Raw genomic sequence first — 64888 nt, 5'->3', positions numbered from 1 at the left:
GGGGGTGGGGGGGCAGATGCAGTTAGGGGCCCAAGGCTTTTCTGTGAATCTTGCAGGGTTTTGAACGTTTATGCCAAGGGATGCGCTGGAGAGGAAGAACAGGGCAGTCCCCTGTGGGTGGGGGCTTGGTGGGCAAGTTGTCACCCTTGGTCCTGGAGAGCAGGCTGCGTAACCAGGCCCCCCCAGCTTCCCTGGGGGGAAAACAGAAGCTCTGCTCTTTCGGTAAATGGAACTGGCTTTCAAATGCAGTTGATGAGCTCCAAGGCAAGAAGTAGGCTTACCTGCCAGTTATTCTGCTAAGGGAAGAATCATTTAATGGAATTATCCCTTCCTTCTCTTCTTTTATCCGTTGGGTGCCTACTCATCTGAGGCACTTTGTTGGATCAGTGAGATAAGCAGCATGTCCCAAGGTGGCAGTCCTTGTCCTGGTCTGTTCCCATGTAGTAAGGGACCCAGCCTGAAGGTTCGAACCCACTGTAGCTGTTCCATGAGCGTCCTTGTCTTCTAACAGCATCTTCTAGCATGATGGGGTGCTGTTTTTAATTCTGTGTGAACAAACTGCACACTTCTACTTACTGCAAGCCTGCTGGTGCCTGCCCATCCTGATGACTCCTGACCCCTACTTGCCACCAGGGAGCAGGAGGGGCCGTTGATAGTCAAGAGCCCGGGCTCTGGAGCTGGGCTGCTTGGGCTCAAATCTCATTACTTAACTTCTCGTGCCTTAGTTTCTTTATCTGTGAATTGGGGGTGATAAAATAGTCATCTACCCTTATGAGGTTATGTGGGGGGGGGGGGGCAGTAAACCAGTCAATAAATAGCTCCTGGCTCTTTCAGTGGCCTTGTCCTCCAGGCTCACATCAACAGGCCCGGACTGAGTAAGAGCATCTCCTTGGCACGGTGCCTAGCCAGCTCCAAAGCTCTTTGTCCTTTGCTTCTCACAGCCTGACTCCACCGTTCGAGGCTCTGAAGGGCTAGCCAGTCCTCCTGCGTTTATGCAGGCAGAGCCGCCCTGGGGGGAAGCCTGTCCTCCCTCCTGCTCCAGAGCCTTTGTCCCATTTGACTGTTGGCTTGACTGTGCTGGAAGCATGTGTTAGATTCGAAGATGCTGCCCCAGGGAATCCTCAGGTTGGCTAAACTGAGGGGCTGTGTGCACTTGAACTTCAGATAAGCAGGAACTCTGAGCTGGGGTAGTCAGGGTTCACCTCTTGGCCCAGGTGGGCCTGGAATGGACCTGGGACAATTTTTAACTCTAATAGAAAACATGTAGTAGCAAATTTACCATCTTAACCATTTTTAAGTGCACAGTTTGAAGATAGTAAACATTGATAACGCACTGCCATTACCACTGTCCATCTCTAGAACTTTTCCATCCTGGAAAACTGAAACTGTGTCCCCTTCGAACAATAACCCCTTTTCTCCCTGCTCCCAGCCCCTAGTGCCCACCATTCTGTGTTCTGCCTCTGAATGTGACTGCTCTGGGGACCTCATACAGGCTCATTTCACTTAGCACGATGTCCTCGAGGTTCGTCCGTGTTGTAGTGCATGTCAGGATTTCCTTCCTTTGGAAGGCTGAGTACTGTTCTGCTGTGTGCGTTTTTTTGCCTATTCATCCGTCAGCAGACACTTGGGTTGCTTCCACGTGACTGTGGTGAGAAAGGCCACTATGAGCTTGGGTGTGCAAATATCTCTTCCAGGCCCTGTTTTCCGTTCCTTTTGTAGATACCCAGAAGTGGGCTTGCTGAATCATCTCCTACATATTTTTTTTTCAAAGATTTTATTTATTTATTTGAGAGAGAGACTGAGTGAGAGAGAGAGAGAGAGAGAACGCACATAAGCCAGGGAAGAGGCGAGGGAGGGAGAAGCAGACTCTCCGCCGAGCAGGGAGCCCGAGGTGGGACTCGATCCCAAGACCCTGGGATCATGACCTGAGCTGAAGGCAGACACTTAACCAACTGAGCCACCCAGGCGCCCCATCTCCTACATATTTTTGAAAGAGCATGTGGGGGCACAGGGAAGGCTCTCAGACATAAACACATCCAATATTAACTTCATCCCAGTCAAGGAAGAATTCCATCAAAATGCAGTTTGTTTTAAGCACGGATGTGACGGAAGCCCAGGCGGGTAACCCATCCTTGAGCGCTTCAGACGCCGCCGTCCGCGGGTGGTGAGCTCCCCGTGGGTGCGGATTGGGGAGGTCACAGAGGGAGGCCGGAGAGCAGCCTGGTGGAGGGCGTGGGCTGAGAAGAGCTGGGCTGGAAGGACAGGCCCTGCAGTGGCACCAATGGTAGGAGCATCAGCCTGTCCTGGCTGGGAGCTCGGGGCAGGAGGTTGAGTCTTCCTGGGCTTTGTCAGACGCCATTTCAGCCACACCTTCCTTGCCCGGGACGCGCCAGTGTCACCGCTGGGGCTTGCTGGGCGCACATCCGGAGGTGGCCCCCGCAGGCAGGAAACAAAATGGCACCCTCAACATAGTAGCTCAAGGCGAGTTTGGTAAAGAGGCCCTTGCCAAAGGTGGCCATGGTAGGGGATCCCCCGTACCTGCGGCTGGTACCTCTCAGCGCTCCCGGACGTGGATTAGCCAGGGCAGGGAAGCATTCACGACCGCCCGGAAATGGCTGTGGAGAGGCCTCCAGAGAAGTGTGACCGTGGCTTGAGGTTTTGATGGCTGCAGGCCAACAGATCCTGCCCCAAAGTCTCCTGGGCTCCCAGCTGTCTGAACCCTGTGGGCAGTGGGGGGGATCAAAGAGCCCCCAGGGGGTGGGGGAGCCGCAGGGAGCAGGCTGGAGAAGAGGAGAGGGACCCGGACCGGCAGACAGAAGCCTTGCCAGCGACAGCAGAGGGGAAAAGGAGGCCCCGCTTTTCATGCCAAGTTAGTCAAACGAATGTTCCAGCTTGGCTGGTGCCCACGCCAACCCACCTCTGCCGCCGCAGACCCCGGGGGGCCAGTGCCCTGAGCGGCTACTCCTGCTTGTGGAGGGGGCACTTGGACTCCGAGCCTCCAGCGAGTCCCAGGGTGTGCGGCCGGGGAGGCGGGGAGGGCCGACTGCCTTGGCAGAAAACCCTGAGCCTCAGCATGTCCTTTTGAACATAATAACTGCATCTTATCTGCATTCTTTATCCCTTCAAAAATGTTTATTTTTAGTTTGGCTTTTTTGCTTATTCTACACAATTCCAACAGCCCGTGGTGGTGCTGTGGTCCCTGGAGACAGGATGGGCCCTCCTGCTCCCCAGCCTCCCTCACCCATCCCTCCCCGGGGGACCCTGTAGGCTGTGTACTGTGGACCCTGTCGTATGGTCTGTGGACTGTGGCCGGGAACACGCTCTGCAGCCTCTGCCGGCCGGGCTCCGAGCTGGGACTCGTCCAGTGTGGGGTGGGTGCCTGGTGAGCAGAGGAAGGGGCTTGTCCCTGGGAGGGCCTTGACTGCTGCAGGGAGCCTCAGCCAGCCCAGGGCAGAGGGTCAGCCTAGCCCAGCCTCAGAGGGGAGAGGAGATTTTTTATTTTTACACTGAAAAAATTCTTTTCATTATTGACTCTTCAAGTCTTTGTTATAGGTATTTATATGTGTGTGTGTGTGTGTATTTAAAGGTTTGTTTATTTTAGGGAGGGGTGGGGGAGGGGCAGAGGGAGAGAGAATCTCAAGCAGACTCCACACTGAGCACAGAGCCGGACACGGGGCTCGATCCCACGACCCCGAGATCATGACCTGAGCCAAAATCGAGTTAGCCCCTTAACCGACTGCACCCCCCGGCGCTCTTACGGATGTTTATATTTTTATTGTATATATCCTTTCTTTCCCTGCTTCCATGGGTCCTACAGTTGGTCCCACATCCCTGGTCTAGTGGCTGTGGCTTCACTGAATACAGGTGCCACGGCTTACTGGCCACACCGCTTTCCAGCGCTTTCCTTGGCCTAATATACACTTGGCACATCGCCGTCCTGCTGTCAGAAGCTGTTGAGACGGGACGGAAGCAGCCAGGAGGGGGCTGATGCCCCTGCGGAAGCCTCTCCTGGCTTGGCTGGCGCAGGACGATGGCACAGGGTCCCAGGAGGACTGCGGGGTGTGGGGGGGTGTGCAGGGCCGCCTACTGCCCTCGGCGCGCTGGGCCGCCTTCCAGCCCGCCCTGGAAGCCAGGTGGTTCCTCAGGCACCGCCGAGCCCTCCCCATGGCAGCTCTGGTTTCAGGGAAAGTTTGTTGACTATCTTAAAATATTTTATAAACATTTTGGGTTGGCAAAAAGCTGGGCTGTGTTTTGCCAAACACATTTTGCCCTCGACTTTTAAACTGACGTGTATTTTAAGGAAACCTAATCTGCATCATCTTCCAGTGTTTACTTACTTCACACAAACGTCGTTTTCTTAGAGGCCTGGTACATGCTATCCGAGAAGACCGAAAAACATGTCTTCTTTTCTTTTGTTTTTTTAAATTCTCTTTCTTAGAACCCACAGAGTTGGGTTCTTCCAAGAGTAACTGAGCTAAAACCCCAGGGCCAAAAAGTGCACATCAGCTTGAAACTGCCTGGAAGATTCTAAATCCCTGTCTGGGGGCGCCTGGGTGGCTCAGTCGATTAAGTGTCTGCCTTCAGCTCAGGTCATGATCCTGGGGTCCTGGGGTCAAGTCCCACGTCAGGCTCCCTGCTCAGCGGGGAGCCTGCTTCTCCCTTGCCCTCTACTCACTCTGCTTGTGCTCTCTCTCTGTCAAATAAATAAATAAAGTCTTAAAAAAAAAAAAATCCATGTCTGTCTGATACCAGGCACCTAGACGGAATTTTAAAATTCAGTTGTGATCTTTAATGTAATTAATATATCCCACACGTCTGTGAAATGGATCTTAGGTGTAACATGCCTTTGATTCAATTGATTTTCTGGTTCCTGGATTCTCTTCAAATATACTCAGCTTCAGTTTGCTATCAAGAGTTGGTAATGGCGGAGGGGGAGGAGTTGTTATTGGGACGCCTGGGTGGCTTAGTTGGTTAAGCGTCTGCCTTCGGCTCAGGTCATGGTCCTGGGGTCCTGGGATCGAGCCCTGCGTCGGGCTCCCTGCTCGGCGGGGAGTCTGCTTCTCCCTCTCCCTCTGCCGCTCCCCCTGCTTGTGCTCTGTCAAATGAATAAATAAAATCTTAAAAAAAAAAAAAAAGTTGTCTTCCATCGGCCGCCAGCATGATGTGCGGGGTGCCCACCGCCTCGCAGCCCGCCACGGCCGAGACCCAGGCCATCGCTGACCAGGTGAAGCCCCAGCTGGAAGAACAGGAGAATAAGAACTATGCTACATTTAAGGCTGTGGAGTTCAGGAGCCAGGTGGTCGCAGGGATGAACTACTTCATCAAGGTTCAAGTTGACGATGATGAGTTTGTGCACCTTCGAGTATTTCGAAGTCTCCCGCATCAAAACAAGCCCGTGGCCTTGTCCAGCTATCAGACCAACAAAGCCAGGCATGACGAGTTGGCGTATTTCTAGTTCCCACTCTGAATAGGGCTCGTCCATGTGGTTCTGTCCTCTGTGAATGTGTCTGGGATCAAAAGTAAATGTCGTTTCTACACGGGGCCACTTGGGGAGGGGATGTCACCACCTCTTTTGCGACTGTTCCTGACTTTCAGCAGGAGAGACAAAGTCAACACATTCACTGATCTTAATTACTTTCAAAGAGGGCTTATATTCTCTTTAAATCCATATTTTTAAATGTTTACAAACAAAAAAAGAGTTATCTGTGGTGGAAACATTTTAATACATATATGAGTCTCTAGAGGTATAGAAATAGAGGCTTAGGTAGTCTTTGCATATACGGGACTATGACCCATACATTCTGATTTTAGATTCTAAGTAGATTTAGATTTTATCACGTGAGACTTTAAAGGATTTTGTTGTTGTTTTTTAAGTAAACTCTATAACCAACATCGGGCTCCAACTCATGACCCCCAGACCGAGAGTCACACGCTCCCCTGACCGAGCCAGCCAGGTGCCCTGAGGCGGAGCCATCTTTACCCGAAGGACAGGCCCTACTCTGACCGGGGGAGCTGAGTGCTGCCGGGGCCACTTTGTAAGCCAGGCCGATAGTCACAACACTGACCATCGCCCCGATAAGATGGACGATCAGGGGCCCTTGGCCGAGCCCCCAGGCTCCGTGTGGCCCTCGGTCTGTCCTAGACCTCCACCCTCACTATGTGTGTGCCTTATCCACCATTTCTGCCAAACACCTAAATTCTGCTTTGGCATGTGCCATTTTCTCTCCCAGAACGCTCTGCTCCCCTCCCCTCCCCACGCAGGCCCCATGTGGACCCTTCATGCCCTGCATCACAGGGGCTTCTGCTCGCTCCACTGACCACCGACATGCTCTGTCCAGCACCAGTCATTCATGTCGGCTGACGCTCTCCTTCTGGGCTTGTGCTCTCTCTGAAGGCAGGGGAAGTGTCTTAGTTTCCTGTGGCCGCTGTGACCAGTGATCCCACTGGGTGCCTTAAAACACAGGTATCTTCTGGCGCAGTTCGGGAGGCCAGAAACCCAAAGCCAGCATCAGTGGGCCCAGATCAAGGTGTTGGCAGGGCTGTTCTCGTTCTGCAACCTGCGGGGGAGAACCGCTTGCCTCCTCGGGTCCTGGCAGCCGCTGGTGCTCCTAGGCTTGTGGGGCCGTCCCCTGTCTTCGGGGCCCCTTCAGGTCACTCCGCTGTCTCCACAGCATCCTCTCCCCGTGTCCTCACATCCCTCTCTGCCCCTTCTAACAGAGACACTTGTGGCATTCCTGGCCATAATCCAGGACACTCCCCACCTCAAAATCCCTACTTACATCTAAAGGTGTATCTTTTTTTCCAAGTAAGGTAACATTTCTAGTTTCTAAGAACTAGGACCTGATACCTCTCCCCAAACAGCCACCATCCAGCATTCACTCAGTCTGCGCACCTGCCCCACGAGATGGGGACTGTGCCTCTCCCCACGGCAGATGAGGAGATGGAGGTGTGCAGAGGTGAGTCGGTAGCAACACCAGGAGCTAGGCCAGGTGTTCTGGCCCCAAAGGCCAAGGCCCTGGGCTTCTGTACTTCCTGCCTCTGTGGCAGTGGGTTTGTTCAATGACTAAGTGAAGACAAGCAACTGAAGAGTTTGAAGAAGACTGACAGTAGCCCAGTAGCCGATGAAGGAGGGGGAGGGAAGAAGAGGAGGGAGGAGGAAGAGAGAGTGGAAAAAGAGGGAACAAAAGGATCTGGGGGCAGGCAGAGTACCCCCTGAATTTCTCCTGGCACCCCATAGCTCCTGAGACTCCCAGACTGAAATCGTCCCTCCGAAGGGCTGGTGATCCTGGACTCATCCCAAACACTCCCCACCCTGCTTTCTTCCCGGAAGGAAGACGAGAGCTGCCATGGCCCCCGTGAGCTCACGTCACCCCCCTCGTCTGCAGGGCACGAGAGCTATGTGACCTTCTGCCAGCTGGAGGACGAAGCTGCCTTCACATGCAGCGCTGACCACACCATCAGGAAGTGGGACGTGCGCACTGGACAGTGTCTGCAGGTCTTCCGAGGACACACGTCCATCGTGAACAGGTCGGTGTGGCCAGGGCCCCAGGGGACAGAGGTGTAGGTTGTGCAGCCCCTGCCCCTGGAGGAACTTAGCTTCTCTGGGGAAGCCCACCTGCAGATGCATGTGTTTCAGGCACGACAAGGGCTGACTGCCCGGGGTTGCATTTGGGGGTTCGGGAGGCAAAGGTTGGGGAACGGAGGCACCACCAACACATTGATTGTGCCCGGACCCCGGCAGCGCACTGCCCACTGCTAGGCACCGGGAAAGGCAATGGAGGCCTCAGCTCCTACTGATGGCAACAAATTCCAGAGAAGGTGGTCTAATTGGTACCTGATGGCCCAGGGGGGATTGTTCTGAAGACGAGTCCAGAGTATTTGTAAACCTCACCTTTCCATGTTGTTCTTGAAATAACCCACCCCCACCTTCTCAAGGGGGTTTGAATTTTTCCTTTCCTTATTGAATTTGGGTCTGAGCTGAGCCATGAAAATTCCTTTGCTGATCAGATCAATTTGACATATTTATGTAACTTGTGGTGGCCGACTTAAACTCCTGAGGGAGTGTCCAGTATGACCAGGAGTCTGGGCACCTGCCCGCGGGCCCTCAAGGCCTCACTGATGGGGGGTGGGGGGCGAGGGGGGGCCTGGGGGCTGAGCTAAGTCCCTCAGGAAAAGGGCTCAGTGCAGGCAGGCATTTGGAGGGTCAGGGGCTGGGCTGGGCTGGGCAGCTGGAGGAGAGCTGTTCTCAGCCACAGGGATGCTGCCAGCCTGAGCTTGGTGCAGACCTGGCTTGGGGTGGGAAACAACTTGCCCAGCGGTTTAGTGCTTGCTGGGGTGGCGGGGAATGGGGGGCCCTGACCCACCACTGACTGGACTACCCGCTGCCTGCAGTCAGAACCGTGCACCCACAGGGCAGGAGCCAGGTACCGTCCCTCAGCAGACAGACGGCTCAGGATGGTTGCGAGTGGAGAAGGTCCCCTTCCCGCCCCTGAGCTATTCTGAATCCTGCCCCCGCCGCTAGAGCTGACGGGGCCGCCACCCGCCACCAGGGCCCAGCAGCTGCGGTGTGGAGGAGGGCACACCTCCTGCTCGTGGCTTCCCCACACCCTTCCTTGAGGAGGAAGTTTGTGAGTGAGCAGAGGTGTGGGTGTGCGGGAGTCTCGCGTTGTGAGGCCGGGGCGGGTGGGAGAGGCCACATCTCAGGACCGGCTTGCGCTCAGCTTGTAACCGGAAACTATCAGCTGCTCCCCAAGAGCAAACCTGGATAATCGAGGCTAGAAATTATGCTGTGCCGGGCTCAGACTCTCCTGAGCACACACACACACCATACACACACATCCACACACGCCACGTTTGAGGGGTCGAGGTCCCAAACGGGTCGTTCTGGGCAGAGACTAAGGGTGACTTAGCAACTGGGTTGCATTACTAAGTAACATGCTCACAGATATGCCATATCCTTGAGCATTTCCATTCCCGAGGATGTGGAATTCACTTCTTCCCGTGTTTTCAGAGCCCGGCCGGGTGTGTGAGTTTTGGGGGGCACCGAGCATGCCTTCTCATGCCAGGCCAGACCGGGCAGGCCTCCGGCCCCCAGACCATCCCCCGCGGTGCCACGTGCTGTCACGTGGTCACTTTCCCTTGCACATTCGCGTGTCCTGAAGACCGTACGGACGGGGTGTTAGGGAAGAAGTGAGTCCGAAGCAGTGCGCACATCAGCGCAGTCGGCCTCCCCAGTTGCCTGTGGGAAGTGAGCACCGCGCAGAGGTGAGCGGCGTGGACGGCGAGCAGGCGGGAGGGCTGTTCTCAGGGCCCATCTCTCCCCGCACCTGGGCCAGGCTCGCGGGCGGACGGAGCAGCCCTCGCCTCTGACCCCAAGACGCAAGGTCGCCACTGCTCCGTCCCCACACTTGTGACACACGCCGGTCCAGCTGCCCCTCCCGCCCCCCTTTGTGGCCTCCTCTTGGTGAGTGGGGGGGCTCAGGGCTTCCTAACAAGGGTGTGTGAACAGAGCCTTTGACGTCATGCAAAGCTCTATACTGAAGACCAACGTGTATTGTCTGGGGAGAAGTTCTTAGCATTCATCAAAATGAGACTGAGGATCGTGAATATTTGCTGCTCTGGAGGCCTCTCCTCCCCCTATGGGTGTGAACGGAGCTCCGCCCACACGAAGCTCCCCGGGCTCACTCAACACAGAGGGCCCTGTGAAGGCCTGCTAGGCACCCCTGCCTGCTCTGACCCCTGCCCCACCCCTGCGTGCTCTGACCCCCGCCCCTACCTCTGTGTGCTCTGACCCCTGCCTCTTACCCCTGTGTGCTCTGAGCCCTGCCCCACCCCTGTGTGCTCTGAGCCCTGCCCCACCCCTGCGTGCTCTGACCCCTCCTCTATCCCTGCCTGGTCTGACCCCTGCCCCAAACCCCTGCATGGCCTGACCCCTGCCCCTACCCCTGTGTGTTCTGACCCCTGACCCTTACCCCTGTGTGCTCTGACCCCTGCCCCTACCTCTGCGTGCTCTGACCCCTGCCCCACCCCCACGTGCTCTGACCCCTGCCTCTTACCCCTGCCTGCTCTGACCCCTGCCCCACCCCTGCGTGCTCTGACCCCTGCCCCACCCCCGTGTGCTCTGACCCCTGCCTCTTACCCCTGCATGCTCTGACCCCTGCCCCTTACCCCTGCGTGCTCTGACCCCCGCCCTCTCCCTCTTCCCACCAGGATCCTGGTCGCCAACAACCAGCTCTTCAGCAGCTCCTACGACCGCACAGCTCGAGCCTGGAGTGTGGACGAGGGGCAGGTGTCCCAGGAGTTCCGGGGCCACCGCAACTGCGTGCTGACCCTAGCCTATTCTGCGCCCTGGGACCTGCCTGGGGCTCCGTGCGCCGAGGAGGTTGGGGGGCTCCTGGTGACGGGCAGCACGGATGGCACGGCCAAGGTGTGGCAGGTGGCCAGCGGCTGTTGCCACCAGACGCTGCGGGGCCACACGGGGGCCGTGCTCTGCCTTGTGCTGGACACGCCCAGTCACACCGCCTTCACCGGCAGCACCGACACCACCATCCGTGCCTGGGACATCCTGAGCGGGGAGCAGCTGCGGGTGTTCAGGGAGCACCAGGGCTCTGTCATCTGTCTGGAGGTGAGATCTGCCGGGGAGGCCCCCGGGTCGTCCTCTGAGCCCTACCCCGCGTGCTAGTTAGCTTGCCCGGGTAGCAGACGACCGCAGATGGGCGGCTTGCACGACAGAGACGGATGGTGTCACCGCTCTGGAGGCTGCAAGTCTGAGATCCAGGTGTTGGCCTGTAGCTGGCTGTATTCTCACGTGGTCGTCCCTCTGTCTCCAGACGTCCCCTTCCTATAAGGACACCAGTCCTACTGGATTAGGTTCCACCCGAATGACCTCATTTTAACTTACCTACCTCCTTAAAGACCCTGTCTCCAAATACACTCACATTCACAGATACGAGGGTTAAGGCTGTTGTCAACATAGGAATTTTGGTTTCTTTACATGTTAAGGGAGGATTATGTCTACCCAGAAACCCTGGTCCATAATTCCTAAATCCAAACGTTCCACAACATGAAGGTGTGTGTGTGTGTGTGTGTGTGTTTTTAAGGCTTGGCACCAAAACTTACTTAGCAGCAAAGCCTGGCCTACACAGATAGGCTAGCTGGAGTTCACTTTACCCCTTTTCCTGGGACTATGAATTCCTTTGCTGTAGAAACATGAGCATGTTGCTAAAATCCAAAAACTTCTGAACTACATCTGGCCCCAAGATTTTGGACCAGGGATTCTAACGTGAAAGCGCCCGCCCTTGGTGGTCGTGAGGATCTCATAAACTAGTGGTGGACGTGGCCCAGACGTGACCCACATACAGGTGTCTGGTAGGTTGTGCTGTTGTTGTTGGGCATCAAACAGATATGCTGCCCATGCTTATCTTTTCTCATTTTACACATGAGAAGACAGAGGCTCAGAGAGGGTAAGCAAATTGTCCAAGGCCTCACAGCTGGTAAGGGGCAGAGACAGACTGGAACCCAGGACTGAACATGTAACCAGCAGCTTTTTTTTTTTTTTTTTTTAAGATTTTAATCATTTATTTGAGAGAGAGAGAGTGAGAGAGAGCACAGGAGCAGGGTGAGGGGCAGAGGGAGAAGCAGACTCCCCGCTGAGCAGGGAGCCTGACGTGGGGCTCGATCCCGGGACCCCAGGATCATGACCTAAGCTGAAGGCAGACACTTAACCGACTGAGCCACCCAGGCGCCCCTAGCCAGCAGCTTATAAAGGCATGACAGGGTCTGTACCTTGCCGGGGTGGGGGAGTCTTACCCCGGAGGCGGCGTGTCCGGAGCCCAGCTGTGCTCTGCAGCCTGGCCCAGCGGCTTCATTCCCCTGCCCAAGTGCATCTGCTGCCGTGAGCTGAGCAGGGAGAGGCCCGCACCCCGGGGGCCCCCACAGCAGAGGCCTCGTCCTCCCATCTGCTTGGATGGATCGCAGGGAGATGGCCCCAAGCCCTGTCCCCTCAGAGCTGTCTTGGCTGAGGGAAGTCTTGCAGGCCCTGTCCTTCGTGACATGCCCCTGTCAGGGTCTGTCTGCTTCCCCATGTGCCTCGGGCCTCCCCGAGCTGCCCGGCTGCTCCCCAGGGATGTCCTCGTAGGAAAGCAGCCAAAGTGAACAGTGAGGTCTCAGGCAGCCAAGGACAACACGCTTGGAGCATTTCCTGGGCCTCTGGACTCGTGACTTGTACTTTGAAATCGTGCCGCTGGGTCACTTTTAAACAGTGCGACAGGCCCCACGTTGTTGGGACACGCTGCGTGGGGAACAGGAGGTGTCATCCCTTTGCGCCATGGAAGCTCAGCGCCTTCCTTGCATGGGCTGAGCGGCGCAGAGGTGCCCCGTGTCCCATGGGGGCCTCCAGCCCGCAGGCTACTCACTCCAGCCCCCTTAATTTCAGGTCTGTGAGGCTCAGTGGGCAGTTTGGGAAGTGTGGTCCCTGGAGGCCTGGGGCTGCCTCTGGAGCGACGGCTGATGGGTCAGGACACATGGGGGCATGGGGCGGACACTGGGGCAGGAGGTCGTACGTGCTCCCCGAGACCCCACCGCCTCTGCCGTGGTGAATGGCCCAAAGCCAAGTTTGACCTGTGCTGTGGCTGGGGCAGAAATATAATCTGGACGAGTCAGAGTCCTGTCCTCTGGGATTTAAACTGGGAAATTATAGGGGGATCCTGGGTCAGCCGCGGGAACTGGAGTGGTAAGGGGCCCAGAGTGTGGCTGTCGTTGGGCAGGTGTGTGCTGGAGCTAGGAGGGCATGGGCCATGGCAAGGATGCCGGGGGCCTGTCCTCGCGCCAGGCCTGCTGTCCGCTGCCCCAGCAGAAGGGCCTCCTCTTTCCTAAGGCTCCAGGGGTCCCTGGGCCCCGGCTCTGGCACGAATGTCTCTCGCCAGGGCTCACAGCCACCCTCCTCACCTGATTTCTGGTTCTCCTCTGCCTCCCTGCTAACCAGAGCTGCTGGGTGGCGGCTCTCTTGGCTGCATGGGGATTTTGTCTAGAGGAACCTGCAGAAATATTTTATTCGTCTTCGCACTTTCCCTGGGCCAGGACACTGGCTGTCTTGGCAAGGGGTGCTCCTGCGAGGGGCCTCCCCCAGCCATGCCTTCTCTCCCAGGCCCTTGCTTTCCTCCTGCGACACCGAGCAGGGGTGTGAATGCCACTCTGGTCAGCTGGGGCAGGCGGGAAGTCGGGGAGCCTGTCTCCAGGGCTCCTCCCTCCCCACCCGGGCAGCCCCGGGAGCCCTTTCCTCAGCCGGGACAATCGAGGGAACGGCTGGGGCGGCCGGCCGTAGCTACAGGTGGATTCACCGGAACCTTTCAGGCACCGACTGTTCAGCAGGAACCGCCGACAAGAGACGCCTGACAACAGTAACAACACGCGTGAACATTCCGTGCGCCTTACTCCTAGTGCTGAGCGCTGCGCGGGCCTGCGCCCCCCACGGGAGCCTGGCGGCACGCCGACTTCCAATGCAGGGGAGCAGTCAGTGACGGGGCCGAGGGCAAAGCGACAAGATTCTTGGGTGCTGGAGCCGGCAGCTGGGTGGGTCCTCACAGGCAGGGTCTTTCCCGCTCGTCCACGTTCCCAGTGAGACCTGCAGGGGCCCCTCCCCCGTCACACAGAGCGGTCTGGAGGGGGCTCCGAGTCCCCTGCCACGGCCAGCAGCACCAGAGTCCAGCGCCCCCCCCCCCCCCCCGCAGCTCGTGAACCGGCACGTGTACTCGGGCAGCGCGGACAGGACGGTCAAGTGCTGGCTGGCCGACACCGGGGAGCGTGTGCGCACGTTTGCGGCCCACCGACACAGCGTGAGCGCCCTCAAGTACCACGCAGGCACCTGTAAGTGACCCCTGTCCCCGGCTGGCCCCACGCTGCCCCCACGCTGCCCCCACCAGCCCGCACCTGCCTGGGCTCGTCCCTCCTCGCCCCCAAATCCTCCTGCCCTCGGGGCCTCTGCGCCCTACTTCTTACTGGACCGTTCCCTCCTGAGCCTCAGTGGCCATTCGGGGTGGTCAGCAGCCGAGCCTCCTCCATGCACGTGTGCCTCCAAGGTTATTTTTTTTCCAGCTTTTTTTTTTTTAAGATTTTACTTATTTTTATTTATTTGACACAGAGAGAGAGAGTGAGAGAGAGAGCGCAAGCAGGGGGCAGGGCAGAGGCAGAGGGAGAAGCAGGCTCCGGGCTGAGCAGGTATCCCAATGTGGGACCCGATCCCAGGACCCCGAGATCATGACCTGAGCAGAATTCGGGCAGACGCTTCACCGACTGAGCCACCCAGGCGCCCTTCCAGGGTTATTTACAAAGAAGGTCCAAACAAGGGTGTGGGGCTTCCTCCCCAGCTTCACCCCACAAAAACATGCAGCAGCCTGAATGGCCAGGACGCCCAGGGTTAAGAGCATCGTCTCACGGACACATTCGAATTCTTGAAATGAGACCTTGACAGCACTCACTCCTGCCAGACTGGAGGGCCACATGGGTTTGACTTCACCTGGCATTAGGTTTGACAACAGATAAGAGAAAGCCCAGATAACAGTGCTTTAAATGAAATAGTGGTTTGTTTTTCTCAGGTAGAATTTCTGAGGCTGGCAGGCTAGGCAGGAATGGATGGTTCCACAAAGTTATCAGGCACCCAGTTTCCTTTGATCACTTTGCTTTCATCACCCTTAGCACATGTCTTCTATCTTTTAGGGGCCCTCATAGTTTAATATAGCTGCTGGAGCTCCAGCCACCGTGTCGTATTGTAGGCAGACAGGACAAAGAGGGAAGGGCAAAAGGATGTGTCTCTTAGCTGAGTGGGTGCCTTTAAAGATCTTTCTTGGAAGCCTTACCCAGAGACTTTGCATGCATCTCTTTGACCGCTGCCTACAAGAGGGACTGAATAATAAAATCTCTTATCTGGGGATATTGCTGCCAGGGTTAATCAGGTTATTTTGGATAGAAAGAAGGGCAGAATGGCTTATTGGGTAGGCAACAAGCTGTCCCACAGGTCTCAAACTGACACACCTGGGGTTTGCTGGCTCTGTCCTGCAGGCTTGGCTCATGTTCACACCCCAGACTCACCCAGAAGACAGACACTGTTCCAGGAAGCACCCCCCAAAACACACACACCTTACCACACCTACACGGGAGTGGGGCTCCCAGGTTCCTGAACATCTCTTTCCCAAAACAATCCCCAGCATTATGTTTTGCCACCAGCCTCCCTCATCCCCGCTCTGTTTTCTCTCTCTGTCTCTCTCTGTCTCTCACTCTCTCTCTCTCTCTCAGGGAGCAGATGGGTGGGGGGGAGTCACAGCAGAAAATTCAAGTTGACTTCACAGCACAGATGTTAGATGAAGACAGAAGGTGGATCTATGAAAATAGAGCCCAAGATACCCTTGGGCTTTAGGTGTCTGACACGGGAAAATTATTTTTTCCTTCTTCCTGGGTCCAAGCCTGTGAGTGTGATGATGGCTCTGCTCCCAAGTCGGGACCTCTAATTTAAAAAGATTAAAGCCGCCCAGAGCGCCTCCCCTTGGCAGCAGCTGGGATGGACCCCATCTGCTGCCCACTATTAAGGAAATTGGTCCGTGGTCTTTGCCAATGGGCTGCAGGTTGATCAGACTTAATTCCTGGCCCTCTTCCTATCCACGGGATGCCCAGCAGCCACACTGGGTTGGGGCAGGCGAAGCAGTAAGTGGGATAAGGAAGAGATCCCTGAGGCTGGGGATCCCCCAGGGCTTGCTCAGGCTGCTGGGCGGGTGCGGCAGATGCTGTGCGTACCACCCCTGGGGCACTGCTTTCTGCTGCACCTCAGGTCCTCTGCCCTCCACTCTCTTCCTGTGAGGAGCAGGTGGGAGGAGGGCTGGGAGCTGACACCCACAAGAGGGGCCCTCAACCAGTGACTTGCCCCCCACCTCCCAGGGGCACAGCTCTGAGACGGGGTCTGCACCTTCTCCCAGGGTCCCCCTGCAGTCACCTGCTCACCCATCCTGTTTCTCCCCCCATTTCGTGGAATGCCCTGCCAAATGAAATGTTTGCACTCACATCCTAGCGTCAGGGTCAGCTTCTGGGAGAACCGAGGCGAGGACAATACGTAAACAACAGAGTTCTTCTGGTCCCTGTTCTCCGCGCGGTCGCCGTTCTCGGCGCGGTCCCTGTTCTCCGCGCCGTCCCTGTTCTTGGTGCGGTCCCTGTTCTCGGCGCTGTCGCCGCTCTCCACGCGGTCCCTGTTCTCGGCGCGGTCCCTGAGTGGCAGCAGCGGCATCTAGAACTGGTTAGACATGTGGGCTCTCAGACCCCACCCCAGACCTCCTGAGACAGAAACTCAGGTGGGCTCAGCAATCTGCCTTAACCACCTCCAGGTGATTCGGGGGCTCACTGGAGTCTGAGAACTCTTGAACTAAGTTCTAATGTAGGAAAAGGCGCAAGGAAGGCCGAATCCCGGGGCTTCCCCAGAAGAGGTTGGGCAGGGGTGCTCTAGCGAACGCCAGAGGGTCTAGGCTCTGTTCGGAGCCAAGTTCGTTACTGAGGAGGGGAAGGATGGCATTACAGTAGGCAGCTCGGATGACGGGAGGTGGATGACCTCCCCCCCAACCCCAGGCAGGGGCTTTAGAGCGGGGAAGCCAGGCCTCACCAAAGGCTTTCACCAAACGGTCTGAGAGAGGGGACCTGGGCCGAGGTGGTACTCAGGAGGGACAGAAGGCCCGGAGAGGGCCGCTCAGGCAGGCCCTGCAGCCCAGGGCAGGTTCAGCAGCCGCAGTCCTGCAGAGCTGGCTGCAGGGAGGGGGGCAGGCCCCTGAGTTCCCAGGCACGTAGCACGAGAAAGAAGGTGCCGCCCCCTTCCTTGCAAGGAGCTCCTGCTAGTTCCCATTTGAACCTGAAGACCTCCCGGTGAGGCGGGCCACTTCCGGGCCTGCCCCGCCGCGCCCCCGCCCCGGCCCCGCGGCGTCCGGGAGGAGGCGGCGGCTCTCGGGCGGGAGGCCCAGCGGCGCCCTGTGTCCACAGTGTTCACGGGCAGCGGGGACGCCCGCGCGCGCGCCTTCGACGCCCGCTCCGGAGCGCTGCAGAGGGTGTTCCGCGGTCACGCCTTCGTCATCAACTGCATCCAGGTAGGCGTTCCCCGCCCGGCCCCTGGGCTCTGCGTCGGCGGGGAGGGCCAGGCCGCGCCCCACCCCGGCACCCCGAGGCCGGGCTCCCCCGGCGGCGAGGCCGCCGACAGTTGCGGGCACCGCGGAGGGGAGGGCGGCCCGGGCGCCCCCGCAGCGCCGCCCCACGCGCCGCCCCGCGCCCGCAGGTGCACGAACAGGTGCTCTACACCGCCTCGCATGACGGCGCGCTGCGCCTCTGGGACGTGCGCGGCCTCGCGTGCGCCCCGCCGCCGCGCCCCGCCGCCCCCGCGCGCAGCCGCTCCCGCCTCTTCAGCAACAAGGTGGGCTGCGCCGCCGCGCCCCTGCAGCCCGCCTGAGCGCCCCGAGACCGCGGGCCGACCACCCCCGCCCTGGGCGGGGCTCCGTGGACTTCTGAAGCCCCCTCCCGTCCCGTGGACGGCGACCGCGCTCGCCCTCGGGGACCACGTCTCTGGCCCCACCCCCTCCAGACCCAGCACCCCGCCCCCCGCCCCGCCGCAGAGCTGCCCTGCACTCAGGTCTGCACCTGACTCAGCGGGACCCTCCCGACCCAGGGTCTGCCGCCACACAGCCCCCAGAGCCTGAGGTCCCCAGAAGCCAAGCCCGTCCTGAAGGGAAATGGGATTTCTTCAAAAAGCCGCCCAGCCGCAGTTGTCATTGGTTTGGCAAACTGTCTTGAGGACACTAGTGAAGAACCGAAATGCACGTCCTTCCAAGTGCTCTGGAATATGGCTTTTGTTCTGCAAACTCTCGGCTTCCTGTCGGGGGGGGGGGGTTCCCGGAACCGGGGGCCTCACACACCCGGCCTGGGCCTGCCCCTCCTCGAGGGGCTGCGGCCCGATGACCCCTGCAGTGTCACTCGTGTGGGGAGTGGCCACGGGAGAGGCCAGGGAGCAAGGAGCCGGCCCTTCGGCCCGTCTGGGTGACGACGGGGATCCGTCACCCCTGCTCTGGAGCTCGCAAGTCCGCATGAATCGAGGGGGGCCCTTGCCTCCGGCCTGGGTCTGCGGTAGAAAGGCCGGGGCAGTAGCCGCCTGGCCGCGTGCGCCGGAGCCGGCCCGACGCTGCGCGCGGTGAAGGCGTGGGCATCACTCCCGAGAGCAGCTGGAGTCCTCGCCCCGAGGGGCTTCACGGGGCAACGCGGCCCGGGCTCCGGAGAGGCCCCGACGGGAGCCGCCCCCAGCGGCCCTCTCATCCCCCGAAGGGGGCGCTCTGCCTGGTGCGGGAGAGGCAGCTTGGCAGTGCCTGCGGCTGAGAGCTCAGCATCTCGCCCGGGACGGGAGCCTCTGGTGCAGAGGAGCGGGCACCGCCCTGCCTTCACGCAAGAGCCGTTTCCTCAGCAGGATGCGCGGCAGGACCCGTGTTCCCCGGGGTGGCCAGGTCCAGGCCTGACGGCGGGTCCCCCCCGCCCCCCCCCGCCCATGAATACATACAGGATTGGCACCGGGGGCAGTAGGAAGGGACGCGTACCTTTGTGACTGTGCTCTAGGCCACACCCCCCAGCCCTGGGAACCCGGGGCCTCCCCAGGAAAGCAGGCTGGCTGGCGAGAAGCCCGCGCGGCCGCATCCTTGGCCTCGAGCGGTACCGGTGCTCCCGCCTCCGGGAGCCGTGCCTGGGGCGCGGGCTGCCTGGGGGGCCCGCAGCAGCGGCTGCAGCGGCTTGCCCACCGGCGGGGCTCCCGGGAGGGCCGGCAGACGGCCCACCTGGAGTACCCGCGCCAGGATTTCCACTGCGCCGACGGAGAGGCGGCTTGAGTAACCAGACGCGCACCGACGCTCACAGCCGCTGCTGCGCTCCTGCTCCCACGTCACCTCAGAGGTCCCATCTTATCCACGCGCTAGGATGCACCCGGGGAAAGAGCCCCGGGTGCGGATCATAGCACGCGAGCTGCTGGAGATTGGTTCTCCGGCCTGCCTCTCCTGGAGAGAGTAGGAAACGGAAACCTGTTTGTCGTTTGGTTTTTGTATTCATACAGCAGAATAAATTTGGGTGATTTTTATTTCTACAACACACAAGACTTTGTTAGATGTTGAGGGTGTTAAGACCAGATGACCAGGTATTCTTTGCCCTTGATAAATACGGCTGGATGGGGGTGGGGGGAAGGACAGTACTTATGGACACATGGGCAGGAAACGGGCGGGGAAGTGTCACCAAAGCCAAGGGCAGACGGAATTTCACAAGAAAACGATCAGCATCAGATGTGAAGAGTGCAGACATCCGCATCCCACTCCTGCTCGGAGTCCTCTAAGGGCCTGGGCATTCAGCCACTCCAATCTAGACCCCCTGCCTTTCAGGGAGCTCTGTAGTTGGACTCCGCAGTCCTTTCCACCTCATCCTCTGCCCCGCCCCACCCTCTGGTGGGCCTAGAACGGCCGTGACCTCATGAATATGGCACACTTGGCCTGTTCTACACCGACTATTACCTGCTCATTGGTCCCAGGTCTGGAATGTTCTTTCTTTTCAAACTCTCGGAGAGTCTGACAGGGAGCTGAGATGCCTCCAAGGCCCACCTCCTCTGTGACTCTTCTGGCCTCAGCCCACTCCTGTCTACTTGGGGACATTTTCATCACAAATGCCCTTTGCTGCTTCTCTTGCCCTCCAGAGCTGGGAGTGGCACTTGGCCACTGCCTGTCTAGTTTCACAAACCAGCTGGAGGCAAAGCCGGGACCAGAGCCTGTCTCCGGACTTGGGATGGGCAGCCCTCCTTATGTGAGAACGGGCTGAAGTGATGTCAGAGCCCCGCTAGCGTGCTTCTGCTTTCCAGCTTTCCAGTGACCCCAGGGGTCACTAAGAATGCATCTGGGAAGCTAGAAGCCACGCCTGGCCCAAGACCAGGACAGTAACTAGTTAGCCAGAAGCTGCAACTCAGGCCCGAAATCCGAGGATGACATGGTCCCGGCGAGGCTGGAAGACCCCCCGCATCACCTGGGCCGTCAGCCACTTCACCACCACCAGCGCACCCCCCTTCCCCTCCCACGCAGGCTCCTTCCCCGCCATCAGCTCCAGCTCTGCTTTCTACATTTCATCTTCTTATAACAGACATTGATGTGGCTTTCGATTTCTTCACAGAACGCCATGCAAGCACACGTCTTGAATCCAAACGAAGCTCTAGACACCCAGGCATTTTCAATACTTAGAACGGTTTAGGAGTTTGAGCAACTTATTGCAAAGTTAAGCTGACAATTTTTGAATATATTTTCCGCCTTTTATTTCCATTTGTATCATCCATTTTAAAAATGACAGAAAAGATTCCCACCCATTCAAACCGGACTGCCGTTCGAGCTTTACGAAAATGATTAGTGAAGAAGTCAAAGCATTTCAGCCCCTTGACGGCAGCAGTGTGACCATCTGCCCTCCGTGGCAGGAGCTTCCAGCGACTTCTGGAAGGGCAGGAAGAGGGCCAGGAACACACACTCGATTCAGCACCCTGCTGCTGCCAGCCGCGTCCTGGGGCTGGACCCGGCTTTCCCTGAACACACATCTCCAGAGGACGTACCGCACACGGAGTGTGCTTATTTGGGCCATGAAGAGGCTAACTACACACCTTTAGAAATAGTCCTCTGGGACACAGGTATGCCAAAACCCCCCACAAATCTGGAGAAAATAGATCTTACTCTCTGATAGATACCTCAGCGAGCAGTGAGTTTAATATGACAGCACAGCGTCTGAAAATGCTAATTAAAAATTAATTGCTTTGGCTAGACTTTCCCATTTAATAAAAGACTTTTTGTAAAGAATTTTGAACAGCTATAAATTCTCAACTTCAACCTTGAATTTCAAATACACGTTTTACTGAACTAAGAGTACAGAACACTGACTTCCAGGGGCCACAGTTCGGTGCAGCTACTGTAGCTGAGGCCTCATCTTTAGTCCCCCAAAGCGCCAGGAATGGCTGCAGATTTAAAGGACATTTTAGAGATGGGCCAGCGAGGCCAAAGCAGGAAGGCAGAGCTGCATCACGGGAGGAAGAGCTTGGCAGTGAGCTCAGAAGGGCAGGAGAGCTAGGCAAAATGAAGAGATGGATCTGGATGCTTCCCCTCCCCATCAGCTCTTCCTGGAGACCTTCCCCAGGGGCCACCCTATTCTCCAGAAGTAACTGCCCTTCCCATTTCCGGATGAAAAGAAACCAAGCGGGGAAGACCTGTTAGGGCTGCAGCATGTGAAGGCCGCCGGGAAGAACAGGACCAGGCCAGAGGCAGCTCCTTCCCCGAGGTCAGCATTGGGGACTGGCACCCCGCCCCTCCCCCAGCCTCCTCTTACCCTCACAGGAGCCCACCCCTCCTACACCCAAGGAGGAAGCACTCTTGCAGCAAAATCAGATAAAAAGAAGGAAAAAAAGACCTGCATTCGACTTTTCATAATCATAGAATTTATAAGCAGAAACTCAGTACTTATTTCTGCTCATTATTCAGTTTTTCTTTGTTGCTGACTTTATGTTTTCTACATAGGATAAGTACTCTGCAATAATAATTTCTTCATCTTCCAGAGTGGAGTCAAGATAATCTTCTTCGTGTTCTGGAATATCTTCCAATATTTCATTGACGGCTTCTGTCTCCGTATCTTCATCTGTTGAGGCACTAGAGGTACCTGCAATGGAGTAGCGTGGTCACAGCTGAGCAAGGGGAGAAGGGCAGGAGGAGGAGAAAACGCCACAGAAGGATGGAGCTGCCCCACGTCCATGTCCCCAGGGCCCTCCCTGGCCGCGCCGCGCAGACCAGCGCCCGCACCCGGGAGGGCAGGCCCTTCTCCCCGCGGCCGCTCCGGCTAGCAGGCCGCTCTCAGTTCGGATTTCAGAGAGCCCAGACCTACCTGCGGAATCAGAAGGGGATGTGGATGGCGTTGAGGAAGCGTCTTCCGCCGCGAGCTGCAGGTCAGGAGGAAGACTCCCCCCGTTGTGGGCCAGGGTCTGAGCGGCCAGCTGCACATTTCCCCTGAACACTCTCAGGGCAGCGCTGGCTGCCACCGCATCGAAGCCCATGTACACCAGCTAGGGGAGAACACGGGGCGGGGTGGGGGTGGAGAGTGGGGGCCGACCCACGTGCAGCACTCCGGCCCACCCCCTGGCCAGCGAGCCATCGAGGCCCACGTGCGCCAGCTCGGGGAGAACACGGGGCGGGGGCGGGGGGGGGCCGGCCCACAGCACTCCGGCCCACCCCCGGCCAGCGAGGACAGCCCTACAGGCAATACATGTCTAACCGCTGGCGTGGACAGCACGGGCCTCCTGTCACACTGCTCCTGAGCGCACAGCGTGTGCCCGGCGCCGCCTGGAAGGATCGAGGAAGACCGAGCCCAACATGCCCGGGCCCGGGCCTCTCAGAAAGGCAACGGGCTTGTGGGCCGACACGACGTGCTCCTCCTGGAGACTAGGGCCTTTAGCAAGGCAGTCACAACAGGCTCGGTGCGCTGATGGGGGAGGGAGACGTGGACAGAGGCGCCACGGCTGGTGGGTAAAGTACCGTGGCATGAGAGAGGAGAAAAGCCCACAGAGAGAACGTGCAGTTGCTCTATTTCCTACTCTCGAAGGAAAGACCTCCTGCTCGCCTTCCACCAATCGCAGCCGCGGGCTTGGCTGGCCGCCTACGGTGGGCCAGGGTCAGCCTGCAGCCCTGTCCTGCCGCCAGCCTTGTCACCCAGGCCCCCCCCCCCCCCACAAGCTGTACAGGGGGAGGGGCGCAAACACATCCTCACTTACCTGGTCAATGTTTTCCTGGGAAGGACCTTCTTGATGGTTGTTGGTTTCAGGATCCGAATCATTTAACCACCACATCTGAGGATTACTAAGAAGAATCTAAAAACACACAGGAATTTACTCCTCACACCTGCTCACCTACTCGGTGCTCGGCGGACAGAGACACAGGACACACCAGCAGACAGGGTAGGGTGCTGGGGGGCACCAGGCAAAGGGTGTGAAGGAAGCAGAGAAAAGGGGCCCGAGCCCAGGGGCGGGGTGGGGATGCTGGTGTCAAAGAAGGCTTCCCGCAAAGGGAACATCGGAGTTGAGGTCTGAAGGAGGAGCAAGAGGAGCCGGACAAAAGATCCCTTCTGAGGAAGCAGGAAGGGACAAGAGTGAGCGAGAGTGAGCGGGTGGAAAGAAACCAAGAAAACAGCCCTTGTGTCAGAGCTCAGCCTCCAGGGCGACAGGTCCTGCAGGGCAATAAACAAAAGCTTCTTGGGCCCTGCAGGGCTGACCCATGTCATTTCTCTTTGGGAGTGTCATGAGCTAGATTGAAAATGTCAAGGAAAGCAGAGCTTTTTGGACCCTTGATTTCGTATCACAGGATACCCTCTCTTAGCCTCACAAACCCTCGGGGAAATGTCCCTTTACCTACTTCTAGACTGGTGGCATGGGTCACGGTGCGACTCGTGCAGTCAAACCTATGGTGGGGCCTCATCAGTCGCCCAACGCGGGCAGAACCTCCTGCCTTTATATTGTTCCAACACAGGAGGCCAAACTAGGTACTCAAATCCATTTATAAATTATATGTTTATATATGTGTGTGTGTCTATATGTGTAAACATATAAACATAAACATTTACTTGTGGAAACTTCTGAGAAATGGACAGGAGGTCTTGAGAATAAAAGGCAAACGCAGGGCAGGCTCCAGTATGAACTCCTCGGCAGGGCAAACAAGGGGACCCCTGCCCACCCAGCCCCTGGCCCCAGCAAGCACAGCCCCGGCAGCTCCCCAGGGCACACGCTCCCTTGCGCCTCCAGCCCCACGCTGCCCTGTGGCTGCTCGGAGAGGCACCCCGCTTGCCTGCCTCCACAACTCAGCTGCCCCCTGCCCCCCACGTGCCGTGCTCCCACGCGGCGGCCTTTCCTCCACTCTGTTCTGTCTCCCCAGTACTCTGTGGGCTCTCTGTACTGACAGAGAGGCAACATGTACTGACTGAATCAATAAATAAAACGATACTCAAACAAAACATTTTAATTAAAAGAAAACTATACTAAAACTTTCATCACTATTCTCTTCCTCCACATCACTGCTAAACTCTTGGTGTTGCAAACGGAAACCTTACAGTTCTGCCCCGTGGGCTCTGCCATTCTGGCTCCATCACTGGGTTCGAGAACGAGAGACTGACCCTTAGACCTAAACCGGGACTGAGGAGAAAGGCCCTGGCAGTGGGGCTCCACGCACCACGAAAGGACACTGGAGAGGAGTGTAAGTGAAGGAGGGGCCCCTTGGCCCACAAACAGGGGTGCTCAGGGCAGGCCAGGGGCGGGGGGCGCTACCTTCAGGGCTTCATCCAGGTTCCCACTGGCCTGATGCAGGGCCTGCTTGGCCGCGTGAGCAGAGTAGCCCATTCCTTTCAAAGAGTTGATGTTCTCCAGCCGGCGTCTTTTCTTCTCTTTTTCCTCTTTCCTTATTTGGGCCAATTCCTTTAGGAAAAAAACAGTCACAGAGCTGGGGATTGAGATTCTGTAAGAAGCCTGCTCAATCTCTGGTCTGTAGGATTCTTGGGGTTACCAGGCAAAGTGAAAAACAAAAGAAGGGGGATGAACCTCTCTCTGGCCAATCAACAGTATGAGGGCTGCAAGGGTAGGGGGCCCGGCGCTGCTCCTAGGGCAGGCCAGGGGGAGCTGGAGACCCCTTAGAGGTCCACGGCGGGAGGAGCGCGCCTCTTGGTGACCACCACCCAGCACCAGAACAGGCTACTCAGAACCAGGAGCTCATTGCTGCCAGGCCAGAGAAGTGGACAGACCCTCTTCCAGGGAGGGGGTAGAGGAGCTTCCTGCATGGCTGGGAGGCCTTCTTGGCCCCTGGTTAATTCCTGGGGATCTTGTTAAAATGTGGAGTCTGGATGGGTGATGGGGGGCAGTGTCCTGGGTGATACCAAAGCTGCAGATCTACCCACCCCACTCCAGGTGCCTCCTAGGCCCTATGAGACTGTTTAAAACCTCCAGAATGCTCAATGTCAGGAGACAAAGGTCATCTAATCCCACAGTTCTTGACCCTGAGTCTCAGAAGTGCCTTCTGTTGCTGCAAGAGCCTGAGAAGGGCTACAGAGGGTTCTAGCCTCTTCTCTCCCATCCCAACCCCAATCAGGAGAGTTAAGAATTTGTTTTAAAAACAAATGTCATTCAAAAAAACGGATTTTGGGGGTGCCTGGGTGGTTCAGTCAGTTAAGTGTCCAACTCTTGATTTCAGGGTCCCAACGCCCTGGCCCCCAACGTCCCCACACTGCCCTTGTCCTGCCCACTACACAACCACATAGGCCAGCGAAGCGATTCCGTACCACTCGCATTTCGACTTGGATTTGCACCTACCCGCCGCATACACTGCTTCTGATTTCAGCTCTTCCATTTATAGTCCGAAAGAAACGTGCGGAACATTCACACACACAGAACGGTGCTGCTGGCCAGCAGACACCGGGCTCAGGTTTCATCCCACCCGGATCTGACACAAAGTCGGAGCCTCTAAGTACTGTTCCTCTAAGTATGGATGTCTAGGCCGCCCTCCTTTTAATCATGTAGAGACACGGGAGGAAAGTACTTTTTCTGATGTTTCCCTCTACACTAGAAACTGGACAAATAAAGCCGACGGGGCGGAGGATGGGGTAGCGCACTGCGCCATGCAGTGGAGGCGGCAGGGGAGACTTCCATGACTGGAGTTTACGGCTAGAAAGGGCTTGCGAGAAAATCGGTACCGACTTCTCGGAGAACACAGCGGCTCCACTTCTCAGTACCTCATCATTAACTCTCTCTCGACCTCAGCTCTTGTACTGTAAACGTAGCAACGTTAGATACGGTAACAGGCCCTCCAACTCCAAAATCTATAGTTTTTTTTAATCTACTTATTTGTAATTGTTTCAAATGACTGCAGTTTTGTACCTCTGCTTTCATAATGTTAATTGTTCCTGTGACTTGACTCATGTTTCTAGCTGAGAATGCCGTCCCAAACTGTCACAATGGCTCCATGGGAAAACAAAGCCCCCTTTAAAATGGTTTCCAGAAATCTACCACGGTGGAGAGAGAGAGACATGAACAGACAGGCTACTTGGATAATGTACTTATGAGCTATGGCCACCAGGGCAGGAAAGAAAATGAAGGAAACTGCACTGCCTGAAAATTAATGCAATTAAAAAGACAAATTTCTCCTGTTTCTTTCCAATCTGAAGTATAAGGAGCTCCTTGTGATTATAACTACCACAGAACACTATTTTTCTCTTCTTTCATACCCAAGAGCTATAGCATTTTGGAAACAGGCTTACTATTGCCTCAAGTTTCACATCTACGCAAAGGCCGAGACCCAGTGTCGCCGAGAGCATGTTAAGGTACCTCTCTGCGGTTGGTAATGTGGGCCGCCGCGTGGTCCACGTTCCCGTCACATGCCCTCAGGCCAAGCCGGGCCTCCTGGGCAGTAAACCCCAACTGCAACAGATTGTGAACTTTTGATGGATCAATATATAGCTCTTTAAAGAGTTGAAGTGCCTACAGACAAGAAAAAAAATACAAGAATCATGTAACTTTAACATTAAAGCTTAACACAAAGCTAAAACCCGAAAAAAATAAGCTTTGTACCCAATGTGAATTACGGTGTGTCAGATTTTTAGAGAAAAACTCTGAACTCTGCTTATTATCAGCTAGCTCAAAAAGAATACAGACACCACTCTGCCCACGTGATGTATCATAACGTAACAGAAGGAAACAGGCTGAGTATTATGGGAGGGGCTGGTATCCACTACCTGTTCCGTTTTTGTAATCAAATCCCCTGAATTTGAGCTGTGCACATGGCATTCCTCACCATCTCCTGCAACTGGGTGTAGCGAGGTGGTTAAGTGTAGGCCAGTGGCCTGTAGCAGGAGTGATAGCCCCAACTTCTGGTCCTTCCAGAGGCGGCCTGGGACTCTCTCTTGCCCCCTCTGCTGGCTGGAAGAGGACTGGCTGCCACACACAGGTAGGCGAGCAGCTCACCTCTACGCTGCTAGATGAGACATGGAAACTGGCAGCCAAGTCAAGTCCCTGTCTTTTTGAGGTTTCCTCATTACAGCACCTCACCTGCACCCTAACAAATACAAGTATGGTTCTGGCGTGTGTGAGGCAGAGGGCCCGGGGGACAGATGCATGTTCCTCACTAGTCACAAACTACTGACTTGATGAAACACTGAATGTTTGGGCATGAAAAAAATGGCTACAACTTTGGAGTGTTCATTTTCTTACCTTGTTGAGATAGTCACGAGCCTCTTCGCCATTTCCACTGTGATAATTTCGGATACCTTGAAGCAAGTAAAGTCTTAAAAACAATACCTTCTCTTTCCCACAGTTCCCCTAAAATTATTGGTGGGGGGAAAAAGGATAAAACTGTCTTATTTCTAATTACAGATCTGTAACATTCACACTTATAATCCCCTTCATCTCTACAGGGGCATCCCTACAATGTTTAGATCTTCCCTTACTGCTGAGGGCAAAAGTAGAGATCCTAGAGGACAAGAACACCCCCTGTCCCACAAGGAAGAAATGGTGCCAGAACACCTGTGTCCAGGCACCCAGGACAGTGGTCCTTCTGGTCAGAAAGGAAGTATACAAAAACCCAAACCAGGGATGTTTTATGCTGCCCTGAAATTTCCAAGCAGAATTCTGATGACACAGCTCTTGAGCTGTGACTCACTCGTGTAACTGTTACCATTCAAAAGGCCTATTTTTTCTGCATTTAAATCTTCCATAAGACCAGCTCTCTTGGTCGGGATGATCATCGACGGGGTTCTAGGCCTGGAAAACTGTGCTCCTCCAGCTAAGCACTGCACAGACCAAAGTTAACAGCCCAACTTGTAACACATTTCACAATCCCCTTCGAGGAGAGCTTAGAAAGAGCACCGTGCACACTTCTATCAAATCACCTTTTGGCAGCAGTCTAAATTTTTTAACAGGAATGAACTCAAGTGGTAGAAATGGGCTCAATAATACATAAAACAAATTACAGTAACATACTTTTATGTGGACCAGTCTCTGATGGTTTTCTCCGTAACAATTCTTAAAGCATTTCTGAGCCAAGTTTAATTTTTTTTCTGCATCGTCGAGGCACTCCAGTTGCTCCAAGCGGAAGTAGCACCACACAATATCCAGCTGGAGCACTGCGTAGTTATCTACCGTGTCCAGCAGCTCCCTGCAGCACGCACTGCGGAGCCAGGGGAAACGACACCACAGAAAAGGAGCATTAAAAACCTTTCTGTGGATTACCGGAAGTCCTTCCCAGGTTCTGCTGTATTCCCAAAGACTGACTAGTCCACAGCACAGACCCCAATGTTTACGAAGGGAGCTCTATTTATAATCAGAATCCTCCCAATGGGAAAAAAGCAGTTAGGGCTCAGGAATAAGTTTAATACCACCCCCCCGGGGGGGGCATAAACACACCCTTGCTACACTGGGAAGGAGGTTCAGCAGGAAGTGGAAATTGGCATCACTGTGTCAGAAAACATGAGGTCAGCAAACATGAGGAGACCACGGCTTAAACCAAAGGTTTCCAGCCCTGACTGCCAATCAGAATCACCTTGAAGTGAGGAATTTTTTTTCTTTTTGGGTCACACTGGTGCTGAGACCCCATCTACACCAAAATATAACAGAAACCTCTGGAGATAGGGCTTGGATATTGTATTTTGAAAATCTCCCTGGGTGATTCTAAAGTACAGCCAAAGTTGAGAACCAATGCTTTAAAGACCACCCCCCCCCTTCACTACTTACTGCGAATGCCTCAACTGATGAAAACAAGGCATTCATGTCCAATCACAGTCAAGCTGGGAGGAAAAACAATCCAGAAAATGCCAGGTCTAAATGCTTAGCTGAGCTGGGGACCCAGGCGCAGGCTAAATGCTACTCTGTAGCTATCCCCAGCTCCAAAGAAGGGGGAAGACAAGACAATGGAATGTTGGCAAAGATGGACATCAAGCTTATTTATTCTGCTTTTAAAATGTGATTTTTAGAAATTCATAATGCAAACCTAGACCTCAAGTCAGAACTTTGTCAACAAAAAAGGAAAACATTCGGAACAAATTTGAAAGGTCTTGCCTGTTTGTTTTCCTGGGTATTCTATTAAAGATAAGACCACTCTTGTATAAAACTGCAAAACCTACATGCCCTCAAGCTTCCCACCTTGCCTATCAAAATCCGCTTGGAAGAAACAAAGAAAAACCAAAGGACTGTGCTGGTGTCATTTACACTGTGAAGCAGGAGTCTCCTGAGTGGGACGGTCTACTGGGATGCGGGAGAAATACACCAGAGCAGGCTTTTCAGTCACTTGCTGTATCTTTCTCTCACTGTTTCTACCCCTGGTGAAGGTTGTGTAAGGTGCCCACTACATTTCATACACATGCACACACACAGGTCCGTGCCTGGGCGGGGGGCAGTGTCTCTGAACTGCCTGCTCAGCCTGAGAACTTGCCTTTGAGGAGGAGGAAAAACTCTGTGGACTGTGGTCTGATCTTACATTCTAGACTCCTGTTTCTGTGACAGATGATCCTGCCGTCGCTGAGAAAGCAGGGGACATTCTGTCAGTTTTCGATGCCCTATCTGTGCACGTGGGCTCATTTGTGTTTAATATGCATGAAGAGCAAGGACAGAAACTGCCTCATTTCAGGTAAAAACAGAATCATGTGTGCAAGTTCAGTCCAGAAGGGACTACTGTGCAGCATAAAAGCAAGCACAGGTCTCAGACTAGCGAAGGACATGTCATTCTTTTAGTTTCAAAAACACTTTCTATTCAGGTAGAGGCCTATAAAAGGGATCACAAAATCAACATTTATAGTTAATAATTTTGAAACTATTAGGCCTGTATTTGAACCTGATCGTGTCACTCAGAAAAAAACAAAATGTTAATGCCTTGTATAAAATTGTATCTTAGAGCATATTTTTATTAATACTGCCTTGGCTTATGGTTTTAGTAGTTCTCACACTCAAGGGTCAGTAAGTTTTCTTGTTAAAAACATTAATTAAAATAAAAATAATAAAATAAATGAGCAACATTTATTTAAATTAAGCCTACTGAGCCTAGCTTTAGAAAAATTAAATCCCACTTGGGCTGAAGTCAGTTAATTAACAGAAATGTATTCTATTTGCCTTACGAGTTTTAAATTTTTACGTAAAATAAAGATACCAATTTCAAGAAAGGCAAGCTAAGCTTACGTATCTCCACTTTCTTTCTCAGGGAAGGTTGACTAAGAAGTCACTTTCAATCACTGGCTTGAAGGAATTGGATTACAGTGTGCCTCAGTGTGGCGTTTTTCCTATTTCTTGTACTTGGGACTCATTATGGTTCTTTCTCATCTGGGGGTTTACAATTTTCATCAAACTGGGAAAAATTTTGGCTATTATTCCTTAAGATTTTTGTGGGGGGGCCCAGCTGCCTCCTTCTTCAGGGACTACAATTATCCACATATCAGGTCATCTGAAACTGCTTTACAATCTCTGGATGTTGTGTCCATTTTTTTTATTTTTGTCTTTTCAGTTTCCTGTTGGACCATTTCTATTGCCCCATCTTCGGACATACCCACCTTTTCTTCTGTGGTGTCCAATCTGCACTGAATCCCACCCAGTGCCCTTCGCCTCAGACACTGTGTTACTCATCTCTGCAATTCCAGTAGGGCTCTTTGGTGGACGTTCCGTGTCTACTTAACATGCTCCATCCTTCCTCTACCTTCCAGAACGTACAGAATTCGGTTATAGTAACTGTTTCAATGTCCTAGCGATGAATTCTATCTTCCGTGTCGCTCCTGGGTCTGTTTGCATTGACTAGATTTTTCTCTTTATTATGGGTTGAATTTCTTGCTTCTTTGCATGACTGTTAATATTTAGTTGGTGACTGGATATTTCTGTATTGTGATATTACTGAGCTTTGTCTGGGATGCAGTTAAGTAACTTAAAAACAGGGTGATCCTTTTAAGGCTTGCTTTTAAGCTTTGTCAGGTTGGACCACAGCAGCCTTTAGAGATAATCTTGCCCTCCTGCTGAGGTAACACCCTTCTGAATTCTCTCTGTGATGCCCAGTGATCAAAAAGTTTGCTGTGGCTGGTGGGAGCACAAATTATTCTTGGCCTTCTGAATTCTGAAGATTGTTCTCTGCTCCTCTCCGGTGGGGTTCTCCCCTGCCTGGGGTGGTTTCCTCACAGGCATGTGTGGATCGTTACTCAACAGAATACTCCAAGGAGATCTTCTGAAGCTCTCGGACCTCCTCCCTCAGGCTGCTCTCCCCTCTTGCACTTTGGCCCGCCTGGATTCCTAGCTCCATTTCTCCAACTCCAGGGAGACCAGGAGGCCCCCGCTGGCTTTCTCGTGCCTGCACTGCAGTCTAGAGACTCTCTAGGCAGGGAGCAGAAACAATCACAGGGCTCCCCTAGTGTGTTTCCCCACCTTAGGAATCACTGTCCTAACCTGCCAGAGAACTGAAGTGTTCATACACTTTGCCCACATTTTCAGTTGTTGCAGGTGAGAGGGTACATCTAGTCCCTGTTAGTCCATCTTGGCCAAAGCAGAATTCCCACTTTCTGTTGTAAACAGGGAAAGAAAACTACACTTGGTCATACTACATACCATTCCCCAAGACGTAGAACAAAGTTCTGTCAGAACTTTCAGCCTACTTGGAGGTGGGAAAGGAAACAGAACTGAAGTCTCTTCCACCCATACATCCCTGACCTGCGCTAGAGCTGATCTCCTTTACTAAAAGGAAAAACTCACACTAAAATTATGCTAGTAAGTCAGCCTGAATAAGGAGAGCTTCAGGAAAAAAAATGTCATTCTCTACGGAGACACTGACTATTATTGGGTTATTATATCTATTACTTACTGAACATGTTAATGTACTGTGAACTGAAGATACAATTATTTTTATTCAGGGGTTCCTGGAGACCTGAAAATTATTTCAAGGATTTGTCTGGGATAAAAAGACTGAGAAAGATTCACAGAGACAAATCAAAATCAGTGTCTCAGTAACTGCTGAAGCTGGATTAGAAGTGCACAGGAGGGCACCTGGGTGGCTCAGTTAAGTGTCTGCTCAGGTCATGATCTCAGGGTCCTAGGATTGAGCCCAGCATCGGGCTTTCTGCTCCTCCCTCTCCCTCTGCCTGCCGCACTCCTGCTCGTGTGCTCACTCTCTCTATCAAATAAATAAAAGCTTAAAAAATATATATATATATAGGAATTCACTACACTAACCTTTATTTTTATATATGTTTGAAATTTTCCATAAAAATTACAAACAATTACGGGAGGAAATGAAAAATGCATCTGCGTCTGAAGGACCTCTGAGGCTGCACCACGTATGGCCAGCGAGAATGAAGACAGCGCAGTCGCGGAGACAAAGAAGCAGAGTAAGAAAACCCAAGAGGAACCAAGCCTTGTTCCGCTTACTTTCAGATTTGCCCCCTCCTCGCCAAACATCCCCTTTTTTGCTTAAGTTACTTTAAATTGGGATCTGTTCACTTAAAACCCAAGGGTGCCTGCTGCTAATATGGTTGGCAAACTATAAACATTTGTATTTATCCTCTTCAAGTGTACAGTGTATATTGGGAATTCATCAAAATGGAAAAGAAAATACCCTAAAGTTGTTAACTTTTCACCATTTTTAAATATCAAGGCTACTTTTCAAATGTTTCCTCTGCCAGGACTGTCGTGTCTCAGCACCATTTCCCATCAAGAGGAATCAGGAGCCCCTGGGAAACCGCTGATCCCCGGTCTGGGGCAGGAAACACGCGGGAGGAGTCTGGAACACCTTTGGACACCAGACACCACTGGGATCAGGTCAAAAGGGTGCAGGACAGGACCCACCGGTTGGCCACAGATGGTCAACTTAAGCACCGAGGTTTGAAATACATCAGATGTGTTAAAATCCGAGTTCACATCGATACTTTAAAAAAAAAAAGGAAAGAGAACCTCACTGGTGATATCCTCTTTGGAGAATTCTAGGGAAGCACCTCATTTATTCTGAAAATAAGAAGAAAGAACCAAGTATTTTATTCTTTCTGTACAAACTGTACCTCATTGTAACCAAATAGCCGACGAGGAAAAACACTTCTTTTCGGAGGAATCCCAGCAATAAATGCAGAAGGAAAAATAAGGGATCACTATTTTGCAGCCCCTAGTGAAACAATGGATGTGGGGAATGGTCATCAACATCCACACCAAAACCACCCGGGGAAAATGATGGAGACGTATGACCATAGTGCAGGCCGACGACACGGCACAAAAAACAGACAGACCTCCTACGTGCGGGCTGTCCGTGTTTATAAAATTCTTTACAGGTTAATGTGAAGGGAGATTAGAAATCTGAAGGGATGAAATAATTCACAAACTGGTCTACATCACAACTACTCTCTTCACATTAACCACTGTCTTGGGTGAAAACCTCAAGTTTGAAGTGTACAGGGGGAAAGACGGTGCTGTGTATAATCTGGACTATCTTCCTTAAAACTGGTATTCACCAAGTACAAAAGTGCCTACCAGAAATATTTGTCAGCATCCAACAGACATGGCAAGGCTATTCCATATTCTTTTCTTTTCAGGAAAGCTCTGCCCTTCTCATGATATCCCATAGCTAACATAAGGGCCTAGAAAAAAATATGGATTTAAAAAAAACATCACTTTAAACTATAATAAAACAAATTATATTAAAAGCATATCAAGTCTAAAGAAATCAAATAAAGATTTAAAAAAAACCCAAGATCACAACTCAATCCAAAAGCCAAAATTAAGAAAAATATAATCAAAGTTTCATTTCATTTCAATGCTGCTGAGATCAAGCACTCAATTTAATGTGGCCGACAGGGTCATAACTAGCACTTGTCCGTTTGTTTCCGTCAGTTTATTTTAGTATCTGCTGATTTAGATCTATTTCTAGTATCAGTAAGACTGAATAAATAAAAAAGTAGCTAGTAATGCTTGTATCTCTTTGAAAAAAAGCATTCATGGGGTGCCTGGGTGGCTCCAGTTGGTTAAGCATCTGACTCTTGGTTTCAGCTCAGGTCACGATCTCAGGATTGTGAAATCGAGCCCCGCGTCAGGCTCCACGCTAGAGCCTGCTTGGGATTCTCTTTACCCCCCTCTCTGCCCTGCCCCCTGCTCATGCTCTATCTTAAAAACAACAAACAAAAAAAACCCCATTCATTTCACTTTCTAGTTTTTGTTTGTTTGTTTTGTTTTTAATAAATATTTGAGAGAGAGTGCAGGGGGGAGAGTCAGAGGGAGAGGGAGAAGCAGACTCCCCACTGAGCTGGACATGGACACGGGGCTCGATCCTAGGATCCTGGAATCATGACCTGAACCTAAGGCAGACGTTTAACTGACTGAGGCGCCCAGGCGCCTCTCACTTTCTAGTTTTAATCAAGTTTTTTTCTGAAGTATCTGTCAACTCTAGTATTCCTAAAACAATTTTTTAAAGGCAATCCATGGGTGCCTGGCTGGCTCAGTCAGTAGAGAATGCTATTCTTGATCTTGGGGCTGTGAGTTCAAGCCCCATGCTGGGCACAGAGCTTACTTTTTAAAAAAGGGCAATCCAAAAATGTTTTTAAGTTCATTAATATTTAAATTTGAATTTTTATATAATTCAGTCTTGTAATGGTTTTCCAAAAAGTCTGGATATCTTTTTTTTTTTTTTTAAGATTTTTTAAATTAATCTCTACACCCAATATGAGGCTCAAACTTACAACCCCGAGATCAAGAGTTGCATGCTCCACCAACTGAGCCAGCCGGGCACCCCTGGATATCATCATTTAATATGTTGTGGGCAAATGATTACCAACATTTTAAAAACAAACAAGCATCAATCCACTGATAGCTACCAAGTTCTCTTATTAAAACTTAACTTTAATCCTTCATTTTAAACAACGTAAGTCATATAGTGAAGCCTACTCATACTTGTCCTTTAAAGACAGAAAAATTAAAATTGACTTGACCCATAGTCATTACAGCTCTTCATTATCGGAAGCTACTGGACTCCAGCTCAGATACGAATCTCAGGGTCCCAGCTGTAGAATGCTGCTGTGAAGACCCCCTGGGATGTGTTCAAAGAAAAAACTACCTCCTGCCTATTCCAAATTAGCAAACGGGGAAACGGGAAGGCAGGGGAGAGATGGCAGAATCACCTGTCAGACTTTTCCCGAATTGCATGCCCCACTCCCCCCCCCCCAGCTCCCTATTCTGACCCATTCCTTAGAGGGCATGGCCTCTGGTAAAAACAAAAAAAAACAAAAACCCACACCCAAACCAGTACTGCCACGGGGAGCCACCTGTGTGGAGGGCAGTGCATCACGTCACTTGGGAATGTTCGGTCACTGCTGCAGGACATGCCATCGAGCCGTTCTGTTCTACTGCACCGACAATCACAGGCTGAGTCTGCTGGATGCAAGTGCCATCACAGGCTTCCACCTGTTTAGAAGCTCCCACGGAAAACTGTTTCTAATCCTTTATGACAGTGCAAAATAAAATAGCTAGAAAACCACTTCTGTTCTGACAGCAAATCAACACGCCAGCCATAAATTTCTATAGTACCTACCTTTCTTTCTGAAGGAGGAATTCTGATCGATCTGCCTGTCTGGTTAGCTATGTCTAAATATGGTGTGGTTTCTGGATCCACCACCATCTCAGCTGCAACAAAACAGAAAGGAACTCCATTAATTCAACACTAGAAAGCAGTGATGGGCCATTACGAGTATTAGACTGTGGGGAAGACAAGTCCGTAAGAACTGTGCCCACTGTGTGCACCCCCCCGGCCAGCGTCCCTTTACAGCCAGAGGGAAATAAAGAGCCCAGAGCTCTGTGTACCTCTCTCCGCCAGTATCTCCAGGCCTCTCTTGGTCCTCTGAATTCTTTTTTCTTTTAGTTCGGCCTCATTTTGCTCTTCTTCTTCAACCTGGAAGTGTTTCCTCACATCCTCTTCAGACTGTTTTAGTTCAAGCACCATAGCTTTCACATTGTGCGTCACTCCTTGTTCTTCAAGGGTTTTCCCTGTAAAAATCCGAAATGCTTATCATGGAAAGAGCCATAAACGCACTGGTCACAGGCCATTCTGTTAAATGGAACTCTTAAACCCAAGTCAGTATTCTCGAGCCACCACGCCACATGCTCGGTGAGAACACATGACGTCTGGCTGTATAATTCTGTTACTGTTAAGCAGAAGGTAAAATCGGCCAGTGAATATTCATACCCTCGAATCGGAGAAATAAGAGAGGAGAAGCCACAGTGCAGCGGGGCTCTGCAAGAGGTAATTCACTGTGGCGGTTCAAGGCAAACCTCTTGGGTTCTTTTTAACTCTGTGGTCCTGAGTTAAAAAGGCCCTTACACCTAGGACCTTACACATAAAATGTTAATAAAGATAGTGTCAGACATCAATGAAACAGCATGAAAGCATATTCACCAAATCAACAGCTGGTTCTGTGAAAAATTAATCAAATACACAAACCTATCAAAAATTAACTCAAAGATGCAAATAAACAGCCACCCAAATGAAGAATAAACATAGATGCATACAGATTTTAAAGTAATGAAATATTATGAACTATAAATATATAAATTTGAATACTTTTCTGGAAAACTCCGTTAGATTTTATTTTTTTTGAGAAACTTGACAAACATTCTAACATTTATGTAGAAAAATAAAGATACACCAATGGCCAAGTCACCTTGATAAAGAAGAGCCAAGAACAGGACTCATCTTATTAGATTTTAAAACTACAACAAAACCACAGTCATAAAAAAACTCTATAGGTGAAGGTGGTCAAAAGGTAGAAACTTCCGGTTACAAAATAAGTCCACCCTGGAACGTAACATACAGCATGTGACTAGAGTTAATAATACTGTATTGCTGTATTGTATATTTCAACACTGCTAAGAGAGTAGATCTTAAAAGTTCTCATCACAAGAAAAAAAAACGTTTAACTATGTGAGTTGACATTATTGTGCTCACTCCACAATATATACAAACACTGAATCATTACGTTGTACACCCGAAACTAATATAATGTTGTATGTCCATTATACCCCAATAAAAAAAAAACTTCTGGGGTTCTGGTCCAGGAATAAACCTACAGGTAAATGGAAAGAATGAGAAGTGCAGAAATAGAGTTCTAATAAAGGGGGCACCAAGTATCAGTGTGGAAAGGGCAAGTTTAGTAGGTGATATCAGAAGAATAAAGCTGGATCCTTAGCTTGTATATATACAAAGGGGGCCTCTGGACAGACTGAAGACCTTAAGACTATCTGTGTGTCCCTGGGCTTGGGGAAAGATTTTTTTTTTTTTTAAGATTTATTTATTTTTTGACACAGAGAGAGAGACAGCAAGAGAGGGATCACAAGCAGGGGGAGTGGGAGAGGAAGAAGCAGGCTTCCTGCTGAGCAGGGAGCCGGACATGGGCCTCGATCCCAGGACCCTGGGATCATGACCTGAGCTGAAGGCAGACGCTTAACAACTGAGCCACCCAGGCGCCCCAGGGGAAAGATTATTTAACACAAATGATAAGATGGAAATTGACAGATCTGGTAACAACAAAATCCAGGATTTCTGCCCAGTGAAGAATATCACAAACAGAAGTGTCACAGAGATGACAGGACAATGAAAAGCTATCTATGACATCTGAAAGAGACGATGGGGAATGGCTCACGGAGAAGGCAGGCTAGGGCCATGTGCAGGCTGTGTTCCACCAAGCTAGGATGTGAACCTGACTCTCTAAGCCCTAAGAATCTACTGGAAACCAATTGTAGTGCCTGCCTGAGTGGATGCAACAGCTAACTGGTCTCCCAAGTCCGTTCATGCATCCTTCAAGTCCATTCCCCTACTGCACCCAAAGGGATGTTTTAAAACCCAAATGTATCGTGTCACCCCCCAGCATCTGTGGCTTCCAGCCTCTCTTAGGACAAATATTCGAGCACTGCACGAGTTCACAGGGCCCAGGTTTTCTACACAGCAGCACCACTGACCTTGTGGGTCAAGGGAGTCTTTGTCGTGGGAGCTGTTCTGTGCCCTGTGTGATGATGGTTCAGCAGCATCCCTGGTCCTGACTCACTGAGTGACAGGAGCACAAGCCTCCATCCCCACAACCAAGTCATAATAACCAAAAATGTCTCCACACATTGCCAAATGTCCCCTGGGTGGCAAAATCGCCCCTGGTTGAGAACCACTGCCATAACCTTTTCATTGTGGCCTCTGCCTGGCCCTCCATCCTTAAAAAGCACTACCCTCCCCTCACTTTCTATACTCGGCTGTACTGGATCTTTTTCAATTGCTCAAACTGACATCAGGGGGCTCTGATATGAGGTTCTCTCAATCGGAACACGCCCCACTGCCCTCACTCAGCTTTAGCGCTTCTGCCTTGGAGAGAACTTACTGGAACCCCCGTTTCACTCTGAACACACCTACACTTCTGTTCTATAACATTTCCTCAGACATGTAATGAGCGTCTTTTCTTCCCACCAGCACAGAACAGACAGTAAATACTGATTAGAAGGGTTGTTTTCTACTTTACGTTTTTATTTTAATAAGCTCTACAGTAACGTTTTAGATTATATATGCAGTAAAACCACTAGAAATTTGTAAATAGAAAAACAGTGAGGAAAAAGATGCAGTCATTACATCAACTCGACAGAAAATCTGCACTTTGCCACGACATACCTAGTTGAAGCTGTTTCTTGTTTATGACAATTTTGATGTAATTTTCTTGAAATCCAAAGGTTTCAGCAATTCTGTAAAATAAACCGGTAGAGGCTGCAGGTAATCAATTTATTATTATCCATTAAATAGAGTTTAATCATGACAGCTATTTTAAACGTTTCACTCAGAAATGCCCAGTATTTCAATTTACTGTCTCCCAAACATCACTTACGACAAAGCCAGCCTACTAGATGGTTATTTGAAACTGTACGAGACAATGTTCTTTTTTAAATTATCTGCTTTACTACTTGTTTCCTTATGAAGTGGAGACCACTCGTGCGGAATATCCATCTGAAGAGGAGGGCCCTGGCTGCATGTCAGGAGAAAATCCATTCTCTATACTTTCTGCGGTCTCCTTGAAGGAGCCCATAATAGAGGGTTGTTCCAAACAATCTTCCACTCATGTGTGTTGAATGAATGTTGCTTCCTGAATCCATCCCTAACAGCCCTGATGTAGACCAAAGAAAATGAGAAAAATCAGCTTCAGAAACAAGGGCTGGCTAGCCCTGGAGGTACTCAAAACACTTACCATTTAAAAATACAGAAGTGGATGACATAACCAACAACCAGCTCTCAAAAGTGAGAACGTCACTAGTACGTGACAGGTATTTTTTCTTTTTACAGATGGGCCAACAGCCCGAAATTGGCTAAAACACTGCTGGATGTCACAGCAAGTTACGAATGCACTAAGAAATAAAATTCAAAGCTAATGATCTGATGAATATCAGGCTACGTATATCACTCATTGATTGATTCAAGCATGTTATCAAGTACCTGTTAAGTGGCAGGCACAGAGCTTCCACTGGTCTCGTTATACCAGGAAATGAAGGCAAATGGTGCCAGTCTTGAGTTCTCACTCTGCCCTGAACTGCCAGTGTGAGCCTGATCACGTTCTGTAACCGCAAAGCCTCAATATTCCTTTCCACTAAGTGAGGAGAATAGTACCTGCCCTATCTCTCTAACAGGATTGTCGCAAAGGATCCCATGAGCCACTGTAGGAGGGCCGAGAGCAGCTGGGGCACCGGGCAGACAGATACTTACTTCGACCTCAGTTCTCTGCCAGTGATGTGCAGTCGGGTCTCCAACAGGTTTTTCCTATCCTATTTAAAAAAAGGCAAAGAAACTGTACAGAAGGGTACATGAAGAACTAGAGGGTATCATGCTAGGCAAAACAAGTCAGTCAGAAAAAGACAAATAACCATATGATTTCGCTCACATGTGGAATTTAAGAAACAAAACAGAAGGTCATAGGGAAAAGGAAGAAAAAAATACAATAAGATAAAAACAGAGAGGGAGGCAAACCATAAGAGACTCTTAACTCTAGGGAACGAACTGAGGGTTGCTGGAGGGCAGGTGGGTGGGGGGATGAGATGATGGGGTGATGGGCATTAAGGAGGGCACGTGATGTGACGAGCACAGGGTGTTATATGCAACTGATGAATCACTGACCTTTACCCCTGAAACTAATAATATACCCTATGTTAACTAAACCGAATTTAAATTTAAAAATTTTAAAAAAAGGAAGAGAATGTACTTCAGCGTGACACTTTCTGGTGCTGTTACTCCGTCTATAAAATCAGGAAGGCTGGTATCAGAAAATGTTAAGGACTGAAGTGACGCATGCCTGGCAGAGAAGCTACTGCACATGACCTGGCACGTGCTGACCTCGTGACCCCGCAGCCCTCAAGGGGGCAGAAGTGTGCACCCCAGGCCGGGTTCCAGCCTCCGGGGGGAAGCAAGATGTTCAGAGGGATTTGTGACGCGTCTTCATTCAAGGGAGCTAGCCTATACGACACACCTCAGCACCACAGCCACCCTCAGGGAATAAGACACGTTCCCTTGCACCATGCCCACTGAGCAGGGAGTGGCAAAACGCCATCTTGGAACCTCTTCATTCCCCACTGGCTGGGCGTAGGAGGAAAAACTGGAATCACTAGGAAAGCCTAGGAGACCAAGCGAATCTGCTCAGATTCCACACTCGCCAACCAGCCTTCTGACTGGTGGTCTGGTTTCCCAGGTGCTGGGTACTAGCAAAGAGGAGGCCTATCAGGTATATTACCCTTTGAACTCATGAACGGGCATCCTGAGGTAGATTCATATGTAATTTTCTTTTTCTCATAAAGCTCTTTATTTTTCCTAGAAATTTTTTTTTTTTTTTAAGATTTTATTTATTTATTTGAGAGAGAGAGAGAATGAGAGACAGAGAGCATGAGAGGGAGGAGGGTCAGAGGGAGAAGCAGACTCCCCGCCGAGCAGGGAGCCCGATGCGGGACCCGATCCCGGGACTCCAGGATCACGACCCGAGCCAAAGGCAGTCGCTTAACCGACTGAGCCACCCAGGCGCCCTTTCCTAGAAATTTTTTAAAGCTTTAATGAGATACAATTTACATTTCATAAAGCTCACCTGTTTAAAATATGAGTCAGTCGTTTCCAGTACATTTATAAAGTTATACAACCATTACCATGATCAAATTTCAGAACACTTTCATCATCCTCTCCAAAAAATACCATATTTTGTGCCCCCTATTCTCTCCCTTTAACCCCCAAGCCCCAGGCAACCACTAATCTAGTCTCAGTGGATTTACTCATTCTAGATATTTCATACAAATGGAACTATACAACACGTGGCCTTTGTGTCTGGCTTCTTTCATAATGTTTCTGAGGTTCCGCCATGTTGAAGATGTGTCAGCACTTCATTCCTCTTCATGGCTGAATGATATTCCACTGTGTGGCTACAGTGCATTCATTTATCTGTTCACCCACTGACGGACATTTGGGGAATTTCCACCTTTTGGCCAAACAGAGCTCTTTTGTCAACAGAGCTGCTATAAACATTCATGAGCAAGTTTCTGCACGGACATGGTTTTCATTTCTCTTAGAGTAAAACTGAGTCCTGAGGTAGCTCTGACACACATATATATTTTTTCATATCTTTTGAAAATGATTAACACCTATCAGTCCTCAGAGGCCAGCGACCTTTGGGTTCCCTGCCCCAATACCATTTCTGGACTTGAACTACTGAGGACATGGCCCTGACAGAAGGTGGCCCCGCTTGAGCACTCAGCTGACCACCCTTTAGCCTCCATCAGCACAGGAAAAAAGGAGACATCCTTCCTGATGTGTCCTACCGTGCACGGTTTGGGAAAGCCGGAAGTACTCTTTTAATTCCCCATTATTTCTAAATGTTCATTCAAACTCTAGAAAAGGTAAGCATGTGATACATGGCTTTGTGAAGTTTGGAAGGCCTAAGAGGGACAAACCTACCCTGTATATGTTCCAGTTTAAGAATCCATAAAATTAACTTTGAAGTTGATAAACACTCAGCATTTGAAGTAACTTAAAAGAACCTTAACTTTGGATTGTAGCTTTTAAAAAAAATCATAATTGGGCGCCTGGGTGGCTCAGTTGGTTAAGCAACTGCTTTCGGCTCAGGTCATGATCCCAGGACTCTGGGATCCCACATCGGGCTCCCAGCTCGGCGGGGAGCCTGCTTCTCCCTCTGACCCTCTCCCCTCTCGTGCTGTTTCTCTCTCTCTCTCAAATAAATAAATAAATAAAATCTTTAAAAAAAAAATCATAATTTATCACTAAGTTAACAAAGCATTGCTACATGTACTTGTTTGGGAAAATTACTCACTTTTCTTAGCCGTGGAGGTAAAAAGACCTCAATCGTAGCAATTCCTGTTGTTCTATAGTTTTCATTTCCTGTGCCACGCTCGATTGCTTTGCAACGTATTTCTTCTATTATCTTTTCTACTTCATTTTCACAACATTCTAGCCTGTCAGAGTACTTCTTAGCAAGGTCCTGTGAAGCAAAATCAGAAAAGAGATCAATGTAGTGCCAACTCAAAAAAGGGGCACAGTACAGAACAGTGCATTAATAAAGGACTCTAAGGCAAAAAACTGCGGAGTGGTGGTCAGCCCATCAGAGGGAAATCCAGATGGGCTTGGCATCTAGAGAGGTACAGAGGCTAGAAAGGATCCAGGGAAAAATAAAAACAAATAAAGAATAGGAAAACAGACCCAACAGAAGATGCGAAAATAACTGGACTGTTCTAGTGGCAAAAGAAAGGTGGGCCATGACTTATGTCACTGTAATACATTACAAATTAAGGAACACTGAGGTCATCAACTCTCCTGGAGGGGACAGAAAGAGAAAAAAACAAAGAAAACAATCTCATTTTTCTAACTTGTGAGAACAAGTCAAGTTTGACTTAAATAACTTTCTTAACAGAAAATTCTGAATCACTGGTACTGGTTGTAAAATAATTTGCTAGAACGACTCGGCAGAACTCAGAAGAATGCTATAGTTACAATCATAGTTTGGTATGAAGGACACAGACGAGTGTCTAGGTGAAGAGGTACATACGTGGGGTCTGGAAGGGTCATGAGTGCAGGAGCTTCTGTCCCTGAGGAGTAGGGGTTTGCCGCCCTCTCAGCACATGGGTATGTTTGCCAATCTGGAAGCTCCCTGAAACCCATCATTTAAGGGCTTTTATGGGCGTTCCATTACGTAGGCATGATGGATTACATCATTGGCCTCTGGTGATTAACTCAATCTCCAGCCCTCTCTTCTCCCCAAGGTTGGAAAGTAGGCTGAGAATCTAATCTTTTTTCTCCTTTTTTAAAAGATTCTATTTACTTATTTGAGAGAGAGAGAGAGAGCATGAATGGGGGAAGGGGCAAGGGAGAGGGAGAGGCAGACTCCCCACTAAGCAGGGAGCCCGATGCAGGGCTCCATCCCGGGACTCTGAGATCGTGACCTGAGCCGAAGGCAGATGCTTAACCGACTGAGCCACCCAGGCGCCCTGAAAGTCTCATCTTCTAATTGAAGTTTGGTCTTTTTGGCCACCAGCCCCATCCTGAAGGTATTACCAAGAGTTGCCTCATTGGCACAAAAGATGCTCCTATCACCCTTACCACTGGGGCTATTCCAAGGGTTTTAGGAGCTCCGTGTCAGGCACTGGGGACAAAGACCAAACAGCTTTCTTATTATGCCATACCTAGCTTCAGAGCCAAGGGATTATAACAAGCAAATTCAGAAAAAAGGTCACAAGATGGGTTGCAAAAAATAAAAAGTGAGACCTGTCAGGAACGGGAAAGACAGGAAGGAAAACTCTTCCCTCCCAAGCACATCACTGTGTCACCACACTGGACAATATGATGCCCTTGTAACAATCTTTAGTTCCTGATAAACACTCCATCGTTTATCTCAGGATACTTGGACGGAGAAAGCAAAGAAGTACATGCTATATTCCAAAATAAGAGTTCTGTCAAAAATGATTACTGTTTTTGTTTGAAAAAGCAGGCAAACTTCAATTTCTAGAAATCTCACTCACGTAAAGTAATGCCATTTCTGATGTCACCATAAAAAATTGACAGGTAAGTATTAGAAAAATGTATTTTGGACAAATGAACAGATAGCCATAGTATAAAAAAAGCCGGGGGAAGGAAACAATTGTTTTATAGCAAACCACGCTAGCAAGGAGAACAGAGAACCAACCAGCTGCTCCCCATAAACATGTGATACACGCTCTTAGTGGCATCAGGACTGTGCCCCAGCAGGGTAAAATCAGTTCCCAAGTTACTAACTCTATGTAAACACTGTGAAGGTATTAAAAATAGTATGTGCCTGGGAAATTAGAGAACATTCTCATATGAATAAAATCTTATTAAACAAAAATACGTTTGTCAATTCCTAGTAAAAAGTGGGTACCTGCTTATCACTAATACTTTTGATTATGCCAAAAATTTACACGGTTAAACCTGGAAATTTCCGGGGACTTCAGAATCTTATTTACCAAGGAGACTTACAACACTGCTATTTATTTATGTCTTAAAAGAAAATACCTTCAATGCCAAACCACCTTCTTTATTTTCATCTGTATATGGAGGTTTCCAAAGTTGAATTCTGTCTTCTCTTAAGAACTGGGTCAATTTTGCTTGGAGATATTTCTTTTGCGCCATTCTTGAAAGCAAAACAGTACATGAGCAATACCCCACACTACTTTCAAAGCATTTCATAACTTACCAAACACATTGATGTGTTCAATGTGGTAAGAAGAGCTCCCCTCCACACCTCCCTCTCCTGCTTAATCTAAATTACTTTTCATTTTATTTTTTTGTTAAAAGATTTTATTTATTTGACAGAGAGAGCGCACGCACACGCAGGGGGAGTGGCAGGCAGAGGGAGAGGGAGAAGCAGACTCTCTGCTGAACAGGGTGTCCAACGTGGGGCTTGATCCCAGGACCCTGGGATCATGACCTGAGTTGAAGGCAGATGCTTAACCAACTGAGCCACCCAGGCACCCCTCTAAATTACTTTTAGATTAGGTTTTAACTAGCTCTAAACTTCTCTAAAATATACACATTCTATACACATGCTAAAATACGCTATATAGTTACAAATTATACGTTACATAAAATATGTACTTCAAAGTTGCTAATATGTAGCAAGGTTTATTATACTTCTCTATTTCTTAAACTATTGTTCTCTGATCTAAGAGAAAAGATCAAATGAGAGAAAGATGAGTCCCTAAAGCTGTTAACTTTCATAAACAATTCAACATAGATACATAAATTCTCTTGTATTTGTATTTTGGTGAGTCTAACACAAAGATCAACCACCTTGGTAGGGTAAACATAAAAGCTAGCTGGAACCGTGAACTATCAACATTCTCTATACCTGAATTTTTAAAATTAAAAAGTTTTGCTAGAAAAATTTTATATATTTTGCAATAAGCAAACAGCAGATCTATGTACTATTCAAATCTAACACTAGTTGGATCATCATTTTACAGCTGAAAACACCCAGGCCCCAGGTTTGTAAAAATGACTTGGCCAAAGTCACAAAGTTCGGCAGCGCCATAGCCAGCCTGGGATTTCCGCCTACAACACTGGACTTTGCATTTTGTCCCGCAATCTTTTGCTGCTTGTCTGTCCTGTGTTACGTAACTAGTCTCTCCCAAAGAAGCCCCTGGCAGCAAAGGAGTTGTCTAACTCATCTCTCACTTAGCATAGCAATTTGAAGGGGTGGGGAAGGTTGCTAGAGAAGGAGTAAGAATCAGAGAAGGAGTAAGAAAAGTAAAAGGGTGATTAGCTTCTGAATGATGAAGACACGTTCTATAGAGTAAAAAATATATATAAGGGTTAACATAACCTTGATAAATAACTTTCTTTTTTTCTATATAGGGCCTGTAGTATTCCACACCCTCAAAACCCAGTTCACCTAATTTTTAAATCAAGTTTGTTAACTTCAATGTATTCCATAAATGAATACTTAAAAAGAAAATTCAAATCTATTTTATATCAGTCTGGGGGATAAGAAAGAGGGTCATTAGGACAGGGAGTAGGGAACAAACATGTCAATAAGGAGGTTGCTGTGCATCCAGGTGAACCACGAGAGAACCCTAGATCTTCAAGCACTAACAAACTGCTGCCCACACAGAAAAGCATGAGTACTTAGCTTTTCAAACACAAATAACTCACACAACCACTATACATAGTTCCCTACTCATAAATCTTCATGAATTCTGGATAAAATATCAATGGGGAGGGATGATCATTTCATGGGCTGCTTATGGAGGACTCTTTGGAAGGTCTGACTAAAGGCCCAAAGGGTTTCACAAACGCACTGTGTGTCCCACACTCTACCCACTGAGCAAATCAACAGCACAGAGGGAGGTCTACAGGCACGAGACTTAATGTTTAAAAAAGATTAATCTGCTGTTTGGAAATTTACAAAAATTTCAGTTAGAGACACCAGAATAAAAAGAGGATACATACTTGAAATCAAAAGAGAGAAGTTTAATCAACCAGTTTTCAATTTTAACTAGAGAACTGAGAGTTTCATTATGCATGCCATACAATGTTTCACATTACAGCCAAAAAGCAGTGATGTATGTCGATTATTACTCAATAAAACGGGGCGGGAGGGAGGAAGCCCAGAAATTCATCAGTATTACTGCTCCTAACTGAAAGTGAAACGTTGTAAACTACTTTAAAATTTTCACTTTCACTTCCGTACTGAATCGATCTATGGGGACCTTTACCCAAAGCTTTTCAAATATACATACAACATATAGTCAGAATACACTGCATTTCCTCTCCAGCGGAGCAATAAAAGATTCTTGTATTAAAAAATAAGAGTAAGGGAAGGAGATGAGAAATGCAGAACCAGCTGATCAGAGAAATGCAGAACCAACCATATTTTCTCATTAAATAGCAAAGAAAACCTAGCTCTGACTGCAAATATGAATCCCAAATGACATATATGGCACAGCAGTGTTAAGATTCAAGCTTTTTGTCTGGCTAACGAGATTTACTTCAGGGTATACATTTCTTCTGTCCCCCCCCGCAGAACAACTCCATGTAAACACCCCACCACCGGGCCCAGCCCAGCGCAGACCTAGGGCCGCGCGAACCGTCGGCGCGTCCCCAAGCCCCGGCCAGCCTCCGCGCTCGCCGCCCACCGCCCGCTGCCCGCCGCTGCGGCCGCGCCCCGCCCCGGGCGGGGGAGGCGTCGGGGTCGTGCCGGGGACAGGGGCGCCAGACAGCGCCGGGGAGGCCCGGGTCGGAGACCGGACGCTCGGCCGCCGCCTCCTCACCTGCGCCACCACCGCGCCCGCCGCGACCCGCCGAGTACCCGGATGCGGCAGCGGCCGCCGTTTATTTTCATTCCGGGTGAGGCTGGCCCCGCCCCCGCCGCTGCGGCCGCCGCACCCCCCTCGCGCGGCCAGGAAGGAGGGTTGTGGGCGGGGTTAGAGGGTGGGTCGGAATAGGTTGGGGGCGGGGCTAACGTGGGGCGGGTGTTGGTGGCGGGTGGGCGGGGCTAAGACGGGGTGGGGTGGGCGGGGTGGGTGGGGCAAGGCGAGACGGGGCGGGGCCTAGCGGAGGCCTCTAGCCTCGGGCTCCGAGAGGGTTCAGCCGGGGCCGTGCAGGTCCGGCGCCGCGCCTGCGGGGGCCGAGGCGGTGTCCGGGCGGGACGGGGCGGGACGGGGCGGGACCGCAGGCCCGGCCCAGTTTGCTCGACTTCAGAGGCAATTGCACCTGGCTTCACGTCTCCAAAAGCCTTGAAAAAGGCCAGCGGACCTTGCAGGAAGAACCCTTTCCCCCGGAGGGCGGGCTGTCCCCCTAGACGTCCGGTTTTCCTCCCGCTCTCCATCGGGCCTCCCCTCACGGTGAAATTAGGTTGCTTCACCCGAACTTCCCGGCTCCTCGCCCTGGCGCTTCTCTCCTGCGTCGCTGGCGGTGCTGACCAGGTATCCGTCGCATTACCACCCCCGAGGTCTCCGGAGAGCCGCCTACTCCCAAAGCGCTCTGCCCAGCGCTGTGGGAAATGCAGATAAATTTATGCCTGGGCTCTGTCCGTATGTCTAGGTGAGAAAATAAGGCAAGGGTGCATAAAAATTAAGGGCCACTTGTGAAATGCTCTGGGAACGTTGGTAGAACCCAGGTGGTTGGGCACAGGTTCTGGAAGAGCTTTGAGAGAGGCGGACGGGAAATGGAAGAAAGGTGTCCATCTCAGACCTCAGAAAGTTTGCTCCGGTGAGGCTGTTGGCCCATCCTTTCCGAATCCCGAAACCATCCTTGGGCTCTAGCATTGTGATGGCGTGGGGCTTGAGAGCTTACTCAGGTCCTGCTAGCTGGCAGCCAGCTCCAACAAGTGCCTGGGGGAACCTGGGCAAGCTGCTTAACTCTCTATCAACGGGCATAATGATAACCCTGTCCCCGGGCCATGGTGGCTAAAATCTTGCGCAAGGATCTGTCTGCCCCTCTCACTAGGATGTGGGAAACAAAGGCAGAGGGAATGTAGATAAAATCAAATCTCTTTATAACCTGCAGCCCATCGACAAATATTTGAGACAGGCAGGTTATAACATTCCTCCAGGATCCTGAAAGTCTTCTTGAACATATGAAAGTCCTTTAAGGATTTCTTGACTTCCGGGGCGCCTGGGTGGCTCAGTCATTAAGCGTCTGCCTTCAGCTCAGGTCATGATCCCAGGGTCCTGGGATCGAGCCCCACAAGGGGCTCTCTGCTTGGTGGGAAGCCTGCTTCTCCCTCTCCCACTCGCCCTGCTTGTGTTCCCTCTCTCCCTTTGTCTCTCTCTGTCAAAGAGATAAATAAAATCTTAAAAAAAAAAAAAAAAAGAACTTCTTGACTTCTCCCAACCCCAAGGTATAAAATCACTTGCTCCTCGTAATCCTGGGGCAGCAGGGAGCAATGGCAGCACCTCCTTCTGCCCATGGGTCTTGTCCCCGTGCTTTAATAAAGCCACCATTTTGCACCGAAGACATCTCAAGAATTCTTTCTTGGCCATCGACTCCAGACCCCACCACCAACAACATTCAAGAACTACATCAACTACACCAGGACAACCCCCAGGACGGGATTAGCCCCAGCCATACATTTCCGAAATGATGTATTGGATCTAGAATAACACCAGGGGGCCTTGGCACAGACCATCTGGAAGGGGACCTGCACACCCTTGGGCAGCCCCTATCAGGAGAGGTGAGGCAGGACCCCTCCTCCTGGTGCCCTTCCATTCTCCGGCGGGAAGCCTTAGGTGGAATGTGTGCCAAATCCATTTTAAGGAGGAGAGACATGTTCCCAAAGGTGCTCTGTCTGCCAGTGTTCCTGCCCATGATGGAGAGGACGCTGCACACACTATACAGAGCAATTTCAGTCCCCTTCTTCTCATCTCTTGGCTTGGAAGCATTGCCCATGGGCCCACCAGTGCATGCCAAGCTGGTGGATTTCTGTGTCTGTCCAAATAAGAGTCTTCTATCTCAATAGCCTCCTTGGGGCACACAAATACTTAGAAAATCCTCGAGATTAAAGTTCTTTTTTTTTTTCCCAAAGATTTTATTTATTTATTTGACAGAGAGAGAGATAACGAGAGCAGGAACACAAGCAGGGGGAGTGGGAGAGGGAGAAGCAGGCTTCCCGTGGAGCAAGGAGCCCGATGTGGGGCTCGATCCCAGGACTCCGGGATCATGACCCGAGCCGAAGGCAGACGCTTAAACACCGAGCCACCCAGGCGCCCTAAGATTAAAGTTCTTTACGTTGAACCAAATCAGCTGCTTAGTCAAAAGACAAACGGCAAAATTGGGGGGGGCGGGAATATTGGCAAGTCACATCAAAGACAAATCTCTTTGGTACATAAAGAGCTCTTACAATTCAATAGGAAAAAGACCAAAATAGAAAACTGGGCAAAGGCTCTGAAAATATGGTTTCCTGAAGAGGAAATACAAATGGTTTATAAACATATGACAGATTATGTACCCTCACTCAAAATGAGATAAATATAAATTAAAACTACACTTGGGGCACCCGGGTGGCTCAGTCGGTTAAGCGTCTGCCTTGATTTGGGCTTAAGTCATGATCTCAGGGTTGTGAGATTGAGCCCCCCATCAGGTTCCGTGCGGGGCATGGAGCCTGCTTAAGAATCTTTCACCCTGTCCCTCTGCCTCTCTCTCTCTCCCTCTCTAAAAACAAAAACAAAAACAAACTACAACAAGATACCACCTTGCGCCTATCAGATTGGAAAAAAAAAAGTGACAGCCGGTGAAGGCAAGGCTGTGTGGAAATAGACACCCTCCTTAGTTACCCCAGGAAGGTGAAATTGGCATGTCTCCTACAAGGGCAATATGGCAGTAACTATCAAAATCAAAATGCATATTGTCTTTGACCCAGTAATTCAACTTTTGTCATTCTTGCTGTATTTTATTAACTGGCCTCCTTTCTGTTATTCCTAATGCTGACATTTAGTGGCTTCGACTGCAATTTCATAAGATGAGGAATTCTTCCTAATTTGTCTTTTTGTTTTTGTTGCTATGGGTTTCGTAGTAACAAGGAATCAAGCCACTTCTGCTGGAGTTGAATCAGGAAATCATTAAACATCCTTTACGTGACAGTGAAATTTCATGCTGAATGTTAACAGCTCTTGCTAGAAAAGTAACAGGAAGTTTCAGCAGGTCAGCTTTATTTAGAATTGCTTTGATCAGAACAACATACATGTGTTGAGTGAAGTTGTGCAGTAAACTAATTTTTTAGAGATGAAGAAGTGGATTTAAAAAGGAAACCAGTTCATTCTTGATTTTTCTATTTATAAATGGGAATTTGGGGGAAGTGGTTATAAACTGGAATTTTCAGGGAATTTGAATGATGACTCACACTTTCAGTCTGATAGGTTTTCAATCACTGATAACCTTATTTGGAGACGTGGTCATTTTATTTAGCATCTTAGCTCGATGAGAAGAACACAGAAGGACAGAGTAACCAAACAGGTGGTGAGGGAGATTTGTTCCCCCCTGATTGGGAATACTTAATTTCAATCCCCCCAGAAGATAATAGAAGCTGAAAGAAATTTTGAAAATATCAGATATGAGAGTTTCTCTGATTCCCAGGAAACGTGGGCTGGGGGGGCTGGATCTCAGACACTGAGAGACTGGGTCGTGGGATTGAGCCCCGCATCCAATTTGGGCTCTGCGCTCAGTGGGGAGTCTGCTTCAAGATTCTTTCTCTCCCTCTGTCCCTTGGGCTCGGCTGCTCACCTGACTCAGGTAGCAGGTAGAATCCCTCTGAAAGCATGCAGTCCTCAAGTTCTGTGTCCTGGTTTCGAATCTCTGGCATGTTCTCCCAGATATTTAGCCCAAGTACCTCTGTTCATCTGTCTCCCAAGAGGTGGGTTGGTGATGTTCCAACTCTAAAAAGAAAAGAAATGAGGGCAGAGGTGGTAAAGTAAATTAAACCATGGTATTCATACTACTTTTTTTTAAGATTTTATTTATTTATTTATTTATTTATTTATTTATTTATTTATTTATTTGGCAGAGAGAGAGCAAGAAAGCGCAAGCAGGGGGAGCGGCAGGCAGAGGGAGAGGGAAAAACAAATTCCCTGCTGAGCAGAGAGCCCCATCTGGGGCTCTACCCTAGATCATAACCTGAGCCGAGGGCAGACACTCAACCAACTGAGCCACCCAGTTGCCCCGGTATTCATACTATTGAACTAAGTTCAGAATAATCTCTGTTTTATCATTTAACCTATTTTCAATGTTAAAAAGAATTTGATGTACAATATTAGTTTTGTGATTTTAAGTCCAAGGGTGAATGAAAACTAAGGTGAACACATGGCAAGAAAGTAGCTAGTCATTGCTGTAGGCTTATGGTTTGAGAACCTTCTGTGGAATGCTAAACTACTTTACTTTGTTTCTTTACTTGATTCCAGAAAATAATGACAAATCACATAGTATGCATGACAGTTAAAAAGGTAAAATCATTAGCTCAGGTCATGATCTCAGAGTGGAGAGATGGAGCCCCACATCGGGCTCCACGCTCAGCTGAGAGTCTGCTTGAGATTATCTCTCTCCTTCTGCCCCTCTCCCTGCTTGTGTGCTTTCTCCCTCTCTAAAATAAATAAATCTTAAAAAAAAAAAAAAGGGAAAATCAGAAATCTCCACCATCCTTATTTTCTAAAAAAAACCTATTGCCTAAAACTTCGGGGACTGTCTAATTCAACAGGTGTATTTTCTTTTTCTTTTTTTTAAAGATTTATTTATTTTGAGAAAGAGAGAGTGAGCAAGCACAGAGTGGGGCAGAGGCAGAGGGAGAGAGAGAATCCTGAAGCAGACTCCCCACTGAGCCCCGAGTCCACGTCGGAGTGCGACGTGGACTCGGGGCTCAATCCCATGACCCTGAGATCATGACCTAGGCCAAAAATCAAGAGTTGGTTTCTTAACCGACTGAGGCAACCAAGGGCCCCTTGGCTCCTCTTTTGAGCTGGTTATCACATCTGCTTTGTTCCCTCATGAGTTCAATAAAATCTTTAACACAGGGAGAGGGGCAGAGGGAGAAGAGGACTCCCTGCTGGGCTGGGCTCAGTCCCAGGATTCTGAGATCCTGACTTGAGCTGAAGGCAGACGCTTAACTGAGGGAGCCACCCAGGTGCCCTTTATTTTTTAATTATTAAAAAAATATTAAATGATAGGGGCGCCTGGGTGGCTCAGTCGGTTAAGCGCCTGCCTTCAGCTCAGGTCACGATCCCGGGGTCTTGGGATCGAGCCCCGCATCGAGGGAGGGCTTCTCCCTCTCCTACTACCCCTGCTTGGGTTCCCTCTCTCACTCTCTCTGTCAAATAAATAAATAAAATCTTTAAAAAAAGTTAAATGATAAAATGAGAAGATAAATATAAATCTCTCAATGTTTTGTTATCTAAACTATAATCATTATTAACATTTCCATGTAAAATGTTCCAGTATATTTTTCTTAATAAGAGTTTTTCTTATATATATAAAAAAATCCCATATATGCAATTTTAATCATACTTTAAAAAATGAATATATCTGAAGAGTTTTTATTCTTATTTCATACCTTCATAAGTATAATTTCAACAGCTACCTAATATCTCACCGAGTAGAAATACAATGGACCAGCCCATCATCTCCTATTGTTGTTGGTCATTTGCATTTGTGTTAGTTACAATACAGACTTGCCTGCCGGAACAGACTCAAAATAACAAAGGGAAATTGAAATTTTGTTTGCTTGTCTAACAGCCCAGGGCTGCTACGGTGGCCCCAAGGTGCAGGGAAACAGACTCTTTCGATCTCACTGCTCTGCCATCTGCAGGGAGCTTCCCTCCTCTGCAGAGGGCTCGGGGCTCCTTAGCACTTCCTCATTCTAGGCGGAGAGAAGGGAAAAGGCGAAGGGGGTGGGGAAACTCAGAAGTCACGTGCTTCACACCTTGCATCGCCATTGGCCAGCACTTGGTCACATGGTCAGAGGTGCAAAGGAGGCTGGGCAATGTAGAAATCAGTCTGGAGAGCCCTGTGCCCCCCTAAGTGGGGAATTCCATTGCAATGTGAGAGGCAGAGAAATAGCTATTGGTTGGGGAGGATTAGTCACAAGGTTGTTTCCAATTATTCATTATTTATAATGGTGAAGGTCATCTCTGATGTGAAGCTTTTTCTAAGGGGGTTTTGTTGTGGTTGTTAGTTCTGTTTTGTTCAGTTGTATTTCCGTAGATTACTACATCAAAGGTTCAAATCGTAGACTTCCTATACTTACTGATACCTTTCTCTCTTCCAACAGAATGAGATATTATAATTATTTTATTTTATTTTATTTATTTATTTATTTTTAAGATTTTATTTATTTATTTGACAGAGAGAGAATGAGAGAGAGAGCACATGAGAGTGGGGAGGGTCAGAGGGAGAAGCAGGCTCCCTGCCGAGCAGGGAGCCCGATGCGGGACTCGATCCAGGGACTCCAGGATCATGACCTGAGCCGAAGGCAGTCGCTTAACCAACTGAGCCACCCAGGCGCCCGAGATATTATAATTATTTTAAAGATTTTATTTATTTACTTGAGAGAGAGAGAGCATGAGCAAGGGCAGAGGGAGAGGGAGAAGCAGGCTCCCCGTGGAACATTGTAGGGTTCATCTCAGGACCCCGAAATCATGACCCCATCCGAAGAGAGATGCTTAGCCGACTTAGCCACCCAAGCACCCCCAGATATTATAATTTTTTTTAAATTTACCTTTTCCGAGGGAAAGGGGGGGAGAAGAGGAGAGACGAAGAGGAGGAAAAATGTGAGCTTACATTCTTAACGACTAATGCTTACTTATTGTTTTTATTGCTTCGTTTTTCCTGTGTTTGTTTTTACTGTTTGCAGAATACATACGAATGAATTTGCACAATTTTGAATAGAGTGTGACTCTAATAAGAAAAAATTAAAACTAAACTAAATGTTCATCAATAGAAGGCAAGGAGAAATAAATGAGAGGATGTTCTTACTATGGAACACGATAGCAGCCATTAGAAAGGACAGAGTAGATTTGCATGCATGTAGGACAGGGGAAGGTACAAAATTGTAAGAAGCAAGTTGCAGAACAATATGTCTATGACACTGCTGTAAAATATACTGTGTAAGTGTGTATGTGCGCTTACAAACACACATATATTGATCTCCAAGACCATTGAATCTGGAAGGGTATTCACCAAGAAGGATTGAGAAAGGGGTGAATAGGGACTTATACACTTTTACTCTGTATACTTCAAAACTTTTCATTTTGACAAGTATGTATTACTTCTAGTTTTAAAAATTAAAAAAGGAAAACATAGGAAAAGAATTTATATCATAACAGATTCATTTTGCATTTGATTCTATACGACTTTTTAGGACTTTTTATTTTCAAAACTTTATAGTGAATATGTGGATTCTGTATGATTTTTAAAAAGATTTTATTTTATTTATTTGAGAGAGAGAGAGTGAGAGCAGAGGGGCAGAGGGAGAGGGAGAGAAAGAACCTCAAGCAGACTCCCTACTGAGCACAGAGCCCCATGCAGGGCTCGATCCCACAGCCCTGAGATCACCGCCAGAACCCAAATCAAGAGTCGGACGTTCAACCAACTGAGCCACCCAGGCATCCCTTGGTTCTATACTATTTTATTTGCTATCTTAATGTGTAGAATTCTTGTTTCCCCAAGTAAATTATCAGCTCTTTGAGGGAAGACAGACCTATATCTTAAATTTCTATTTCTTCCACCAGTGCCTAGCACAGTGATGAACACAGCAGATGCTTAGTCAACATTATTAATATATAATAATTCCCTAGGAAGAATTACTTGAAATTTCTATCTCTGATTTATGGCACATTACATGAGTGCAGAAATATGTACTGTCTCTGTTAGCAACTGCATATGCCCTTCCCATGATATGAAGACAGTGGCAGACCAGAAGGGACCATCTCTCCTGGAGAGGACCTGACCAAAAGGGACTGCCCATTGGTTCAAAGAGACTGCAACATGGGAGGTAAGCGAGGAGGGAGAGGCCCACCAGATTGGGAGAGGATGCTGGATGAGAATAGGCCCAGCGGTGTTCAAGAGAACAGAGAGGGACATCCCAGGGAGCACTGAATAATAGCCACAGAAGTCTAGACTTCATATCCTAAGAGATCAGAAACTTTGTTTTGTTTTGTTTGCAAAAGAGTAGCAGGGTAGAAGAGACATAAGTAAGACCAATCTGATAACTATGTGCAGGAAGGACTATAGAGGGGTCTGGATGTCACTACCATGGCTCAGGTAGAAGGAGATACAGACCTGGCTAAGGTAGTTAATGGAGGGGCACCTGGGTGGCTCAGTCGGTTAAGCGGCCCACCCTTGATTTTTTGGCTCAGGTCATGATCTCAATCGTGACATCTGAGCCCCATGTGGGGTTCCCTGCTCAGTGGAGAGTCTGTTTGAGGATTCTTTCTCTGCCCCTCCTCCCTCACCCCCCCCCATGCACTCTCTCTCTCTCTTAAAACAAAAACAAAAACAAACAAACAAACAAAAAGGTAGTTAATGGAGAGGACGAAATGGATGCAAATGCTTATAAGGAAAAGTACTTTACAGTGACTGATGATTACCTAGATGCAGGATGAAGGAACAGGTCAAGTTTTACCTACCTGGAAATTTTGTTGTAATGTGCTTTCACAAGTAGTCAATAACCAAATTCATGCCCTCAGAGGACAGAGCTCAGAGGCTTTCATCCGGGCTTTAATCGGCATCTCAACGTTGACCACTCTCACGCGGGTGTTCTCAGCTGTACAGAGCCCAAAATCCATTCTCAGCGTGCATACAGGAGTGTATTTGGTCAGCAGTGTGTCCTACTCTGGCAAATTGGAAAGTAAAAGCAACCTCATCCACCTCACTAAGGGAGGCATTTCCAATGAAAATTGACTTTTTATGGGCGCCTGGGTGGCTCAGTTGGTTAAGCGACTGCCTTTGGCTCAGGTCATGATCCTGGAGTCCCAGGATCGAGTCCCAGGATCGAGTCCCGCATCGGGCTCTCTGCTCGGCGGGGGGTCTGCTTCTCCCTCTGCCCTCCCCCCCTCTCATGCTCTCTGTCTCTCATTCTCTCTCTCTCAAATAAATAAATAAAATCTTAAAAAAAAAAATTGACTTTTTATGTTTAACAATTATCAAAATTTGCAACATATTTATGTTGATTTAGTGAGATATACGTTTACTAATAGTGGCAATGATAACCCTAACCAGAAAACACTTTGCAGTACATAGAGACTCATGATCACAGGATATAAAATTTCTTTAAGTTTTAATTTATATATATATATTTTAAAGATTTTATTTATTTATTTGACAGAGAGAGACAGCAAGAAAAGGAACACAAGCAGGGGGAGTGGGAGAAGGAGAAGCAGGCTTCCCGCCGAGCAGGGAGCCCTTAATTTATATTTTTATTGCTGAGAAGTATGATAGGGACAATCCATGAAAGACTTCCAAAAGTAATATATATTCTACTATGATAAAATTAGATGAGGGAAGTGAATGGAAAAATAAGTTTATGAAGAAAGAGGAAGTTAAAAGAGAACTTTATATATTTTTAAATGGTGGGTATCAAATTGTATGGTATTTAGATACCACTGAACACATAGCCAAGAGTCACATAATAGTTTTATTTTAAAAAATATGTATAACAACACTAGGCGGGGAGTTGCATCTCCTGCAGCCATTTAAACTTGTGAGGAAAAATTTAAGCGGAAAATCGAAATGTGCGAGGGTAACTTTGAAGTCGTCACGTGACCGAACTTCAGCCTCATCCTTAGTTTAGGGCTCCCTCTCGTGGTGAGATTCAGAATTTGTGTTGGCTCGCAGCTCAAGTGTCTAGCAGGATCTGAAAGTGCCAGGTTCTACACGCCACACCCTTCTGGTGTGTTCTCTGGAATCATCTCTACAAAACTTGGGTCGGATAGGATTAGGACACCTGTTCATATTGAGCCGTCGTGTCCTATTTCCACCTTGGCTCCCTTCCCCACAAAAGCAGGGAGAGGTTTCACTCCCCTAGCCAAGCCCAGAATCAGGAGAGAAAGAACAGGACAGAACGGTCCCTGCACACCTCACTAAGCAGGATCCTTGATGATCGTCCATTAATCTGACACATGTTTATTGAGTACCTACTATGTGCAAGCATGATACTCCATGATCTACAGGCAGGCTGCCATCCACTAGTAGAATCTGCCCTCTACTTCTCTCTTTTGAAAAGCTTGAAGAGGGGCGCCTGGGTGGCTCAGTCTGTCAGGCAGCCGACTCTTGATTTCCACTCAGGTCATGATCTCAGGGTCGTGAGATGGAGCCCAGAGTTGGGCTCTGCGCTCAGTGCAGAGTCAGCTTAAGACTCTCTCTCCCTCTCCCTCTGCCCCTCCCCCCCCTAAAATAAATAAATAAATAAATCTTAAAAAAAGAAGAAGCTCTTTTAAATAAAAAAAGAATCCAGTGTTAAAAAGAAGGGGCGCCTGGGTGGCTCAGTTGGTTAAGTGTCCGCTTTCAGCTTAGATCATGATCCCAGGGTCCTGGGATCGAGCCCCGCATCGGGCTCCCTGCTCGGCGGGGAGCCTCCTTCTCCCTCTCCCTCTGCCTCTCCCCCTGCTTGTGCTCTCTCTCTCCGTGTCAATAAATAAATAAAATCTTTTAAAAATAAATAAAGAAAAAAGAAAAAAGAGAAAGAAAAATACAGGCCCAAAGTAGGGTGGCGTAGGTTAAGGCCCCAAGTTGCTAAACCAAGACTTAATACCTAACCTAATTGCAGTTTCAATCCCCCAGAAATGTGACCTTTAACCAGTCAACATGGGAATTTCCTGGTCGGCACTAGGATAGACCCCCACTCCCCTCCACCTTGGCTAAAACAATGGATTCTTTGCTAATAATTTCCTTTTTTCCACTCCCTCTCTACCTTTAAAGATCTGTCCTTTTCTGTAGCCCTTTGGTACTCTTCGTCTCCTTGCTAGACAGGATGCTGCCTGGTTCGTGAACTGGTTAATAAAACCAACTAGATCTATAGAATTTACTCCCATTGAATTTTTGTTATTAAACATCAACAATAACAAACAACCATAGGATTTTACCTCCTGAAATTAAAATGACCCAAAAACATTTATTTTTAAATTTTAATTTAATTTTATTTAAATTCAATTACTTAACATATAGTGTATTATTAGTTTCAGAGGTAGAGTTCAGTGATTCATCAATCTTATATAATACCCAGTGCTGATTACATCATGTGCCCTCCTTAATGCCCATCACCCAGTTACCCCGTCTCCCCACCCCCCACTCCAGCAACCCTCAGTTTGTTCCCTAGAGTTAAGAGACTCCTTTTGGGTGCCTGCCGCTCCCCTTGTTTGTGCTCTCTCTCTGGCAAATAAATAAATCTTTAAAAAACACAGTCTCCTTTTTTTAAAAAAAGATTTTATTTATTTATTTGAGAGATAGCATGAGAGAGAGAGAGCGCACAAGCAGGGGGGAAGGAGGAGGGAGAGGGAGAAGCAGGCTTCCCACTGAGCAAGGAGCCCGATGTGGGACTCAATCCCAGGACCCTGGGATCATGACCTGGGCCGAAGGCAGACGCTTAACTGACTGAGGCACAGAGGCACCCTAGTTAAGAGTTTCTTATGGTTTGTCTCCCTCTCTCAGTTCATCTTATTCTATTTTTCCCTCCTTCTCCTATGATCCTCTGTTTTGTTTCTTAAATTCCACATGAGTGAAATCATATGATAATTGGCTTTCTCTGACGTATTTCGCTCAGCATACCTTCTAATTCCACCCACATTGTTGTAAATGGCAAGATTTCATTCTTTTTGATGGCTGAGTAATATTCCATGGTCTATATACACCACATCTTATGTATCCATTCATCTGTTGATGGATATCTGGGCTCTTTCCATAGTTTGGCTGTTGTGGACGTTGCTGCTATAAACATTGGGGTGCAGGTGTCCCTTTGTATCACTACATCTGTATCTTTGGGGTAAATACCCAGTAGTGCAATTGTTGGGTCATAGGGTACCTCTATTTCTAACCTTTTGAGGAACCTCCATACTGTTTTCCAGAGTGGCTGCACCAGCTTGCATTCCCACCAACAGTGTAGGAGGGTCCCCCTTTCTCCGCATCCCCGCCAACATCTGTCATTTCCCGACTTGTTAATTTTAGCCATTCTGCCTGGTGTAAGGTGGTATCTCATTGTGGTTTTCTTAAATTTGTATTTCCTTGATGCCTAGTGATGTTCAGCATTTTTTCATGTGTCTGTTGACCATTTATATGTCTTCTTGACCCACAAACATTTAAAAAGATGTTCAACCCCTCCAGTAATTAGAGAAACACAAATTAACCACAATGAGTAATCATTAGCTCTTATATTGGCATAGTCTCGATAATATCCAAGGTTGACGAGGTTGGGGCATCTGAGAAATATACATCTTCCTACTTTGTTAATGAGGCTATAAATTGGTACAACAATTTGAGGGAAAATGAAGAATATTACATTTTTTTAAGTTTGTACTTCTTGACCCATTAATTCCCCCTTTTAGACTATTGTTAGGACCTAGGCCCCAGCCTGCTGCTGAGATTGTCAGGAATTTTGGAAGGCTTTGATCACATGTCCCCAACCACTCTCATCTTTATTTTTCATTTTCATTTTTGAAAAGATTTTTTTTTAAGTAATATCTATACCCAACATGAGACTCAAACTCCCAACCCTGAGATCAAGAGTCACATGCTCCATCAACTGAGCCAGCCAGAGGCCCCCACTCCGATTTTTAAAGAACAGACTCTTGGGGTTCTCCTCCCGACACACTTACCTGCACCAAGAATGGGGAGAAGGACAGATGACTGTCTCAGCCACCAGGGCCCAGGGGGACAGACTCTACTTCTCACTCCATCTCTGCCCTCCTACCCCATCACACACACACACACACACACACACACACGAAGGGGAGAAAGAGCACTGAACTTAAAGGTGACACCCATGTGGCCTTGCCCCTCAGGGCCTTGAGGACATGCCCTTACAGGCCTCATTTCCCCCCGTCCCCTGAGGGATGACCTCCCTGAGTTCCCTCAACTTTAACCCTAGCTCTGTCCTCAAGGAGCTTATAATCTAGTCAAGAAGACAGGAGATCTATCTTAATTCATGCAATCGACATTTATTGAATGCTGCTAGGTGTTCAAGTTCAAATAGATAAATAACATGACCTCTTCCCTCTAGAGGTTTACAATCCAAACGATGGTCCAAAGTAGGAGGTGGCCATGGCTGTGAAGGAGATAGAGAATTCTCGGCACATTCCAGGAAAAGAAGACACATTTGTGTGAAGCTAGAAAGAAATTTTAGTTAAATAAAAATAGACAGTGGCGTGGGCTAGGTGCCCAATGAACACAGAGATAAAACAGTGCCTTTGACATAATGAGCAATATATATTTGCTCTCTGTCCCACTTCCTGGTATGTAACTTCCAAAACCTTGGAATCTCTGAAGTGACAAGTGTCTTTTTAGATGTGAAGGAGATGGCTGGGGCTGGGGGCTCCAGGATAAACCTCAGGATGGAGGCTGGTTGCCAGGGGAACCAACCTCCCTGATTAGAGGGTTGGTTTTTCAGCAACCCCCCCCGCCGCCACCGCTCCAGGAGGGAGGGGAAAACTGTTGGAAGTTGGATTAATCATTAATGGCCAGTAATTTCATCCACTGAGCCTATGACATGAGGCCTCCATTTAAAACAAAAATCAACAAACCCTAATTGAAGGTGTTCAGAGAGCCTCTGGTTTGTTGACCATCTGGAGATGCCAGGGTGGGGTGGGTAGGGGTGGAGAGGACATGGAAGCTCAGCGCCCCTTCCCCAAGCCTGGCCCCACCCATCTCTTCAATCTGGCTGTTCTGGACTTGTAACCCTTTAAAAAAATTTTTTTTTAAAGATTTTATTTATTTATTTGAGAGAGAGAGAATGAAAGACAGAGAGCGTGAGAGGGAGGAGGGTCAGAGGGAGAAGCAGACTCCCTGCCGAGCAGTGAGCCCGATGCGGGACTTGATCCCGGGACTCCAGGATCATGACCTGAGCCAAAGGCAGTCGCTTAACCAACTGAGCCACCCAGGCGCCCCTGGACTTGTAACCCTTTTTAACAAACTGGTAATTTTTTTAAAAAAAGATTTTATTTATTTATTTGAGGGTAAGAGAGAGAGTGAGAGAGAGCAGGGAGCCCAACGTGGGGCTTGATCCCAGGACTCTGGGACCACGACCTGAGCCAAAGGCATACGCTCAACCGACCGAGCCACTCAGGTGCCCCATAAACTGATAATCTAATAAGTAATCTCTTTCCCCAAGTTCTCTGATTCATTCTACCAAATTATCCAACCTGAGGAAGGGGTGGTAGGAACCTCTGATTGAAAGCCAGTGGGTCAGGAGCATGGGTGACAACGTGGACTTGTGATTGGCGTCTGCAGCGTGGTGGGTGCAGTCTTGTGGGACTGAGCCCTTCCCCTGTGGGATGTGATGCTCTGCCCAGGAAGGTAGTGTCAGGATTGGATTGAACTGTAGGACGCCCAGTGGGGATCACAGAGACCTGGAGAATTGCTTGGTGAGTAAAACCCATACATCTGGCTTCAGAAGACCTGCGTGTAGAGTAGTCCCCCTTTAGGGCCACAACCAGTATACGAAGGGGCCAAGTATCTGTGTAGCCTGAGGTAGTCAAAGAAGTTTCTGCACACGGAAGCTTTTCTGGATGAGCAACATTTACAAAAAGCTTGAAGGGAAGATCTCCCATGGGCAGGGGCAGATCCAGTTTGGGGGGCCCTGAAACTAATAGAATTTGGGAAGTCCCTTTATGAAAAAGAACACCGTGATTACGAATACGGTATTAGGAATGAAAGTAAATATTGGCTTAGAATGAGAAAAATAACGTTACCAATTTTCCAAAGTTGAAAGATACCCCAAAACATAAAATCCAGAAAAATAAAATACCCTCCTTAACTATCTGCTACACCTCTATAGTATTTTTTCTTGCAGTGTTTGGCTCTAAGTGGTTTGACTAGCTCTTCACTGACAAAATCTGATCAGAGAAATTGGGAAGATAGTCTTTCCTCTAGCACGGTGGATACAAAGTTAGTGATTTGTTAATCTAGAAAAGTTTCCTGCAGCTTCTGTGCCAGTTATCGAGTGACTGCGTCTCAGCTCCTAATATCCCTTGGCTGCCTGCTTTCGGGCGATTATGTGGACCCTGGAAAGTATGTACTGTTTGCCGACTGCTGTGTGAAGCTTTGTCAGCAGAGGGCGCTGGAGGGCCGCCGGAGGAGAAGGCTTCCTCTTCCCGGTGGGGCGTGCTGCTCTGGGCCGGATCCTGCAGCACCTGGTCCCGACCAGCGCCTTCTGCAGCTTGTGTGGCTTGTGAAGCACCTAGCTTCAACAATTCCCAGCAGCCAGAAGCTTCCCCTGGCATCCCCTGGGACAGCTTTGGAGGGTGGGGCATGACCAGCCTCCCCTCGTTTTCTCCTGTGGCTTTGGGGCAAGTTCTGAGATATGACACCTCCCTATGGATGGTCATTTGTCACCCCAGGGGGGAGGGTTCCAGCAAGTGCAGCCGACCTGGCAACTCAGTGACTTCTCTGCCACGCACTGAGCCACGCTCTCTCCAATAAGGTCTGGATCTCAGCCCTGCAGAGGGACCTCTTCACGGATGCTCGGTCTCCCCCACGGCGATGGCCACCCACTGGGTCTGAATCCTCTTTACTTCTTTCTAGCCAATCCCTTATTACTTCAATCCCCGGATCAAATTAATTCCTTACGTTAAAGCTTCCTTGTTCAAATTGCTACGTTCTTTCCGTTTCCTGATTGGACCCTGAGCAATACAATTTTACAATGCATTGCTGGTAATCATTACCATAAATATTAAGGATTTTTTTTTTTCACATTTGAGGAAATCTCTGTCAAGTTTCACATAAGAGTTTGAAGCTTGCAGTGCATTTCAAGTTATTTTTTTTGCTCCGGGCCTAATCTTAAAACCCTTTGAATTAATGACATTTATTAATCAGGGTGTCCCGGACAGCCTCCTTGAAGAGGTGCTGTAGGATTTTTATCTTTCTTTGTCAGTGTCTCCATTTCTTGTCAAAATTAGCAAGGAAGTTACATCCTTTCCCAGTGTGTTCATATGATTCATTAACTGGATTATCAAACAATCCCCAAACCTATTCATAGCTTCTATTCCAACTTTATCCCTTCCCCTGAGTTAATTAGTGCTTTTTATAAGATCTGAAAGTTTTTTGTGACAATTTGCTTCTCAAAGTCAGAATCATTTATATTGATTTTATCTCATTTTTATCACTTTTGTTTCAGGTTCCACTAATTTTAAGTTGAATTTAAAGATGACAAAAGAAGGTATCCTTTATATACATACAAAATCTAGAGTCTATAATTTCTCACTCATCGTATTAAAATGTTCCACAACAATTTTTGAAATTGCCATAAAAGGCCATATTCCAATGTCGCCAAAGATACCATTCCCAGCAAAAAGGGGGAGAACGTGTACGCTGCACGTAATTGTATACTCTGTTACAGGAGCGTAGAGAGGGCACGTCCTAACACCGTTTGCTACAGACAAGTCAGAACTTACGGTTCTCCCTGGGTCGCAGGACCGAACCTCTCATTGACTCTGTAATCCCCCGAGCATCGAAAGTTCTTCATCTATCTTAATACGTCTCTCTTCATCGATCTAGGGAAATCCTTTTATCAGGGAAAAATCCCTCCTACTCTAGAAGCAGAAAATGCCAGACACTCACCGTGGCAGCCACAAAGCAGTGTCAGAGAAAATCTTCCTCGGGTTAGCCGCACCCTCCCGGGCCTTAGCGGGAAGTGAGTGGCCGAAGGAGGTAAGGGCTGTGTGCCACTAACATTTAGCCCCGTCCACTTTGCAGAGGCAGCTGCAGGAGCGGTTCTGCCTGCCCCGAACGACAGAATATGGTGGAGGTAGCATTATGTGACGTCCAAGGCAAGACCATTCAAGTACCATGGACTTCTGTGCTCTCCTGTGACGCCAGCCCAAGCCACCCTGTGCAGAGCGACCAGATGAAGAGGCCATGTGTAGGAGTTCTGGATGACGGCCAGTCTCAGCTGTTAGACCTTATGTGAGTGAGGAAGCCTCCAGATGATTCCAGCCCTGGCTGCCAAGTCCCCCAGCCTTTCAGTCTTCCTGGCTGAGAAGCAGAGACTACTTGCCTCTCTTTGCCTTGTCTGAGTTCCTAGCCCCCCAGAACCCCAGAGAATCAATCTATCATCTATCTATCATCTATCTATCTATCTATCTATCTATCTATCTATCTATCTATCTATC

The 64888-nt window shown here is 49.3% G+C and overlaps 3 protein-coding genes across 4 annotated transcripts in view; 2 read left to right on the top strand and 1 right to left on the bottom strand.

Moving 5' to 3' along the window:
* The window catches only part of WDR86 (WD repeat domain 86), a 20836-nt gene extending 3369 nt beyond the window's left edge, over positions 1 to 17467 (top strand). Inside the window, exons 2-6 of the mRNA XM_035029789.1 lie at positions 7386 to 7527; positions 10210 to 10624; positions 13728 to 13863; positions 17008 to 17111; positions 17297 to 17467. Coding sequence (XP_034885680.1) covers positions 7386 to 7527; positions 10210 to 10624; positions 13728 to 13863; positions 17008 to 17111; positions 17297 to 17467 — 968 coding nt within the window. The remainder of the gene's footprint in view (positions 1 to 7385; positions 7528 to 10209; positions 10625 to 13727; positions 13864 to 17007; positions 17112 to 17296) is intronic.
* On the top strand, positions 5146 to 5690 carry LOC118026817 (cystatin-B-like). The gene has a single exon (XM_035029833.1). It carries the CDS (start codon positions 5159 to 5161, stop codon positions 5453 to 5455), a length of 297 nt encoding a protein of 98 aa, XP_034885724.1. The 5' UTR covers positions 5146 to 5158; the 3' UTR covers positions 5456 to 5690.
* Positions 17468 to 20119: 2652 nt separating the features above from the next.
* Positions 20120 to 47443, bottom strand: NUB1 (negative regulator of ubiquitin like proteins 1). Of its 2 annotated transcripts, XM_035029830.1 has the most exons (15): positions 47363 to 47443; positions 44607 to 44724; positions 42394 to 42561; positions 39798 to 39856; positions 38718 to 38788; positions 35876 to 36058; positions 35607 to 35698; positions 33557 to 33663; positions 28061 to 28247; positions 27293 to 27400; positions 26411 to 26563; positions 24365 to 24511; positions 22823 to 22918; positions 21940 to 22117; positions 20120 to 21717 (listed from the first exon to the last, which is right to left on the bottom strand). In XM_035029830.1, exons 1-15 carry the CDS (start codon positions 47431 to 47433, stop codon positions 21539 to 21541), a joined length of 1917 nt encoding a protein of 638 aa, XP_034885721.1. In that variant the 5' UTR covers positions 47434 to 47443; the 3' UTR covers positions 20120 to 21538. The 2 variants fall into 2 exon arrangements, with proteins under 2 accessions (XP_034885721.1, XP_034885723.1); XM_035029832.1 differs by lacking the exons at positions 20120 to 21717; positions 21940 to 22117 and adding an exon at positions 22128 to 22533.
* Between the last annotated feature and the right edge of the window lie 17445 nt (positions 47444 to 64888).

Source organism: Mirounga leonina, unplaced genomic scaffold (assembly GCF_011800145.1).
Source record: "Mirounga leonina isolate KUSES-001 unplaced genomic scaffold, KU_Mleo_1.0 Mir_321, whole genome shotgun sequence".
NCBI lineage: Eukaryota > Metazoa > Chordata > Mammalia > Carnivora > Phocidae > Mirounga > Mirounga leonina.
The sequence above is the reverse complement of the archived record's forward strand: the minus strand, read 5'-3'. Positions and strand labels throughout refer to the sequence as shown.

Excerpts from the sequence above, each read along its gene's own strand:
- LOC118026817 (XM_035029833.1), top strand. The coding sequence starts at position 5,159 with ATGATGTGCGGGGTGCCCACCGCCTCGCAGCCCGCCACGGCCGAGACC.
- NUB1 (XM_035029830.1), bottom strand. The coding sequence starts at position 47,433 with ATGAAAATAAACGGCGGCCGCTGCCGCATCCGGGTACTCGGCGGGTCG. Across the intron at positions 42,562-44,606 it reads AAGGTGGTTTGGCATTGAAG|GACCTTGCTAAGAAGTACTC; the intron begins GTATTTTCTTTT and ends TTTGCTTCACAG. Across the intron at positions 28,248-33,556 it reads GATGCTGACAAATATTTCTG|TGCGTGCTGCAGGGAGCTGC; the intron begins GTAGGCACTTTT and ends CTGGCTCCGCAG.